The sequence below is a fragment of the Aotus nancymaae genome, unplaced genomic scaffold, assembly GCF_030222135.1.
Source record: "Aotus nancymaae isolate 86718 unplaced genomic scaffold, 86718_ANA_hifiasm-v0.15.2.pri h1tg000036l, whole genome shotgun sequence".
Taxonomy (NCBI): domain Eukaryota; kingdom Metazoa; phylum Chordata; class Mammalia; order Primates; family Aotidae; genus Aotus; species Aotus nancymaae.
The window spans coordinates 9,730,186-9,802,274 of NW_026988450.1; the positions used below are offsets into that span (position 1 = coordinate 9,730,186).

The window sequence follows — 72,089 nt, forward strand, 5'->3', positions numbered from 1 at the left end:
ATGTCAGTAAATATTTCCCGAAAGGTAGGTATTAGTGACACTGAACTTCATCATTCAGAAGCACAAGCTGCACCTTCTAGTAATTCCTGTAGGAAAATTCCTCGTTCATGAATGCGATCATTTAAAAACCAATTAGTATTGTATTCATTGTATTCCCACCAGCCACGAAAGGGAGTTTCTGACGCTCTACATCCTTGCCAGCATTTGGTGGTGTCAGTGTTCTGTATTTTGGCCATTCTGATAGATGTGTAGTGATACCTTGTTTTAATTACAATTCCTTAATGAGGTAGGTTCAGCCTCTTTTCATATGCTTGTTTGCCATCTCTGTACCTTCTTTAGTCAGATGTCTGTTCAGGTCTTTTGCTTATTTTTAAATTGGGCTGTTTGTTTTCTTATTTGCTGAGTTTTAAGAGTTTTTTGTGTATTTTGCATGCCAGTACTTTCAAAGTCTGGCTTGTCTTTCCATTCCCTAAACAGTGTCTTTTGAAAAGCAGAAGTTTTTAATTTTAATAAAGTACAACTTATCATTTTTTTCATGGATCATATTTTTTATGGCACTATTTTGCACAGCTCAGTGATTTTCAGGAATTTATATACTATGTAATGGCCACTGACCACACTTATCTTTCTCAACCATTCATTTATTTGGCCAGATAATTTCAGTTTGGATAAGGTTCCCAAATAATTGGTACAAAAGTATTGAATAGCATAATTTATCATGGTGAAAAAGTGGAATCCTAATAGGAAACAGTTGAGGCTGAGTAAGTAATACACGAGAATATTTACAATATGAAATACTAATACAGGTGTTAAAAACTGTTAGCATGTCAACATTTTTACATACAAAACTGAGTTGATGCAAAGGTTGAAAGAAGAAAGCAGAATGTAAAATATCCTTCATATACTAATTTCAATTAAGAAAAGATGTATTTTGACGAATAGAACTAAAAAGTTGGTAACATGCATTAGAGCAAGTAACAAATTCCATGATCTTAGTACATGTCTGTTTTTCACACATGCAAAGTTGAATACAAATGTTCAAGGTCGGCAGCAGCTAAAGGGCCCAGACACTTTCCACATGTAGCTCTACCATCTCAGCCAGTTTCTCTCTATGGACCTGGGAGATGGAAGAAGAGTGTGAGGGATCACAGAATATTTCTTTTTTTTTTCAATCTGTCTAATATTGACAGTGGAGTGTTAAAGTCTCCCACACAGAATATTTCTAAAGATCAAACTCAGAGGGCTAAACCCACTTGCACTTACATGGTCACATTAAGGCAGGCTAGGAAAAATAGTCTATCTCCGTTTCCAGGAGACAGAACAATTTTGCACCTACATAGCCCTCTCTGCACTTGGCAAAGTAGATGGTTTTCATAGGCTCCTCTCTCCTTTCAATTGTGCTTAAATCCATCATAATATATAAGTATCTCATTATTCTCTTAATCTATTCAGTTCCTGAGTCTGGATTATGAGAGTTTAGATACCACTTATCCAAGTCTATTAGGTTTCTGTATTCAGATAGCTAGAGTTTTGATAGCTAGGATTTATTCACTCCTTATTTAAAAGAAAGAAAATTGAAATTTGCAGACTTTCTGAGCTCATCCCCTATCCTTCATTCAGACAATACTTCCTAAATCAACTCAGATTATTGCTGATCCTATTTAAAATTTTTATGGCAAAATTATATGTCTTGTCAAGGAAACGGTGTATAACAATTTTTTCTCTAAGTGATTCACATTTCTAAACTAATTATTTTATTTTTTTTAAATAAAGCAAAATTTCATAAAAATTTTTCTAAGTAGAAAAATATAACTCTAGTTAGGGCTTCTAACCTGCATATTAAGAAGCAGGGTTTTATTACCATTGGTGGCATTCGCCAGGGTCAATTCCTGTAGAAGTGTTTTAGCATTGATTGTCTTACATGATATAAGCATCTGTAAAATTATATTTGGGGAGTAAAATATCTTTATCACAGTAATTCATTCCTAATTTTTTAAGTGTTAATTATCTTTAATATTGTTCTCTAGTTGCTATCTAAGTTAAACAAAAGTTATATAAAGTGTTTGGAAATTTCATAGAGTAAGCCAATGATTATTACCATAAAAAATATTTTGTATACTTCTTTGCTGGTTTTTCCAGAAGATTTTTATTATTAACTTGTCAAGTTGCATAAAATGTTCCTTCAGGGCTCTTAGTGAATATTTACATTTAATCTATGTTTAACTTAAACAGTATTTTCATTTTTACTATAGTGAGTCTATAATTGTGTCTTCCTTTATGTTTCTTACTAAAATTGTATCATATTCTGTTAATATATATTTTTATGTTTCAAGATAAATCACTATCCATTTATGTAAGTCTTTTGTTATTTTATCTATTTATTTTCTAACTACATGTCATTAATGTACATAATTAATTTTTTAAAGAATTGTTTGAAATCCTGACTGGTGTGAGATGGTATCTCATTGTGGTTTTGATTTACATTTCTCTGATGATTAGTCATCTTGAGCAGTTTTTTCCTGGTTTTTGGCCAGTTGTATGTCTTCTTTTGAGAAGTGTCTGTTCATGCCCTTTCCCCACTTTTTAATGGAGTTATTTGATTTTTCTTCTTGAGTTGTTTGAATTTCATGTACATTCTGGATATCAGTCCTCTGTTGGATGCATAGTTTGCAAATATTTTCTCTCATTCTGTAGGTTGTCTGTTTATTCTTTTATTTCTTTTGCTGTGCAGAAACTTGTTTAATTAAATCCCATTTGTCTATTTTTGTTTTTGTGGCATTTGGTTTCGAGGTCTTAGTCATAAATTCTTGGAACTTCTGGTGAAATTCTAATTTTTTGGTTGATGCCCTTGATTTTTTGTATAATTATCCAATTAGTAAAAGGTGATCTTCTAGCAAGATAGCTGAAAACCTTATTTGAGGCTCTCCTTCAACTATCTTCTTATAAAGTATATTTAAAGTTTAAGTAAGATAAACAAACTTCAATCTTTATTCACTTATAGTCCTCTAGTTAAGTCAATTAAAACCAAACTATTTGTATAATTAATCAATTAAGAAAACTATAACAGAGTACAAATCATGTCATCTAAGGTTATCAATTAAATTTGGATTTCATTTCCATACACACTAAAAGAATAAATTAATAATAAATTGATATCTTAGGTGAGTATATTAAATGTAACATAACAAATTTTATAACATTAAAATTTCACTACAATGAAAAAGAATATTTCTAAAATGAATCTTGAAGAAAGATTCTTAGTTACTAGACCAGTTAACTATTTGAGATGTTATAATATCACCACCTACTGGAGGATTAGAATAGGAAAGATTTTCATTTTGGAAATCATTAATAGTAATATCAATTGAATTTAAACATTCTTTCATTTGTACAATGTTTTAAGGTATTGAGGTCCTAACCCCTTACTTTACACACATGAGAAAATAGACACGGAAGGGCTAAATAGGGTTTAACGATTTGCTCAAAATCATGCCGCTAATTGCACATAAGATTATCATACATAGCTAATCATATATAATACTCTAAACCAGGTTTCCTGATTCTCATTCACATGATCTTTGTACTCTAACTTGCCCTTACAACATGCTATATTGACTGTCAAAATCCATTTTAATAATGGTTAAAACAATTTTGAAGTAAAAGCAAAGTTGATCTTCCCATAAAAATTATTATGTTGATAGCTTTCCCATTATTCTTTTACTGCCTCATTTTATCTTAGAATAATTAAGAAACAAATTTCTATTAAGTTCTTATGTTTTCTCCTAAAGATGATAGTTGATTGAATTATTTAATGCAAGCAAGTCTGTGTTTCTCATATAACTCTTTATTTTCTCACCCATAATTAAAGAAAGAAAACAGGCAGCACTTTTCAACTTTCTGCTAGACACCTTCAAACTGTTGGCAATGGTGTGGAAAAAGAGCCTCCCTCATCAACGGTAAGTGAGAGAGTAAATTAGTGCTAAAGTTTGCTAGTAATTTGATAGTCTCTATCAAAAATTTAAATCACATAGCCTTTGGCACGGCAATTCCACTATTGCAATCTAGTCTACAGATAGTTTTGCACAAATATTTATTGCAGCATTATTGGTAATAGCAAAGACAAATCTGGAAACAACCTGCATGTTATTAGTAGAAGACTAACAAATTATAAGATATCAATACAGACATACTATATAAAATATTATTTGGCCATTTTTTTTAATGACATAGTACTGTGCATACGTAAAAGACAAAGTTATTTAAGGAAAGGAGCTAGCTTCTGCTTTATATGTGTACTCTCATTTCACATGTGTAAAAATATGGAATGTTATAAATACTTATAATATCATAAATACAAAATATATTAATATATGGCATTATGGGATTTAATTTTATAAATAAATATAATAAATGTGTATACAGATGCTCCTTGGCTTAAGATGGGGTTACATCTGATAAACCCATTGTAAGCTAAAAATCATGAAGTAAAACTGCATTTAAGACACCATAGCTGAGGCTGTCCTACCCTAAATGTGTTCATAACGCTTACATTTGCTGAAAGTTGGGCAGAGTCATCTGGCAGCTCTGCACACGGCAGCACTCCAGTCCTTCACCCTCGCGATAGGATGGCTGACGGGGAGCTGTGGCTTGCTACTGCTGCTCAGCACGCACCGCATATCACTAGCCCAGGAAAACACCAAAGTTTAAAATCAAAGTACGGTTTCTACTGAATGCCAACGGCTTTTGTAGCATTGTGAAGGCGAAAACGTGTTAAGCCAAACCATGGTAAGTTAGGGACTGTCTGTGTGTTATATGTATATACACAAACAAATATGCACATTTATTTATCCACAGAAAGGTCCCTAACATAATGCATTACACCTTTTTCAGGTTATGACTCACATAGCAAAATAATTGTCCCAAACTCTGGGGGTAAACTAGAGGGGATGTAAAAGCATCTACATGAAGCTTGGTATTTTAAAAACTCATGATGTTTTCTTTATATTACAAAATTAAGATTAAAACCACACAGTATTTGGGAAGATACTAACTACTGATTTAAACTCCTGAAGTTTTTAAATATTGATGCATTTCTAAGTTTGCTATCTCCAATATAATTTTTTAGTAGGCAATTTTATTCTGCAAATGGCTACATGCAATTTCTGGTCAGAGCTCTTCCAAAATGATTTAATTGAAGCCAGGTACAAAAATATAAATATCAAATGTTCTCACACATATGTTGGAGCTAAAAAAGTTGATCAAATGGAGGTAGAGAGTAGAATGGTGGTCACTGGAGGCTGGGAAGAACAGCAGGGAGAAAGGGATAAGGAAAGGATGGTTAATGGGTACAAAAAAATACTTCAATAGAAGGAATAAAATCTAGTGTTCAGGCCAGGTGCGGTGGCTCAAGCCTGTAATCCCAGCACTTTGGGAGGCCGAGGCTGGTGGATCATGAAGTCAAGAGATCGAGACCATCCTGGTCAACATGCTGAAACCCTGTCTCTATTAAAAATACAAAAATTAGCTGGGCATAGTGGTGCACGCCTGTAGTCCCAGCTACTCAGGAGGCTGAGGCAGGAGAATTGCTTAAACCCAGGAGGCAGAGGTTACGGTGAACCAAGACGCTTCATTGCACTCCAGCCTGGGTAACAAAAATGAAACTCCGTCTCAAAAAAAAAAAAGATCTAGTGTTCAGTAGCACAATAGGATGACTACAATTAGCAATAATGTATCGTATGTGTCATATAATTAGAAGAGTTGAATTGGAATGTTTTGTAACACAAAGAAATGATAAATGTTTAAAGAAATGGATGTCCCAATTACCCTGATTTGATCATCACACATTGTGAACATCACAGGTACCCCATAAATATGTACATCTATCAAGTATCCATTAAAATTAAAAATAAATTAAAATGTTCTTAAAAAGGATTTAATTTAATTCTTCATGGTCTCCACTGACGCAAAACTTTATTTGCACTTTTATATAATTTAAAATTTTAATTACCTTACAACTGTGTAAAAATTGTAACATAGCTGAAAGTCTATTTTTTTAATTCAATGTCTTTTCCTTTTCTTTCATTGATAAATGTAATGTTAAAAGTTATTGAATGATGTGAATAGATTTCCAACGTAATCAAACATTCCCATACCAAAGGTTTCACAATCTCACAAATCTCTAATTTTCTAAAAGGAATGTGCCTTTTTACAAGGGTCATCCTTAAAGTAGTCTGCATGCCCCTAAAAGGGCACATCATCTCCAGATAGACAGAATATTGATGATATAGTGTATTGGGTTAAATAGTGTCCCCATTCTTAAATTCAGGTCTTACCTGAAGCCTCAGAATGTGATGTTATTTGTAATGTGGATCTTCACAGATGTAATTAAGGTAAAGTTGGAGATGAGATCATCTTGGATTAGGGTGGCTCCTGAATCCCATGAGTGTCCTTATACAGTCAGAAAAGGAAAAACCACAGGGACACAAAGAAGGCGATGTGAACACAGGCAGGGACTGCAGCGACGTGTCTACAGGGGAAGGGGTGCCAAGGATGGCCGGTGGCACCTGAAGCTCAGAGAGAGCTGTGGAATGACTCACTCTCAGGGATGTCAGAGGCACCAACCTGTCCATGCCTCAGCTTCAGACTTCTGGCCTCCAGGACCATGTCAATAAGTTTCTGTTGCTTTAAGCCACCCAGTTTGCAGTAATTGGTCATGGCAGCCCTGAAATATTAATACACATGGAGACAAAAATTGGAAGTATACGCCAACAACCTCTTCCTCTCCTTCCCCTGAGGCTTCCCAGGTATTTGAATCTGGTGCTTTGGACCTCTGGAAGCTCCAAGGCCCGATGATTCAACTAGAGGAATTTTAGGAAGCACAACTGATCAGCAGAGCCTGAAAGTTGGGAAAACAGAGATGGTAAGACCTGGGATTCTTTGAATGACACAGTAGCCACCCTATTCTATCTATATATAAAATCAGTCTCTCCCGAAGAAAAACAAGCCAAGGCACATTCGCTCAAGGATCCGAATAGTCTTGGGAAATAAGTAGATATGTATCCCCAAGGCCTTCCTGTACTTCAGGGGCTGGAGCTTAGCGTCTCTCAATCAACCAGATATCCATGATGTGTACTTATATATGCTTGGGACTGGGCTAGGAGTACTGATTCAAAAGAAATATAATGTCTATAATATAAAAATACTTACACAGTATCACTTCTCTAACAGCACTTATATTTCTAAAAACATGCACAAATCAAGCTTTATACGTATGTTTATATTACATATAAACATGCTATAGAATGTTTTTAATTTATAAGACCCGTAGAAAATATCCTTTTGAAAAGTAAAAGATCCTTCTGAAATTATACATAGTTGTTTTCTTATTATTTTGTTTGTATGGACTTCAGTACTTAAGTATTCTTAAAGTGAAGAACGCTTAGAATTTTTTTTTTTTTTTTTTTTTTTGGCATGAATTACTTACTACCTCCTGATCTCCCTGGGTGATATCTCACAGTAACCAGCGATGCGCTTTGAAAATCTAGGACTTGTGACTGGGCCAACAACAATGGGAAATAGCCGTGACTGCCACTTCATAATACATCCACTTACCACTGGCCATAGTTACTTACGGCTAAGCCTGTTACCCCACAGGGTGGCACTGTGTTTATATCATTATGCTTTGTATGAAGACCCTCACTGATGGCTCCGCTGATGGCTATAGAACAATGGGAGCCTGAAACCTAATTAATATCAAATTAATTCACATTACCTGGGGAAAAAAAATGGAAGACAAAAACTTAAAAGAGGGAATCAGAAAAAGCTTCTTCCTTTTTTTTTTGTACTATCAAAAGTAAAGAAATATGGACAGGAATAAAGTTGAGGCTGTTTAACCTTGGCCTAGTCTTTTCTTGGCTAAAGTCAGAGTCAAATGGCAGCAGGCCCAAGCCAGTCTCATCCATTCTCAAAGGCCAGATATATCATTATAAGTAAGAATCAAATTAAGGCAAGTATCTCGTTATTCACTCAAAGATGGCCTTTAAAAAAAAAAAAAAAAAAAAGACTAATGCTTCACTTCAACAATGAAGAGTAGCCTGTTGGGTTCTATGAAATGTGTATTCAGCTGTAAGGCTCACTTCTCTAGGCAGAAGAGCCCTGGTGTAATAGTAGGGACTTGGGGTACAGTTTCATTTATTGCATTCTTGAACAAGAATGTGACTCTTTTGTGACACTCAGTAGTCACTTATTCTTCACTGCCCTGCCTCTGGCTGGTCCTTAAGTCTGAGGACAGTGAGTGGCTGTGTTTGTCTTGGGGCTGAGGAAGAGGAGTGAAGGGTGGAAATTGAGGGGGCCTTGGAAAAATGGAGAAGCAAAAGTCAGATGTTCATTACACCTCCAGCGTTTCTACAAAAAGATGAAGATGTAAAGAATCATCTGACTAAAATTTTCCATCAAATCACTTAATAAAATCAAAATCCAATTATGCTAGATGCTTTAAAGATTGCCTTTTAAACATTGTTTCCTAGACTGTTAGGATATGAATGAAAACAGCAGCTGGAATTTCACATCACAGCAGTCTCTCTCTCTCTCTCTCTCTCTCTCTCTCTCTCTCTCTCTCTCTCTCTCTCTTGCGCGCGCGCGCTACCAAATCAAGTTTACATTTCTACATAATAACAGTCACAGTAATACAGTCAATTCCCTATTAATGTATATTTTAGATAATACTGTATTTCTGAGGATTTCATCTTCTAATGCCCAATAAAGATTAGGAGGAACCTGGGCTGGGACTGTTCTCACGTCAAATTACACTGGAAGTCTGCGGGCTGGTGCTCCCTCTGGTGGAAATTTGCCGCGTTGCAAATTTCCTTTTTTTCTTTTCTTTCCTTTTTTAAATGCGGGAGCATTTCAAAGGCCAAGAAACATCTTGTAAAGCCAAGAACAATCAGGAATGCAATCTCAAAACATCCCTGCCTGGTCAAAAATGCATGTGTTCAATGACACTGAGCTGATTGTAGTCACCAGAATTCTCAGATAATTTGTGAAGGAAAAAAATGACTTGATAAAGCATCAGGAAATGGCTCATTTGTAATAGCTGTTTAAAAAAAATGATTCTTCTACATGGACACGGACAGGGGAAGAACACACACTGGGGCCTGTCACGGCGGGGAGGGTGAAAGGAGGAAGAGGATCAGGAAGTAACTAATGGATACTAGGCTTAATACCTGGGTGATGAAATAATCTGTACAACAAACTCCCCTGACACATGTTTACCGCTGTAGCAAACCTGCACATCCTGCACATGGGCCTCGAACTTAAAATAAAAGTTGAAAATAAATGAATAAATAACTAAATAAAATGTTTGTTCTGGTTGATAAAGGATGAGGAATTTAGATTTGAGAAATGGGGAGGAAGAAATTTCGACCTTGCCCTGGGACAGTGTAGCACAGAACAGTAGGTACCACAGAGAAAATACATGTTGAAGAGAGAATATTCTAGTGAAATGCTTTGCGCAGTCTAACATGTTGAGCCCTTTCCAGCACCCTACAAATCTTCAGCAGATATATGTGGGTCCTACCATGGAATATGGCAAAGGGGCTTAATTCTATGTCTCATGTGATTTGAGGGGTTGCAATGTACTGACCTGTGTTCTCCCAATATGTGTACGCTTTATTCATATGAATGAAACGTAAGAATCCCTAATCCCCAAAGTGATGGTATTGGGAAGTGGTGCCTTTGGGAGGTAATTATGTTGTGAGGGTAGGGTCCTCATCACGGGATTAGTGCCCTTATAAGAACAGGCACCACCTCTCTGTGTGTGTGTGTGTCTCTCTCTCTCTCTCTCTCTCTCTCTCTCTCTCTCTCTCTCTCTTCCTCTCCTGTATGCAAGGGCACAGCAAAAAGACAGCCATTAGCAAGCCAGAAAGAGGACCCTCATCAGACCCAACCATGCTGGCTGACACCCTCATCTGGGACTTCCAGCCTCCAGAACTCTGAGTAAATCTTTCAGCTGTTAAAACCACCCAGGGTGTGGTACGTTGCTGCGGCAGCTGACTTAGCCAGGGGCTGAAGGAGGTTGCTTTAAACACAGATCCAAAGGCTGAAACAACAGCTGAATGCAGGAGACCAGTGTTACCATACGAAGCACCATGGTCCTTCATCGGAGGAATTTCTGAATCCAAAAAGCTCAAATATCTCTGGATCTGCACTATGGCAGCCTCTGAGAAAAGGCAAAAGCAATGCTGTAGGCCAGGGTTAAGCAATCTTTTTCACAACAAGGTAACCACAGGAAATGACATGTCCAGCTCGCCGACAGAAGTCATGTTTGTGACTTCTGGACACCCTGTCCTTGCACTGCATCCTAAGTGCTGAGAGGCGTTAACCCATCAGCACAACCCCCGCAGACTCCAGGCACACCCGCAGGAGGTCCTGCGGCAGGTGTGCTGTGCGGGCCTGGAGGAGATTACGGCAGAGATTGGTCAGGAGGAGCAGCAATAAACCTCTGGGCAGCGGCCAGGTCTCAGGTCTGCACCTGGCCTTGCTCATCTTCTAAAATCCGTCTCTCTGAGCTCTCCTGTTCTGCACCGTCCTGTCATAACCGGAATCTAGTACCGCATTGCCCTCTGCCTGGCTGGCTTCCACAGGGCTTTCAAATTCGCTCAATGACTCTGTACTTAGTGATGAAGAGAAATGCTGTCATTCTGGCGTCTGTTACTCTTTCTTTGTTTTTATCCCTGCTCTATCTGGTCATTTTTCTATGTCTAAACACTTCACTAACACAGACAAAGACAGTAATACATTGCACAACTAAGAACAAGGAAGTAAGCAAAAAGGGAAGAAAAATGCCTCTGAACAACCAAAATAGATACTGCAAAGTCTGTATGTAAGAGTGATGTGATGCTTGCATAATTCTGAAGCTGGGAACTGAGAACAATTCTAACTTCTTTTACTGCTATGACAGAGGGGAGATATTGGTGGTTTTAGAGGTGAAAGAACCATTTTCTGGGACTCTTACAAGGTTACTACCCCCAATTCGGTAAGTCCGGACTTTTCCCTTACTGTGTTCCACTTGCAACTTTCCAACTTTATAATGGTACTCGTACAACCGTTCTGTTTCTCATTTTCAGTACAGTATTCAATAAATTCCATGAGATATCCAACAATTTATTATAAAATAGGCTTTGTGTCAGATAATTTTGCCCAACTGCTGACTAACGTAAGTGTTCTGAGTACGTTTCAGACAGCCTGGTCTAAGCTGTGACGTTCAGCAGGCTAAGGGTATGAAATGTATATTTTACTTAAAATATTTTCAGCTGATGATGGGTTTATAGGAATGTAGCCCCATTGTAAATCCTGGAGCATCTGTATTTTTTTCTTAGGTGCATTTTCTAATTGCCCATGATTATCCTTGTTACAACTTCAGAGTAAGATGAAGTCCCAGGACCAGTGCTTCAGGACCACTGCAGGAAAACTTTTAACACTCCCCTGCTCTGAACGTGTGAATTACACTGAAATCATTGGAGCTAGTAACTGACATTTCCCATTCTACTCCTCCATAGCATATGGGGGGGGTTGCACTTTCCTAATTCCATGATTGTTAAGTACAGCCATGTGAACTGCTTTGGTCAAAGAAATAAGAATGGAAGTAATGTGTCCCTTCCAGTCAAATGCATCAGGGCCTGAGCACAGTTTGTCAAATTTCACCCCGCTGTGTGATGTCAGGGATTATTCCTGGAGGGTGTATGTGGTATCAGTCTCCATCTCTGAGCAAGGACAACATGGGGCAGAGCCTCCCATCAATGTATCAGTATCCCTGGTGCTTATAAGACACTGAGATTTATGGATTATTTGTTACCATAGTATGCTTTCCTTACTGATACATACGCACACAGTAATTGTACAGAGAGAAGGACTCCTGTATCACTCCTCAAAGGATGTCTTTTATCTTCACATGGTCATGCAAATCTACATTATCTAATATGCAATATTCAATAAATTAAAAGGCCGTTACTTCTGCAGGTAGAGTTACTACATGTCTTTGAAAGAAACAGCTGAAAGCCAAAATGAAATACATATAAACTATAACAAACAGAAGGGAAAGAAATTGTATCACCCTCTCTCCTCTCACGCCTCTTCCCACTCCTCCCCCTCAAAAAAGAAAAAGAAATTATATCAATCAGAGCCAGGAGTGGTGACTCTGACCTGTAATCAAGCACTTTCAGAGACTAAGGAGGGTGGATCACCCAAGGTCAGGAGCTCAAGACCAGCCCAGCCAATATAGTGAAAGCCTGTCTCTACTAAAACTACAAAACATTAGCTGGGTATGGTGGTGGGCCCCTATAATCCCAGCTACTAGGGAGGCTGAGGCAGGAGAATCACCTGAACCCAGGAGGCAAGTTGCAGTGAGCCAAGATTGCACCATTGCACTCCAGCCTGGGCAACAAGAGCAAAACTCTGAGAAAGAAAGAAAGAAGGAGAGAGAGAGAGAGAGAGAGAGAGAGGAAAAGAAAAGAAAAGAAAGAAAGAAGAAATTATATCAATCAGGTTATTTATCAGAAGCCCACAGACCTATATACCTTGGTGGACTCTGACATTATCCATGATTTTGGCACACTGGTCTTGGACCATCCAATCCCCTAGATTTCCCACAATCAAATTTCTAATAAAGGTGGTTTTACTTTTGTATTCCTTTATGTCAATGACAAAATTTCATATTCCAGAATATATAAATGTCTAGTCATATTTTTGGAGATACTTTTTAAAAGATAATTCTACACATTGGGAGTAGATAGGGAAGCAAATCAAATGACAGAAAAATAGCAGTCTTTGCCATAAACCTAAACTACATGCAACAAACATAAGCCTAGAGCTTAGATGTGCACTCTTTTGACATTTTTGAGTATGTAGGAGGTGAGGTGTAAGTAAAAGAAGATGATGGCATTTGCTTTGGCATAAAGTCATTGTGAAGTTTTGAGAAAATATTTTTGATTTCTGCAGAGTTAAGGCTTTCTGAATAAATTTTGCTGAAAGCTTTGGATCCTGAGTATATTAATCTGTTCTCATGCTACTATAAAGAAGTGCCCAAGACTGAATAATTTATAAAGAAAAGAGCTTTAATTGACTCACAGTTCTACAGTGCTGAGGAGGCCTCAGGAAACTTAAAATGTTGCTGAAAGGGGAAGCGAACACATCCTTCTTCACACAGCGGCAGGAAGGAGAAGAATGAGTGCTGAGCGAGGAGGGAAGCCCCTTATAAAACCATCAGATCTCAGGAGAACTCACTCACTGTCATGAGAAGAGCACGAGCAGCACGAAGGTAACCATGCTGTGATTGAATTACCTCCCACTGGATTATTCCCATGACACATGGGGATTATGGGAACTATGATTCAAGATTAAATTTGAATGGGAACACAGCCAAACCATATCATTGAGACTTCCCAAGACATACAGTAAGTGTTGGGAGTTAATTTATAACTCTATAGTGAGAGAACTCCAGAGATTCTCATGGAATGTGTTTACATTTCAAGGGAAAGTGAGGTCCAAGACCTTGGAGACATCTCTAGGTCTTGACAGAGACACCAGGGCTCCTGTGGCCCTTGAGAGATGTCTTTCTATTCCAAAAGGTTAAAGTGAGAGCCCAGGACCCTTCCATCCCATCTCCAGGGAACAAACGTTTCTCTCACTCCTCTCAAGATCGAAACAGGAGGTCCTGTACATAAGCAAAGAAAATCCTTTTTCCCCATCCCTCACCTATGGAGCATCTCGGGCCATCTGACACCTCAGGAGCAAGCACTGGTGTGTGCTGGGGAGGGGCTGACACAATTATCATAATATAAGTCATAATAACTATTCTGCCTTTGATCCAGAGCACTCCGGGTGTGGGTTCAGGACTGATTTATGAATGGATATAAAAAACCCAACACTCATTCCAGCGAAGCTAAGGCAAAATGTACCCAAATGCCATGCAGAGTCTCTTGAGTGCATAAGATCCTGATACGAGTGGTTGTAAATCCCCTAAACGCCTTTGAAAAGTTAAATGTCCTTTTCTAGAGTTTGTGACCTTCCTGAGTGGGACATGGAGACAGAAATGTGGGTCATGTTCTCAGGATGTCTCTTGGCAACGGGTGTTGTAGCCTCGACTGAAATTGTGTTTTCTACTCTACAGACTACAGGTGCTGCTTTGTCTCCACTCTAACTTTTGCTCACATGTGAAACTCGGTCCCTACATTTGTATATGATGTAAGCTGGCTGTATTTAACCAAGATAAAAATGTCTTTGATGGCTGAAATGCAACACAATTGTACTTCTCTTTCACATAGGATTTGAAGCAGGACCATTCTTAGAGGGAAACTTACAGCCTTAAATGCATATAGGGGAAATGAAGAATGGCCGAAAAGTCAATAAGTTAAGCGTCTTGCTTAAGAAGTTAGAAAATACTAAATTAAACTCAAAGTAGAAGAAAGAAAAAAGCAAAAATCAATGAAACAAAAAATAAACATATAATGGGGAGGATAAACAAAGTCAAAAGTTGATTCATTGAAAAGAAATAATATGTATAAAATCCTGGCAAAGCTAATAAAGGGGAAAAGAAAGAAGACAGAATTAACCAAAATCAAGAATGAAAAAGGAATATCATCGTCGTTCTTACAGATAACATAAAGCCATAAGAGGATATTGTACTCATCTTATGAAAATGACACTTTCTGATATCCCGAAGCTGAATCCAGTACTGTTGTGAGGTAATCTCCTTATTCTCTAGTAATGTTAAAATTTTCCATGTGCTGCTTAGAATTCTTTTTTTTTAATGTAAAACTTATAAAAATATGTTTCAACAAATTCAGTTTGGCTTAAAAGCATCTACTATGAGGTCACAAATCATTTTTGCTTATTCAAGTATAAGCAATAAAACAAAACTACTATAGGAACTGTTGTTGGAGGTTGTGTTTACAAAAGTTACTCAATCACCCATAAACAAGGAAGACCATCTCCATTTCCCTGTCACTGACCTATAGGTGACTGGTTAGCGTGCTATCTCAAGTATCTCTGCTCCCAACCTAGAAAGAGTTTAATAATAAAGTTTAAATTATAAATAGAAGAGAATAATATGATGATTGCTAAGCAATTTATGGGGATAAAATAATTTCAGTGGATTAAATTCTGATACAAGGAAATAAATTATGTGGGAATATATAGGTTTCATTACTAACCAAGCAAAGCCTTTGAGTCAGGGGTGGATAATAATGCAGACAGGCTTAACTGTAAAAACGAGAGATACAATTTGAGATTTAAAGAGAATATTCACAGATCCAAAGATAGAAAATACCTTCCTGCGTAATAATTTAGGAGTAAACCTGGGCCAATCCAGCTGAAGCCCCGAATCCACGTCCCCCTCCATCCTCACTGTCACTGATCTTGTTCACGGCCTCATACCTTTTACCCAGAAGTTGCCGCAGAATGTTCCACTGGCATCCACTGTCTTCCAGTCTCTCACTCCCCTAGTCCATCTGACATACCAAATGCAATTGCTAAAATAAGCAGATAACATTTTCCTTGCATGAAAAATATTTTTCACAAGCTCTTCTTAATCTGTAAACTTTTTGTTTTATCAGCTTTACCTCATTCCCTTCCCTGTGCTTTAGCTGTTCCAAGCCACTGACTGATTTGCAAATATGCCATGTCATTTTGCACCTCATTACTGTTTCCTTTTTATGGAACTTTCACGTCCTCTTTATACTTGGTAAACATGTATTCATCTTTCATGATCATGTCAGGTTGAAATAGTTGTAATGGACATGACTTACTTCTAGGACTTTGATATTTGAGTCATAGCTCCAGGAAACCTCCATGTCATGCATGCAGTTCACTCCAGATGGCATTCCCTGAAAGGTGTCTGCCTTGGATCTTGTTCATGGAGGGGGAGTTACTAACAAGGGCCAGGAAGACCAGTTCATTTCACAACAAGGTCCTGTCACCTGGACGCTGAGGCTATTGTTAGCTCCATGCCTTTCTCCCTTTCACTTTTATGTAAATGTTATAAATAAACTGTAATACTCATTTTGCAAAAAAAAAAAAAAAAGAAGAGCTTTATGTTCCATAACAAGAAGTTGGCTTTTATCCTCCTCTAGGTGGAGGGTTATAGTCAGAGCAGCAACATGATAGTCTTTGTGCTTTTAAAAAATAGTTCTGAGAGCGATACAGAGGGCAGAATGAAAGCAGAGGCCCCAGTTGGGAGGCAGGAAGGACAACGGGGGCAGCAAGTCTGTGAAGATCATGGAGGCAGGGGTGAAGAGGAGAAGACGGATCAAAGAGACATTTTGGAGAAGAAATTGAATATTTGGTAAACAAGAAACTGTGAGGTTAAAGGCAAAAGAGGAAAAATGACCCTGATTTCTAGCAGAAGGTAGATGCTGATCTAATAAATGATAGAATGAAAAAGAAGTGGGTCTATAGGACAAAAACAGAGGATTAGTTAGAGACCAAAATTTTTTGAGGCATCCTAATCAAAATATCAGTTGAAAAGACAATTGGAAATGTAGACGTGGAGTAACAGAGGGACCTGGGTATTAGAAAAAGAGATTTAGGAATCTTAGATACAGTCAATTCTTATTATTTGTAGATTCCATATTTGCATATTCACCTACTCACAAAATGTATCTGTAACCCCCAAACCAACACCTGCAGCACTTTTGTGATCAATCCCAGGCATGCGCAAATGAGCAAAATATTTCTGTTGCCCCGTGAGCACGTTCCCAGCTGAGCTCAAACAAGGCAACATTCTGGCTTTTTATTTCAGCTTTTATACTTTAAATAAGTGTCCTTGCACAGTCTATTTAGTGCCATGCTTTTCCTGTGTTTGTGCTTTTCTTGGTGATTTTGCTGTTTGAGTTGGTCCCCAAGGGTAGTGCTGAAGTACTGTCTAGTGTTCCTCAGTACAAGAGGCTTTGATGTGCCTTATGGAGGCACTCACACTGAACTACGCCTTCATGTAGGAGTTAAAGTGCTGGTGCTGGTGGCTATGAGTTCAATGTGAGTGGATCAACAATCACATTAAACATGCGGTCTTCAACAGAAATAGACACAAACCAAGGTTATGCATTGATCAGCTGATGAAAATGTAAGAAGTTCACAGGAATCTACCCTGTATTTTCCCTAGCAGCAATGCTTCAGTATTCAATAACTCAGCGTTCTCAATGACAACTACTGTAAATAATGAGAATTGGCTGTATGTAAATAGTAGGTATGAGAGTAGACGATGTTGAATAGTGAAAGCCTATTCACAGTGAGAATATAAGAGGGGCAAAGGCAGAGCCCTAGAGAACATCATTATTTCTAGGGTGGACAGAAGATAAAATATTAGGAGAAGCTCAAACGGAATGGTCAGGTAGGTAAGAAGAGCAATGTTAAGAAGTATCATGAGGAAATTTCAGGAAAGGTGCAATCACAGGAGTCAGAAGCTGCAGAAGGCTCCCAAGATTCGCAGAGATGGTATTTTTTAAGTAAAAAAAAAACAAAAAACAAAAAAACAAAAAAACAAAGCATATGCTTTTGAGTGTAATGGACCTGAATTTAAAACTTAGTTCTATGGACACAGGGAGGGGAGCACTATACATGGGGGTCTGTTGTGGGGGAGTGGGGGGGACAGCGGGGGGGTGGGGAGTTGGGGAGGGATAGCATGGGGAGAAATGCCAGATATGGGTGAAGGGGAGGAAGGCAGCAAATCACACTGCCACGTATGCACCTATGCAACAACCTTGCATGTTTTTCACATGTACCCCAAAACCTAAAATGCAATAAAAAATAAATAAATAAATAAATAAATAAATAAATAAATAAATAAAATAAAATAAAATAAAATAAAACTTAGTTCTGCTACTTAACAGCTAAGTGACATAAGGAAATTCATCTTATTTCTCTGGTCCCCAACTACTTCTGTAAGATGGAGGCAATGCCTATCCCAGAAAGTTGTTATAGATTACATGAAATAATGTGCAATCCATGAAAATTACCAACTGTAAATATTCTATTTATATTTTCAGAATGAGATAAAAAATATTTTAAAGGGGCCAGGCACGGTGACTTATGCCTATAATCCCAGCACTTGGGGAGGCCAAGGCTGGTGGATCACCTGAGGTCAGGAGTTCAAGACCATCCTGGCCAACCTGGTAAAACCCCATCTCTACTGAAAATATAAAAATTAGCCTGGCATGGTGGTGTGTGCCTGTAGTCCCAGCTACTCAGGAGGCTGAGACAGGAGAATTCGCTTGAACCCAGGAGGCAGAGGTTGCAATGAGCTGAGATCGTGCCACTGCACTCCAGCCTGGGCAACAGAGTGAGACTCTGTCTCAAAAAAAAAAATGTTTTAAAGGATGAAACAAGGCTATTGTGTGTTACAGTGACCTCTGATCTTGATCTCAGTGATCTCTAGCATATGTAAAATTACACAAACGTGAGTTTCACTTAGGTTGTGAAGTTGGAGCTGGATATGGTTTAGAAGTGCAAGATAGATAGGCCTGCATTTTATACTGTCTGTCCTGTCTATATCTAATGACGATATCTGTTGATAGAGCTTCTTATTTCTTGACTTTCCATGAAAGGCAAATGGGCTTTAGAAATAGTCAAATATGGTTATCTGTGCCTCCCCACAAATCCCATGTTGAAATGTATTCCCCAGTGCTGCAGGGGGCCCTGGTGGGAGGTGACTGGATAACGGGGGCTGTTTCTAATGGGTTAGCACCATTCCCCTAGTGCTGTTCTTGTGATAGAGTTCTCACAGATCTGTTTGTTTAAAAGTGTGTGGCACCTCCCCCAACTTCCTCCTGCTCCAGGCATGTAAAATGTACCTGCTTCTCTTCCCCTTTGCCTTCTTCTGCCATGATTGTAACTTTCCTGAGGTACCTGCAGAAGCCAAGCAGAAGCTGCTCTGCTTCCTCTATAGCTGCAGAACCATGGGCCAGTTAAACCCCTTTTCTTTATAAATTACCCAGTCTTGGGTATTTCTTTATAGCAGTGTGAAAATGGACCAATACAGGACCCCTTCCTCCTTCATTCATTCATTCACTCATGCAAATAGTTATTAAAAGTACATATTATGGTTTCAGGTTCTATGTTAAGGCACTAGAGATGAAATCCTGGCCCATATCCTCCATGAGCTTAGTCTAATGAAAGAAGAAAATAAGTAAAATAAAATGTTTAACATTAAGTTTCCAGTTTAAGCACCCCAAGAAATAATATATATGATAGGTCAAAATGGATTTGAGAAAGATGCTCCTGGAGAATGTTTCATAGATGGTGAATGTCATGATTCTTCAACCTCCTCACCCACTTTGAGAATATAAAATAGAGAATCAAGGGAGAATGAGGTATGTGGTCCTAGTTCTTTGAAGAAGAATGGGGAAAGATATCACTTTCATCACAAGCCAAAAGAAAGGAGACTTCAAGGGGACCACCTGAATGTTGATATTTTGGTTCACATTAACAAGATACACGTAAGATGCAAGTGAAACACAAACAGCCATAGTAACTCAATGATGTGAGCAACTTCTTCCAGAATCAGCTAGTAATATTCAAATTCTAGAGGAATATATTCCTCTAGTAATATTCAAATACTAGAAGAATACTAGAGGAACTTTTTTCTTTTGCTATTCACAGTATAACAGCGGCAGGCACAGCACACTTTTAGGTCTTATCTGCCTTGTAAACATTTTCTCCAGCAGATCCTTAAATTTACAGTGGACAATCAACAAAACAAGAAATTGAACTTTTACTTATGGCATTTACGAATTTCTGAGGTAGGAATGCTTACACCATGGTAGATTTCAAGCTACTAACATGTTGTCACTGAATGTGGCATTGGGAAGAGGTGTTCATTAGCATCTCCACCATATAGATCTAATAGATTTCAATTTCCTCAGAAGCATAGATAATAGCAAAATGTATTAAAATAACTAGGAATTATGAGTTTTAAATATTTATTCCAGGGTTTTTAGTATAATTTAGTGGTAAATTTATATCATTTAATTTTTAATAACCTTTGTTTAACAACTACCTTGCAAAATTCCTGAAAATTTAATAGTAGGCTCTCATAAGCCAGTGCACGGCAACTTCTGCACACCACTGACCTTCAGTTTATTGAATATGTAGCCTTCGCAGTCCTATCTGTCACTCTGAAACTAATCAAATATGGATTTTCCTCTTTAAGTATGAAATTGGTGGTAACTTTTGGGACAGTATTTTCTTTTCCTTTAATCCAGTGCATACTTTTTAGTCCTAATCTTTCTTGATTATCTGTAGTAAATGACATTGTTTTTCTTCCTGTTGAAACTGCCTCATCACCAGTTTTTCCAGTCTCTTGTGTTCCTCTCACCTCTCTATTTCTCAGGGCTACCTTGAAAGCTTTCCTTTTTCCACTGAGTTCTTGAATGTTGGTGTTTCTGCGTGTTCTTAATCCTCATTCTTTTTTTTTTGAAACGGAGTCTTGCTCTATTGCAAGTGTGGTAGCACGATCTTGGCTCACTGCAACCTCCACCTTCTGGGTTCAGGTGATTCCTCTGCCTCAGCCTCCTGAGTAGCTGAGACTACAGGCACATGCCACCATGCCTGGCTAATTTTTTTTATATTTTAGTAGAGACAGGGTTTCACCATGTTGGCCAGGCTGGTCTCGATCTCTTGACCTCGTGATCCACCCACCTTGGCCTCCCAAAGTGTTGGGATTACTTGCGTAAGCCACCACGCCCAGCCAATCCTCATTCTTAATCCTCGTGGCTTCTCACATTTCACACTGCTCCTGGGAAGCCTCATCTACTCTGTATCACTTACATGCAATCAACACCCAAATCTGTATCTCCAAACCAAAATTCTTGCCTAATCTTCTAATCTTTAGGCCCACATTTGCAATTGCTTCATGATGCATTTTCACCAGTGTTCAACATACATTTTTGAACTCAAAATGTCCATAATAGACTTGTTTATTTCCTTTGAAATTTGCTTCCCCCTTTCAACTCAATAATTTACAGGTAGCACCATTTACCAAAGCACCTAGCCAAATCCCCAGATGCCATTTTTTATTTCTCTTTCTTTCATGTGTTCCACATTGAAGACTCCAACTCCTAGTGGTTCTGATCTTAATATTTCTACCAAGTATTGCTTCTTTCTGTTCTCACTTCCATTGATAAAACTTGAGTCCTAATTACTTCTCCTTGTAATAATCTATTTCCTAACTTTGACTCATCATACACATTGATGCGTTTGTGATCTTTGTAAATCACAAATCCTTTAATGGGGCCCAGTTGCCTTAGAGCAGTGGCTCTCAAACATAGCTACACAACAGAATCAGCTGAGCAAGGATTTTGTTCAATCAAGTTTATAAATGAATAATTTACATGTAATAAAATGCATGCATTTTAAGTGTAGCGTTCAGTGTGTTTTTAACAAACGTATTAATATATACCGGTGTAACTACCACCACAATCAAGCAATACAACACTCTGTCACCTCAAAAAGTTCCCACATGTCCTACAATTCCCTAAACTTATTCTTACCCCAAAAGACTGCCCCAAGCTACCATCAGCTTTTAGTCATTAAAGGTGTTGCCTGTTCTAAAAATTCATACAAATTGAATCAGACAATACTTACTATTTTGCACCTGGCTTTTTTTACCCAAGATAATATCTTTGAGATTCATTCAAGATGTGTGAATCCATAATTTCCTCCTTTTTACTACTGAGTAATATTTTATTGTATGAATTATCAAAATTGTATCCATTCATTGGCTGATCGACATTTAGATTGTTTCCAGTTTGGAGGCTATTACGGATAAAGCTTCTATGAACATTTGGGTAGAAATATTTTATAAATACATACTTTCATCCCTCTTAGGTCAATATTTAGGAGAATTGCTGGTTCTTATGATAACGGAATATTTAACATTAGAAGAAACTGACAAACTATTTTCCAAAGTGGCTGTCCCATTCTAGGACCCACTAGCAGTGTAGGAGAGTTCCATGCAGAAAGCTAGGGCAACAGCCACTCAAGAAGCTGAGGTGGAAGGATTGCTTGAACCAGACAGGTTGAGGCTGCAGTGAGCCGTTTGCACCACTGTACTTCAGCCTGGGCAACAGAGAAAAACCCTGTTTCAAAAAAAAAAAAAAAAAAAAAGAGCCTGGGCAAATATAGTCACCTTGTTTGTTTTCCTTCTCCCAGATATCACAGACCTGTACTGCCTGTTGCTCAATGCCTTAAAACCAACATATATACATATACAACAATGGTGCTACCTGTAAATTATTGAGTTGTGTGTGTGTGTGTGTGTGTGTGTATATCAGTTTTTAGTTGTTAAGAGTGGGAGGACAAGTCCAATATCAGGTATACTGTCATGGCCAGTTGCAAAATCCACTTGGTGAACATCTTAAGACATATGATACCTGAGTCCCACCCTATACCAATTATTAATAAACCTGAGTTCCTGGAGAAGGGAGAGAAGAAGTGATCCTAATGTACAAGAACGTTAGAGAATCACTGGCTCAGAGGATTCAATCCCCAGCCTAAGGCAAGATCGTTCAGAATGTGTCTCAAGCCTCCAGTCTAGATCTGTCTGCTCCCCACCATTCCATAACCATCTTTTGTCATTTCTAAGCTGCAACCATATAGTAGCTGGCTGACATGAATGTAGTATTTCAAATCTCGGCGTCTTTATACATATCCTTGCCTTTACCAAGATTGTTTCTGGTCCAATACTTCTACTAGAAGTACTTTCCTTCAAGACTTAGCTAAAATGTCTTTGGCTCTATGAGCCATTTCTTGTTAAAGAGCCAGAGATTTCTAGGGCAGAGTCCTGTGTTAAAAAGAGTATCAGGAAAACAAGTGCAGTTTAGTATCTAGCACTGCCATTTACTACAGGGTGAAGTTAGACTTAATCATCTGGTTGTCTCAGGTGTAACAAGGTAATCATAACTACCCAGCAGAGGGATAAATGAAATTACACAGGGAATGCACAGTTGGGGGGAGAAAAATTTCTCCTTTACTCTTTCAGAGTCTCCAGCTGGGTTCAAAGAATTAAACGGACACAAAACAGATTAACAGGAAAAAAAAACACACACACAAATTTTATTTAATAAAACTTTACATGTTAAGTTTTAATAAGACTTTACATGTTAAGTTTTAATAAGACTTTACATGTTAAGTTTTAATAAGACTTTACATGTTAAGTTTTAATAAGACTTTACATGTTAAGTTTTAATAAGACTTTACATGTATTTAGTAAAACTTTATATACAAAATTTGTATTAGGCAGGGCACGATGCCTCACGCTTGTAATCCCAGCACTTTGGGAGGCCGAGAAAGGGGACTCACGAAGTCAAGAGATCAAGACCATCCTGGCCAACATAGTGAAACCCCGTCTCTACTAAAAATACAAAAATTAGCTGGGCGTGGTGGCACGCGCCTGTAGTCCCAGCTACTCGGGAGGCTGAGGCAGGAGAATTGCTTGAACCCAGGAGGCAGAGGTTGCAGTGAGCCGAGATCGTGCCACTACACTCCAGCCTAGCGCCTGGCGCCTGGCGACGGAGCAAGGCTCTGTCTCAAAAAAAAAAAAAAAAAAAAAAAAAAATTTGTATTAAATAAACACAAATGTTATTTAATAAAACTTTACATGTAAGTGGGTGTCCTCACAAGAAAATAAAGACCCAAATAAGTGTCTAGGCCTATACTAAGTTGAACAAAGAGGCAATCATGGAAGAGTATCTAGGAAGATACGGGTTACTTTAACAATGTCTGTACAGATTTCTCAGCCTCAACTCCCCTTCTTTGGTGATGAGTATCTTTCCTCTTGGTATAGGGATGGCATCTATCACATGGTAGTTTATTTTCCTGCTTTCAGGAAGAAAAGAAGGTCAGAGTGCTCTTCTTGCACCTGCTGTTTATCAAATGCCTTCTTTTCTATTTTTTGAGACTGAGTCTCTCTGAGACACGCAGGCTGAAGTGCAATGACGCCACCGCGGCTCACTGCAACCTCCGCTTCCTGGGTTCATGCAATGCTCCTGTCTCAGCCTCCCGAGTACCTGGGACTACAGGCGCCCGCCACCACGCCCGGCTAATTTTTGTAATTTTAGTAGAGACAGGGTTTTCGCCACATTGTTCAGGCTGGTCTCGAACTCCTGACCTTAAGTAACCCGCCCGCCTCAGCCTCCCAAACTGCTGGGATTACAGGCGACCACGCCTGGCCGAGTTCTGCTTTCAGCAAATTATTCCAGGCACTTTTCACCCTCAATACCAATTCACACTGTGGAGGCGATGTACCATCAATCCTTGATAGGAAAGATGAGAGAATCTGACCAAGACCAGAAGTGAGGGTTGCAATTTTTCATCAGATGAAAAATCCAGAGGATGTTTTCATCGTTGAGCTAAATGAATCTACAAGTCTAGATTGCCCTCTAGGGCGGCCTACAGCGCCTTGAGGCGTGTAGCAGGAGCAACACGAAACTCACAGAAGTTTCCCAGCGGAGAAATTCCCCGAGCCAAATTCCCTTAAGGGAAAAAGGGAAACCTGACAGGTGGTCCGGCACCGGAAATGGGGTCGCGGGTTCGGAAAGCGGGGGCGCGCACGCGCTTTGCGAGGCTCCGCCCCTCCAGCGGTTGCCAGGCTACCGGCCCCGGAAGTCGCGGGAGCTGCGTCCGTAGTGGGCGCCGCTAGCCGGCGGAAGATGGCGGAGGGCGGCGGCTCTGAGCCCGAGAAGCAAGAGCGGCGGTCTTCCGGGCCGCGGCCTCCGAGCGCGCGGGATTTGCAGGTGAGGCGAGCAGCCGGGAGAGGGAGCGCGGCAGTGGGCGCGGGCCGGTGACGGCGCGGGCTGGTGCGAGTCTGTGGCTGCCTCTGTCCTCGGCGGAGCCTTTCCCGGACCCCGTCTTGGGTTAGAATCATGACTTCGGCGCCCGGTCTCCCCAGGTCGGCGCTTAGCACGGTGGTGGTCATGTACACTAGTGCCCGACCCTCCAGCGCTGGTGCCTCGTCTCGCTTCCACCCCACGTACGATGTAAAGACAGCTACTCGTTTAGAATGACATTTTGTAAGGTCAGTTGGTTGCTTCACGGGTTGATGCTTCCTTCTTGGAACTTACTCCAGAAGAAAGGTTACTGTGGCCGCAGGCGAGTAGGCAGTCACCTAAACAGTAATGATGCGTGATTTGTTCTTTTTTGTCTTGGATGCTATTTGACTTGATTACTTACATATAAAAATGGTTCCATTTTATCATGTAGCTTTTTCTTTTAAAGAGGTGAAGGAAAGCAATGCACACTATGTTCATACAGCCTAGTTGTCTGAATAAGTCATGGTCTTTAAAACATTGCACACAAGAAACAGGGAAATAAAACTTCGTAATGTTGTATAGGACACTGATATTAGCTAAATACTAGTGCACCAAATCCGGTTTCGTCAGATACTGACGCCATTTTTCTCATTTTAGGCTTTTTTTGTGTCTCATTATAAGATTATTGATAAAAATTTAACAAGTAAATATCAGTAAAGAGATACTAAGGAGAATCTTGGTAGAACAGTTCTACTGTATTACTTTACAACAACACTTCATTCTAATGTGAACAAACCACCATCCACGGTGAAGCTTTGGGGAATGTGGAAATAAGTAGAACATCAAATCCTTAGTCCGTGCTAAATTCTGTTGATGCGTATGTAAGTGTAAAAGACATTTCTACCTTTTGGAAGCCTACAGATTTCTTCGGAGAAATGGGATGTGAATACATTTAGCATAACATTTTAAGATGAAGTATGATGGGGTGCCAAAATAAGCAGTGCATAAAGCGAAGAATTTTGAGACTGGAAAGATCAGTGTAAGATTAGGAGGTGAACTCAGTGTAGAATAGTCCCAGCGCCCATAGTTGACTCAGTAGTAATAAACAGAATCAAGGGATAGAAAGCTATTGTGTACCTCATCCTATTTAAACCCACATCACTGAGTAGTCACACCAATTTTGATTTGCCTTAGTCCTGCTACTTAGTAGTTTTATGAACTTAGGAGAAATGCCTTAACTTCTCTGAGCCTCACTGTCTTCATTTGTAAACTGTGGAGGGTCAGGGTGCTGGTGGTAGTGTAAGGATTAAATGTTGTAAAGGGCCTATGCAAAATTCCTGCATTATTCTGGCCTAGTTGTTACTGAGCAAATATTTGGTTCCTTTTTCCTCAATGAGAAAGATGCTGTAACTTTCACTGGATAGTCCATTTTAATGTCATTAAAGTTAATGTAGTATGTAACTTAATGTCCTTTCCTAACTTAAATCCATTTCTTCTTTTTATGTGAGAAGTGAGAACAGCTTGGCTAATGGCCACCTGATTCTTGGCAAATTGTTTGCAGACTTAATCCAGTGGATCAAAGTATGACTAATGTTTGGAGATACTCTGGTAGATGTTGCTGATTGTGAGAATGCTTTCATTTCCATCCTAAGTTAGAAGATGGGAATTTTTTTTCATCTGTCTACTTCTGGTAGGTAGGGCAGTAGGAAGAAAACTGATTTCTTTATGAATGTGAGTTGGTAAATCAACTACAGTATCTAAGTATTGATAATCTTTCCTTTAGAACTTAATATGAATGTGAAGAACTTACAAAGAAACTTGAAAACAGCCAAAGGGATGACATATCAAGAAATAAAGTATGTATCAAAAGTTTAAAAGAGTTAACTAATGTTCTTCCCAAATGGTATCTTAGATATTGATTATTTATAGATTATATTGTTATCATTTAATCTAGACATGTTTAAGAGTTAACCCAATTTGTGCAGCTTTCAGTAGATATTTCTTATTTCCCTAATAGCTTGATCTAAGAGTCTTTACGAGCGAGTAAAGGGGTAACGTATTACTGATTGGAACAAGTATAAGTACCCCTAAGTAAGTGTATCTTAGCTGCCATGCAATGTAGGGTTTGTCAGTATCTAAATCAGGAGGGAATGCTCCAGGTACCACCAGAGGAAAGCTGCATAGTTGTTTCCCAAAAGGCCTCCCAGCCATAGGAGCCCCCAACTTACAAACTGCAGACTCAGAAATCTTTTTTGCACGTCACACAATAGATTTTCATAGCTCCCTTCATCCCCCACAAATAAGGAAATGGTCAGAGGAAAACTTAGGGGTGGGATTGTTAGTGACAAAACTAAGCCCTAAACCTCGTCAGTATTCAATAGTATTTCTGAATTGCTTTCTCTTCTGGTGTCCCTCAGCCCATCCACACACATGTTCGTTAAGGTATTTGGTCATGTACTCTGTCCCAGTTTTCCTCCACATGTTCTGTGTTTCTATATAGGTTGGAGTGGGGGAGTGGGAACAGGGTTAACTTCCGTGCTTATCAGGGTTAGGATTGGATTTGTTTAGGATGGACTCAATAGTGGGTACTATAAATGAGAAGAATTAAAATGTCTGATACTGTGTTGCCACAAGTACCCTAATCCTATTGAATATCTTTATTCTGTATCGTTGATTCTCTAGTGTGCATCTATGACCTGGAAGTCTTGTCAAAGATTGCTGGAACACACCCCAAAGTGTGATTCATTGGTTCTAGAGTGGGGTTTATGCATATGCATTTCTTACAAGTTCCCGGTTGTCTGTATAATAAACATTTATTACAGCTTCTAGAATTGGTTACTCTAAGGCTAGAATTCCAGTACTTTTAATCTTTTGCTATATACTTGATTTTCTCACCCAATCACTTTGCTTTCAGGTTGCAAGTTCTTCACATTTCAAATTCCAGAGGAAAGATTATCAATACTTTACTTAGATACTTTATCCTCTGCATATTATTGAAACATTTTCTTAATTACCTTTTGAGATTTTATTGTGTTAGTTTTGACCAGTACTTCAATTAATATTTATCAGTTTAAATTATCATTTCCTCTTGATGTGGTACCATCTGCTATGTTAAATAATATAAATTAAATTTCTTTGTGATATTTAATAATGAACTTATGCCATATGATGCCACATGGCATCAACTCCCTCTAAATATTGCTCATTTTCTTCTAAGTTTTTAGTGATGTACCATTAATAACTAGGATCTTTCAGCCAGGTAGACCCTTAATCATTTTCCTCACATTCCTCTTTTGTTAATATATGTTCCATGTTCCGTGGAGTCAGAGACATTTTTGCTTTTTTTATTTATGTTATCAAAGAAAATTGTTATTTGACTGGAAGCATTTATTCAAATCTTGTTAAAGCAAAAAACAAGGCAAAAATGTATAGCAAATATAACCCCAATCTAAAATCCATCTGTCTATATCTATTTCTGATTCATTTCATGTTCTTTATATAATTCAGCATGAATTTCATGCCACTTAGGTGCAATATTAGAAACAGTTTGAGAAACTTAAAGTTTAGTTGGGGAAATAAAACAGCAAAAGTACACAAGTAATGACAACATAATGCTTAATATGAATGTCATTGGAGGTATCACATGCTATGAGTATTTAGAAAAAAGATATTAAGAAAATTAGAAAAGGTTTTGTGAAGGAGAGCTGAAATGGGCCTTTGAAATACAGATGACATTTTCATTGAGGAGAATAGGAATATCATAAAAGTAACTCATAAAGCTGACATAATCAGCTCAGCAGGAAATACATAAAATAATACTGCTTTAAAGAAATTTCAGGGAGGTATAATTTCTGAAAACTTTAGACCCTTGTCATCAGAGTGTGTATGTGCATGTCTGTTTGTCTCTCCTCTGTCATTTGTTTTGTTTTGTTTTTGGAGGGGATGGAGTAGTAAAGGACCATAAGGAGATTTAACATTCTAGGAAAAAAAAAATCTTGCTAGTAATAGAGCACATGCTTTGTGCTTTCCATACATTCTTTAATCCTTCAAATGATTCTCTAAGGTAATTTTTTAATAGGCATTTGAAGATATGGTAACTAAGGCTCAGAAAAATATTTGCCCAGGATCACACAGTAAGTGCCTAAATTAGGATTTGAATTCAGTCCTTTTAGATTACCACTTTTATAATTTAGATTTCTAGCAAAGTTGCCATGGTACAAATATGAAAGTTACTGAATGTGGGAGGGTGGGAGTAAAAAAAATTAGAGAGACTAGTCTTTTGTTTTCTTTGTGTGTATTTTAAAAGTTGACTAATAGAATTTTCAAAGAATTAACTTTGCCCCAGTGCCCTGTTCTTCTTATAGGTAGTTTTCATATCATTTGTGTGTCTAAAAGGAGCATTTTAAATCTGTTCTGTTTTGATTTTATTCATTGTTGTTGTTTGGGAAAAAAAAAACCCAGAGATTATGGTCATGCCAGTTACAATTGAATAGCTGCAGGAGCATTAAGGACAGTTGCTGAGTTGTTGTCCGAAGATGTCAAAAGTCAGAAAAAAATAACCTATACGATACTGAAATATTGGATTCCTTTTTAAAATTCCATTTTAAGAACAAATATAGTTTTATTTCATTTTGAAATAAACTATCCAGCAAATATCTGTAATGTATAATTTGGTAATATTACTTTCTAAATGGTATATAAACCATATACAATTTATGGTCTTGTATTCTTCAGAAACTCATTTTCCTAAGCACTATGAAATTTATATGTCTGGTAGACATTTAAATAGAATACTTCTGAAATTGTTTTATATGCTTGGAGTTTGAAAACTTGAATAGCTGAATGAAACTATTTTATGAGATCTGATGAAAGAAGCTTACATTAGTGTGAAACATCTTCAGGAATTCTTAAAAAATTACACAAGAATTTTAGGTTTAAATTTGAAAATGGTTTGTTACCGAAAACAGATTTTTGATACTGTTGAATAGTTAATTGAAAATAATCAAATAATTATTACAACTTAGAGTTATTCTCATAGATATGGCATTTTGGTTATTTCTATAAAATGAGATGCAGTGAGTTTATTTCAGAAAGGAATCATCTTTTGAAGCATCAGCTTCTTTCATGAAAAGTCTTTACCACTCAATTTTAAGTTAATGTTCTATATGTAGCTTCTAGTTGTACGGAATAGGTTATTGCTAGTGTTATCCTTTATAATGAGCGTATTATTATGTAGCTGGCCTTGGCAGAATTGTATGAAGATGAAGTGAAGTGCAAATCTTCCAAGTCTGAGAGACCTAAAGCTGCAGTCTTCAGGAGCCCACGAACACCACCTCAACGGTAAGTTTTATTTTGTTTTGTTGTAAAAAGAAATTATAACTTTTTCTAAAAATTCACTACAAATTATTTTAAATGGCCTTCTTCAAGGTTTCTTCAACAGTTTTTTTAAATTATTATTTCCTCCCAAGATCGAGGCAGATTCGGTTAAAAAAATAGAAATGATTAATATCATTTAGTTGCTACTTTAAAAACTTTTACAGTCAGAAAGCTAAAAGAAACCTACGGAAAAATTACCTTAAAATACCTGATATTTTGGTAGATATATAAAATTATATCCTGAATACTGTTTTTCTTGGGCACAATGGTTTTTTAATATTTTTTGAGTCATAGGACGCATTAAGGGTCTAATGAAAGCTACAGAATTCTCTCAAAACAACTTTCATGTGCAAGTTTGTCATTCATTTTTAAGGGTTTGTATGCTTCTTGAAGCTTCTTCATGGAGCCTCTGTGGGTTTTTTGTCTTACATTTAGCAATCTATTATTTCTGAAGTCTGTCTCTTCCTCCTTTAGGTGATGATTCCTCTAATGTGTGACCTCCTAAATATTATTTGCTGTTATTAAAATCCCTGAACTATAAAAACAACCAACTATGAAGATTTAAGAGATGAGAACCAGGTGTATTTTATTGCTGTGAGTTTTCTGGTTGCCAGGAGTATTTTCATTAACATCTTTTTAGTACTGTAAATATCCCTGGGGAAGAAACGTCAGTTTTCCCATTATATCTTAGTCTCAGAAAGTCTACTCTATAAATTTTCAATCCATCAAAAGTCAAGACTAGTAAATACTGTGTTTATTCCACCTGTATTCACCAAATGGTTAAAATGTTACATTGCACTTGTAGACATAAGGATTCTCTCTTTTTTACTTAACTATTTGATAGGAAATTGTAGCCAGTATGATACTTCACCTCTGGATACTTCAGCATGTATCTCCCAAGAAGCAGCACACACTTTTGTAACCTTGATAACATAGCACATCTTAAAATTAATAGTAATTCAGGCCGGGAGCAGCGGCTTATGCCTGTAATCCCAGCACTTCGGTAGGCCAAGGCAGGTGGATCAGTTGAGGTCAGGAGTTCAAGACCAGCCTGGCCAATATGGCAAAACCTTGTCTGTACTAAAAATGTAGAAATTAGCCAGGTGTAGTGGCACAGGCCTGTTAATTTCAGCTACTCTGAAGGCTGAGGCACAAGAATCGCCTGAACTTGGGAGGCGGAGGTTGCAGAGAGCAGAGATGGCACCACTGCACTCCATGACGGAGGAGGACACTGTCTCAAAAAAAAAAAAAATTAATAATAATTCTATGATGTCATTTAATATATAGTCTATAGTCAGATATCTCTTATAGCCTTATCTTTGGATTTAGGATTCAACCAAGGACATTGCATTTACTTATTCCTGTTTTGAATTTTTGAATACAGAGCATTCTCCCGACCTTTTTATTGTTTTTAGCTCAGCTACGTAATCTAAGATTTACTACATTGACTTTTTTAGAGAGTCTAGGCCAGATGTCGTATAAAATGTCTAACGTTCTAGATGATTGTTTCCTCGTGATTAGACTTTTATTAGATTTTTTATCAAACATGCAAAATAAATGATATTGTCTGCTATTTATTACGTGATAACAGGAGTCATAATTTCAGTATTTTCCACCATTGGTGATACATTCACTTGGTTAAGGTGCTGACCACCACAGCGCTGCATTGTAGGATAGATACTGTTTGTCCTTTGTAATCAGCAGGTTGTTATCTTGACACTGTTTCAACATCCTATTCTTTCATTTAATTCTTATCTTTATATATATAAAATACTGTATTTTTAGCTGCTTCTCTAATTTATATATTCTCCCAAGCTTTGAAAGTACTTCATATGTATCTGTGTACTTACATTTTACTCACTATTTGGTCACTGTTTCTCCAGTTTGAACATATGTTGAATGACTTAATATTTGAGCTCTTATCATAAGATTACTGTATTAATATTTTCCTTGCTATTCAAATATAATTACTAAGATATTTCAGTGAAAGGTTTTCTTTTATGTTGTCTGAATCAATGTTTCCATCAATAGGTATAATTCAGTAAGTCAGTTTTTAAGGATTTTGTGCCTAACATTTCATCTTTAGAATTAATTACATTTCAAGAGCTGAGCTTTCTTAAAATATATTGGTTGGGATATAAACTATGTTTAATCTGTTTATAATGCAATGTATAGCAAACTATTGGCAATCTTTTTTTCTAAGTATGATATTTTCTAATGTTAAGTGTACACTTCTTTTGATTTCATATTCAGTATCAACATTTTCCCAGTATCACTGTATTTCTGCTAATCTGTTTGGTACAGAAAACAGTACTAATTTTCATGGTCCACCTCCTTGGGCAGTATTAGAAATCAAAACAGTTATTGTTTCATTGTCATTTTTAAGCCATGATATTTTCATTATCTGAAACTCTGGACATAAGATGGTCAGTGTTTTTAATTTACAAGAGGAGTTACGTAATCTACAGAAAAACCCTCAGGATATAGTCTGATACCTGTTTTGACATATTCCTCTGTGAAAAGTTATATATCGTAAACATAACTTAGATATGTCCTCTGCAAGTCATTATATAGTAGTATTGCTTCTGAGAATTAAATGAGATAAAGCAGATAAGATGCCTAGCACAGAGTTGGTACTTAGCTGGGCCTTAAAAGGATTTGGGATATGAGGAGTTAGATAAGCACAAACAACAAAGAACACAATTCAAGGAACAAAGAATCACCGAGGTGATGCAGATTGCTTGAGCTCATGAGTTTAAAACCAGTCTGGGCAACAGGGCTTAAACCACATCTCTACAAAAAATACAAAAAGTAGCCACGCATGGTAGTGCATGCCTGTGGTCCCAGCTACTTGGGAGGCTGAGGTGGCCGGATAGCTTGAGCCCCGGGGGGACATTGTAGTCAGCTGAGATCATGCCGCTGCACTCCAGCCTAGGCAATAGAGCCATTTGTTGTCTCGAAAAATATATAAACAAAATAAATTTTGGATTTAGGTAGTGGCAATGGAATGGAGAGAAAAGGGTGAAATTAATAAAGGATACTTTCAAGGTGTTTATTATAGAAATGTAGTGACATGAGATATAGGAAGTAAGCCAGTGGCAAAGAGAGAAGACTTAAATGTTTTTAATCTGAGATACAGGAAAAAGTGATTGTTAATAGGAGGGCTTATGTGTACAAATAGCTTCAGTTTTGGAGATGAACTTGATTCAAGTAAAACTATCTAGCAGGTGGTTTTAAATTCAACACTGGACTGTAAGTGAGTGGTAAAAGCATATATTTGAGGGTCATCTGTATAGAAGAGGTTATCTTTGGCAATGGATAAATATTTTGATGATCAAATAAGCTTAAATAGAGGAGGGTGGAAGTCAAGTATATAGGCAGATTTATGTAAGAGGAGAAAGAAAACTCATTTTGAGAAGGAGATGTTGGATCCCATTGGGCAAAGAAACTCGTAATTTTGGTATAATGAAAGTCTGGGAGAGTTCAATTATGAAACAAGGAAAGGGAGAAGGATAGGCTCAAAAGGATCAAATGTTTCGGAAAGTGGGTAACAACTGAGGGAAGTCTGTTGTGTTTGGCAATGAGAAGATAACTCAGAACCTTTGAATAACAAAGATTCAGTAGCAAAATGGGAGCAAAAGTCTTGCTGCAGGGAGTAAATGCATGGGAAATATGGGCATCAGTCACAGATAATATGTTTAAGGTTTGGGTAATCATCATTAGGAGCTAAAAAGATTGAAACCACCCAACCCTCTGAAATTGGGAACTATCAATGGATAACAACCCCTATCACCATTTTCATTCAACTTGTACTGGAGGTTTTAGTCAGCACAATGAGATAAGAAAAACGTATACAAATTGGAAAAAAATATAAGTAAAGCTTATTATGTGCAGTGACACAATCGCATACAAAGAAAACTATAAAAGACTCTGATTCGTTTTCTGAGTTCTCTGGTCATTTTGATTTTTTTTCCTCCTGTGTGCCTCTTCATTCGTAGAATTTTGTTCCTTGTCCTCTGTGCTTATCTAAGTCCTAATGTCTTAAATCTTTTTAAGGCCCAGCTAAGTACCAATTCTGTACTAAGCATCTTTTATTCCTTTTCATTTATATTTAATAAGTTAGTTTGAATGAGTATAGAGAATTACTTCAGGAGTCAATAAATATTGTTGCCCGAACATTCATGAATTAAATTTGAGGTCTTACACTGCTGAATGCAAAGACCGATTATAAAGCTACAGTAGTTAAGAGAGTAAGAACTGACAGTAGACTATGTACCAAAATAGAGAACTCAGAATCATAGGCACACAGAAAAGCAACTTGATTTATGACACTGCAGAGCAGTGAGGGAGAGCCTTTCATTCTGTGGTACTGGAACAAATGGACATTTACATGGAGAAAAAATAGTTCTTGACCTCTGCCTTGTACCACCTACAAAAATCAGTTCCATATGGGTTGTGGATCTAAATAGAGAAATTAAAACAATAAAATTTCTGGAAGAAAATAGAATACTTTCATGACCTTAGAGTAGGCAAAGATTTCAACTAATAAAAACCATAAACGAGATAGGAAATCATTTGCTATGACTGATTTTTGCAGTAAGGTCTTTCTCACTAAGACTGAGATAAAAAGGAATGATTATTTACTTTGCCAGGTTAGAGACGTGGGACAGGGAGGGAAGGAGTGTTACAGCAGCAGATAGCTGCAGCAGGAAGCTTTGCTTTGCTTTTCTGTGTCTGTTGTAGCTACCTAAAATAATCTTCTAACGCTAAGCCTTGTCTTAAGAGACATCTAGGGCAGTGTTCAGCCTAGCCTGCTACCCTGGGCCCTTGAGTGTAAGCTTGGGAGGAAGGCTTCTGTAGGCTCCTGCTCTAGATAAACCTGGGCCCAGTGTACTTCTCCAGAGCACTGCGCAGGATGAAGCCCCACCTCCACCTTCAGCCGTTAGTAGGATTCTCCTGGTATCTCGTTGTTCTCCATCGAGATGGATCTTTTCTTTCCTTTACTCCGAAGTGAGAACTGGTCTGCTGTTTCCTCTAGCTCACTCAGTTTTGCATATTAGGAGAAAGCCACCTTGAAAGTGACTTCCATTCCTAGTCTCCAGGGCAGATATAATTTCCCCCCATTGTTTCGTTCTATGTGTCAGTTCAGTGTGAATTTGGAACTGGATTGGAGAGTTAGAAGTATTTTAACAAATGAGGTTTGATTGTCATCTTACCCTGGAAGTCTCCATGTTGATGCTTCATTGGTTATATAGTTTCTGATATCCTTGATTGAAAAAATCTCGAAAGATAAAAGTAGGGCCGGGCGCGGTGGCTCACGCCTGTAATCCCAACACTTTGGGAGGCTGAGGCAGGTGGATCACGAGGTCAAGAGATCGAGACCATCCTGGTCAACAAGGTGAAACCCCATCTCTACTAAAAATACAAAAATTAGCTGGGCATGGTGGCACGTGCCTGTAGTCCCAGCTACTCGGGAGGCTGAGGCAGGAGAATTGCCTGAACCCAGGAGGCGGAGGTTGCAGTGAGCCGAGATCGCGCCATTGCACTCCAGCCTGGGTAACAAGAGCAAAACTCTGTCTCAAAAAAGAAAGAAAGAAAGAAAGATAAAAGTAGATTATTAATCTTATGTAAAGGTAATTTTTATGTTTCCTAGGACCATTTATGAAGTTGGAATCAAAGTAGAAATTGGTTGCCAAAAATTATTACCTAAATTATGTACTTTTAACAAACACAGAGGATTATAAGGGAGTAGATCTCTTTTAAATCCCAAAATCTCTGAAGAATAAATCCTCTATAGATAGCCTTTTAGTTTGGAATTGGCTGTTTATACTGTCTAAATCTCTACTGACTGTAGCCTTGTTAGGGAGAAGGGACTATCTTCTGATTGTTGATACTGCTTTCCCTACCACATCAGAAGCGCTGAATTAGTGAATGAGATGTATGTGATAAGCAGTTACAGAAGACATAGGGATCAGCAAGCAAGCCGGTTATCGTGCTGGAGGCTGAACTTTGCCCTTACAATCAATCTCTGCAAACTCAGAAAGTATATGATCTATTTCCTGTTTATTCTTTTCCTTAATCCCACTTTAAAAATTAAATATTTTCAGAGAAGTCAAAAGAATGCCTCTTTTTAAATAAAATATTTTTATATAAACTTTTATTTTTATAAGACTTTGTAGCTTTTTACTTAGTTTATGTCTGTTGTTCTAAGTTTTTATTCATGAACTAAAATGTTTAAAGGTTTTACTCAAGTGAAAATGAATACAGTGGATTACATATAGTTCGACCTTCAACTGGGAAAATTGTGAATGAACTTTTCAAAGAGGCAAGGGAACATGGGGCTGTCCCTCTGAATGAAGCCACAAGAGCTTCAGGTGATGATAAATCCAAGGTCAGTGCTCAATTTTAAACTAATACACTGTTTATATATTTTACCTCCTCTTTCATTTTTATATTATTTGCAAACATTGTTTTTCTAATTGTAATTTCTGTTTTAAATATTTGTTTCATTTCTATAAAATTATAATCTTTCTATTGCTTGAAAGTTGAGATAATTTTTTACTTTTCTGAACAACTTTTTGAGTTACCTTTTAATTTCAAAATGATTAGTAGAGTCATAAGCTTTTGCAAAAAGAATACAGGGAGGTTTCATGTACCTTTCACCTAGTTTTCCCCAATGTTTACATTTTACATGATTATAGTAGAATATCAAAGCCAGAAATTTGGCATTTCTCTATGTCTATGTCTTTTTATCACATGCAATCACCCAACTGAAGCTCTCCTTCGTATCCTACCCATTTGCACTCACACTTACCCCATCTCCTACCATCCCTAACCTCTAGCCAATACCAGTCAATTGGTTTTTCATCTCTGTAATTTTACCTTATTAAGAATGTTACACAGGCTGGTGGTGGTGGCTCATGCCTGTAATCCTAGCACTTTGGGAGGCCGAGGCAGACAGATCACAGTTCAAGACCAGCCTGGCCAACATGCTGAAACTCTGATTTTAAACAAATGGAGTCATAAAATATGTGACCTTTTGGAATAGCTTTTTTCATTCTGCATAATGCCCTTGAGATCTATCAGAGTTTTTGCTTGTATCACAATTTTGTTCCTTTTTAATTCCTGAGTAGTATTTTATGGTTTAGATATACCACAGTTTAATCATTCATGTATTGAGGAATATTTTAGTTTCCAGCTTTTGACTATTACATATAAAGCTGCTATGAGCAATTGGGTACAGGTTTTCTTACTTATATAAGTTTTTATTTCTCTGGGATAAATGCTCAGAAGTGCAATTGCTGGGTCATACATTAAGTGTATGTTTAGTTTAATAAACAGCCAAACTGTTTTCCAGAGTGGTTTTGCCATTTTATATTCCCACATATATGAGAGAACCAGTTTTAATTTTAATTTTAGCCATTTGGGTAGGTGTGTAGTGATAATACAACATGGTTTTATTTCTCTAATGACTAATGATGTTAATTTGCATTTTCCTAAAGGCTAGTGAGGAACATCTTTTCATGTGCTGCTTTGCCATTATCTGTATTAATTCTTTTCAATGAAATATCTCTTTATTACTTTTGCCCATTTTCTAATTGAATTATTTTGTTACTGTTGAGTTTTGAGAATTATGTGTATATTTTAATAGGTATGAGTCCTTTGTCAGATACATGGTTTGCAGATATTTTCTCCCTGAATGTCATTTGTGTTTTATCCTCTTAACAGGGTTTTTGTGAAGCAAAAGATAAAACTGATAAAGTTCAATTTTTTTTTTTCTTTTATGGATCATGCTTTTGCTGTATTGTCTAAGAACTTTTCACTTAAGTGTAGGTCCCAAATATTTTCTTCCTTGTTTTCCAGAAAAATATTATAGCTTTACATTTAAAACTATGATCGATTTGAATTTTTTATGTAAGGTGTGAGGTTGACACCAGAGTTTATTGTTTTGCTTATGGATGTCCAGTTGCTCCAGCATCACTTGAAAGGCGCTCCTTTCTCCATTGAATTGCTTTTGTACCTTTCTAAATTTCTATAAAACTTCTATATACCTTTTTAATTATTATCAACTGACACAATATTGGTATAATGAAGACCAACACTTAAGTGTCTTTTGGAGTATAATTTCATATATTCTTAAAAGCAGCATTTCTCAATCTGAAATTTCTCCATCAGAATTATTTGGGGAGGTTATCTAAACTGCCTCATGGCTTCAGGTATTATGGCTCAATAGATTTGGGGTATGCCTAGAAACATGTCTTTTAAAAAATCTCTATGATAATTTCGACATCCATTGTCGAGAACCACTGCTGTAATGAAACTTAAATTTTGGTTTTTATTTTCATTATTCATCAGTGGTTTGAAATTATCTTTTAGTCAAGTCTTATGGTAATTTTGATTCTCAAAGATTCTCCAATGTGAGCCACTTTGGCTAATTAGAATTTATCTAGTTTTAAAATACATATCACATAATAACTTTTTGCTGAATAATCCTTAGTGAATTTTAACTCATTTCCTATGTATTTTAGTCATTTACAGGTGGCGGATACAGATTGGGTAATTCCTTTTGTAAGCGGTCTGAATATATCTATGGAGAAAATCAGCTGCAAGATGTAGGTACAATAATCAAAATGAAAAAATATAAATACTTGCTTCTAGTTTCTAAAACTTTTTAAATTAAAAATTGATAATATAATCTTTTTGTTACTTTTTAAAACATGGGTTAAAAGGACCAATGATGTGTGAGTTTTCAGTCTCAATTTTTATGTTTCGTATCACACTTATGCCTTGCACTTAGAGATGTGTAACTATTTGTTAAAAGAATGGATGATTCATTGTCAAAATGAATTTGCAGCCAGGCATAGTGACATGCACCTGGAGTCCCAACTACTCCAATGGCTGAGGTAGGAGGATCACTTGAGCCCAGAAATTCAAGGCCAGCCTGGAAAACATAGCCAGACCCTATTTCTTAAAAAAAAAAAAAAAAAAAGAGTATTTAAAAAAATGAACTCTGGCCAGGGGCAGTGGCTTAGGCCTATAATCCCAGCACTTTGGGAGTCTGAGGTGGACAGATTGCTTGAGCCCAGGAGTTCAAGACCAACCTGGGCAACATAATGAGAGCCTGACTGTTTAAAAAAATCAATTTTAAAAGATTGAACAAATATATAGTTATTATTAAAATGATATATTTTCATAATGTAAATTGAGATGAGGTATACATGTAGAACACCTAAAGTCATTCTTTGTTTCTGTTGCCTTTTGAAATTTTGTAGTTTTTAATTTTATTTAAAAAATTTATAGTTTCTTGGAAGGTTACTGAAAATTCTGTCTTTCCCCTTGGCTCTGTAGTAAAGAAGAGTATGGATGCAGATGAAGGAAAATGGTGGGAGTCGTGGGGTGCACCTCTTCTCATTACTTTCATTTTCTAGTGAACCAACCATGAATAATTGTACTTCAAGGCCAGGGTTCAGCTATGGGACCTTTGGTATTTGCAACCATTGTCAATTCGTTAAGCTGAATACAAACTACCTAAGCAAACACATGTGATTTCATGAATGTCTTTCACTATGAATAAAGGATAGTAGAAATAACTACCTATTTTAAAAAGTAAATATGTTTTGAGATATCACATTTAGAACTTAAAATTGTTTGGGAGAGATGTATTCTTATATATATGTGTATGTGTATATATGCATATATATATATATTTTTTTTTTTTTTTTTCTTTTTCTATGCTCAAAAGGTTCAGATTTTGCTTAAACTGTGGAGCAATGGTTTCAGTTTAGATGATGGAGAATTGAGACCTTACAATGACCCAACAAATGCTCAATTTCTGGAGTCCGTTAAGAGAGGGTAAGATGTATTTTTTGTATTCTACTTGTTACTTAGAGTGGGACTTTTTTTTTAAGACTCCTAATTATTAGTGCACTGTGGGTTTTCAAGAAGTAGTTCCTGGAATATATTAAATAAGTGGTTGCTGGGGTGTAGATATTCTTAAGTATATAAAGGATATACTGTTACCTTAAGTCACTGGTTCTTTGTGGGGCAGGGGCATTGGACGTTGGCCCATTTTAAAATCTGATGAAACTGTGGACCCAGTTCCAAGAAGAAACATCTTAATGTGACAATCAATGAATTAATTAGTATGTAGCTGCCCACCCACTAAGCCACTGTCCTGCTTACTGTTGACAGGGTGACTCTCATTGCATGTATGCCTGAAATTCAGCAACTTATGTTAGAAATCTTTTAATGTGGCATTACTGCTGGCAGAAGATTTCAAAAGGTTAGTTTGAAGTTATAATTTGTGAAAATAAACTCAGATACTCAGTGCTCTGCAGAGAACGTTGTAACTCACCAGTTCTTCTTGCTAAAGAATGAGGAACCAAATGATTTTTCTATGATAATAAAAGCTTTTCTGTGTTACAATTAAACTAGCTGAAAGTGGGTTTATTTCTCAGTAGAAATACAATTAAAGACAAAGTCGAGCATAAATTGGGGAATTAAGTCGTAGGAAAGGATCAAGTCATACTGTTATAACCAGAGTTATATATACAGGGTTATACTCCATAGAGGAATAGGAGGTGGATCTTTTCCAAATGTTGAAATATGTCCAGGGTGAGTGGCTGACATGGAGTGGAGGTTAAATTCATTGGAATAGAAGTAGTAGAGGAACTCTGAAGGAAAGGTATTTTAGAAGACTAATTAATATGAATTTTGAATTTAAATTATATTCAGATACTGTCAGGACACCAAATAAAGGCAACAGATGCTATAAGAAGTGTGCAGAGCATCTGATATCCCCCGCCTTGACACTGAATGGCAGCAGTGCTCACAAATCCCCATGATGTTTAAATGGTTTAGATGTTTTTGTCCTCCCCAAATGTCATGTTGAAATGTGACTTCCACTGTGGGGGTGGGCATGTGGGAGGTGTTTGGATCATGGGGTGGACCCCTCACAGACGGCTTGGTGCCATCCCCATGGTAATTTGAATGAGTTCTTGTTCTGGCAGTTCAAGCGAGAGCTGACTGTTTAAAAGAACCTGGAACCTCCCCTTCTCTCTTGCTTCCACTCTTGCTATGTGACACACCAAGTCCCCCTTTGCCTTCTACCGTGATTGTTAGTTCCCTGAGGCTTCACTAGAAGCAGAATCTGGTGCCATGCTACTTGTACCTCCTGCAGAACCATGAGCCGAAATAAATCTTTTTGCTTAATAAATTACCCAGCCTCAGGTATTCCTTTATAGCAGTACAAACAGACTAATACAGAAAATTGATATCAAGGAGTAGGGCATTGCTCTAAAGAAGGCTGATTGTGGAAGCATCTTTGGAACTGGGTAATAGGCAGTGACTGGAAGAGTTTGGATTTCCCTGAAGAAGACAGACAAACGAAAGTTTGAAACTTCTTAGAGACTTCTCAAGTGGTTGTGACCAAAGTACTGATAGAAATATGGACAGTGAAGGTCAGAACTCTCAGATAGAAATGAAGAAGTTATTGGGAACTGGAGTAAAGGCCACCCTTGTTATGCCCTAGCAAAGGACTTGGCTGCATTGTTTCTATACCCTAAGGCTTTGTGGGTGGTTGAACTTAAGAGAGTGATGATCTAGGGTATCTGGAAGAAATTTCTTTTTCTTTTGTTTTTTTTTTTTGGATGGAGTCGGGCTCTTTTGCCCAGGCTGGAGTGCAGTAGCGCTCTCGGCTCATTGCAACCTCCACCTCCCAGGTTCAAGCGATTCTCCTGCCTCAGCCTCCTGAGTAGCTGGGAATACAGGCGCCCACCACCATACCCAGCTATTTTTTATATTTTTAGTAGAGACAGGGTTTCACCATCTTAGCCAGGCTGATCTTGAACTCCTGACCTCATGATCCACCTGCCTCATCTTCCCAGAGTGCTGGGATTACAGGAGTGAGCTACCACACCCGGCCCTGGTGGAAGAAATTTCTAAACAGCAGAACGTTCAAGAGGTGTTAAGGCAGCTTCTAACAACCTGTGGTCAGACATAGGAGCAAATAAATGACTTAAAGTTGGAACTCATATTTAAAAGAGAAGCAGAGCCAGTTGAAGTTTGGAAAATTCTCATTCTGGCCATGTAGTAGAGAAGGAAAAAGTGTTGTCAGAGCAGAATACAAGCAGGTTGTGGAGCAACCACTTGATAGATTTGTATGAATAGAAGAGAGCCTAGCCTAGTGCTACTAACCAAGATATTAGGAAAAAGGCCTTGAAGGCGTTTCAGAAGCCTTTATGGCAGCCCCTTGCTATCACAGGCCCAGAGTCCTAGGAGGAAATTGTGGTTTTGGAAGTCAAACTCAGGGCCCAGCTGCCCTGTGCAGCCTCTGGACGCCATTCCCAGTATCCCAGCTGCTGCAGCTCCAGCCACAGCTCAAATAGCCCCAGGTATAGCATGGGCCTCTGCTTGTTCTCAAGGGCACAAGCCATTGTGAGCCTTGGTGGCTTCCACATGGTGTTAAGCCTACAGGCACACAGAATGCATGAGTGAAGGAGGCATGGAAGGCTGCACCTGGATTTCTGAGGATGTATCAGAAATTCTGCGTCCCTAGGCAGAAGCCTGCCACAGGAGCAGAGACCCCTCAGAGAGACCCTAGTAGGGCCATGCCAAAGGGAAATGTGAGGTTGGAGCCCCCAGACAGAGTCCCCACTGGTGCACTGCCTAGTGGAGCTGTTGGAAGTGAGGTGCCACCCTCCAGACCCAAGAATGATAGAGTCACCAGCAACTCATATCCTGAGCCTGGAAAAGCCACAGGTATCCAATTCCAGCCCGTGAGAGCAGTCACAGGGCCAGAGCTGCCCAAAGCCTTGTTTAGCGCCAATACGTCCTGTATGTGGGACATGGAGTCAAGGATTATTTTGGAGCTGTAAGGTTTAATGTCTGCCCTGCTGGGTTTCAGACTTATGTGGGGTCTGTTGCCTCTTTGTTTTGGCGGATTTCTCTTTTGGAATGGGAATGTTTAACCCAATGCCTCTACCACCATTCTATCTTAGAAGTAAATAATTTCTTTTTTATCTTACAGGATTATAGGTAGAAAGAACATGGCTTGAATCTCAGATGAGGTTTTGGATTTTTGAGTTAATGCTAGAATGAGTTAAGACTTTGGGGGACTATTGAGAAGGGATGATTGTATTTTGCAGTATGACAAGGACATGACATTTGGGGGGCCACTGGTGGAAATGATATGGTTTGGATGTTTTGTTCCCTTCAAATCTCATGTTGAAGTGTGACCTCCGCTCTTGGGGTGGGGCTGGAGGGAGGTATTGGGATCATGGAGGTAGATCCCTTATGAATAGCTTCGTGCCATCCCCATCGTAATGAATGAGTTCTCAGCCTGGTAGCTCACTCAAGAGCCTGGAACCTCCCTCCTCTCTCTTGCTTCTGCTCTTGCTTTATGATATGCTGGGTCCCCTTTTGCCTTCCACTGTGACTGTAAGTTTCCTGAGATCTCACCAGAAGCCAGATTCTGGTACTATGTTGCTTGTACAGCCTGCAGAACCATGAGTCAAAGTAAAACTTTTTGCTTTATAAATTACCCAGCCTCAGGTATTTCTTTATAGCAGTGCAAATGGGCTAATACACCCAACAAGCAAAAACACCCATATCAATTTTCAGAACTTTCTCCAAGGAGTTCATTAATAAATATCCACATTATCTTTTATCCTCACAGGAATTTTTTAGTGCTAATTTACAGATAAATTGCTGTCTTAAAATTTAACTTTCTAAATGCCAGAAGCACTCCAATTGTGACAACCAAAGCATCCCTGTGTTGAGAGCCACGAAGGAGTAATGTGAAGTAATTTTAAGAAAGATCTACAAGGACTAATCAATCATCATGGAAATTTTTGTGTTATAATTTAAGCAGAAAATTCTGTTTTCCAATGTAGCTCATGAAATAATTACAGTAATCTCAACAATGTAGTTTAATTTTTGAAAAACTTAATGATAATCTTTTTTCCCCCTTTTTAAAAGAGAGATTCCCCTGGAGCTTCAGCGCCTTGTTCATGGTGGCCAAGTGAATTTGGATATGGAGGATCATCAAGATCAAGAATACATAAAACCTAGATTAAGGTTCAAGGCTTTTAGTGGAGAAGGGCAAAAACTTGGAAGGTAAAAATCCTAAAATGAAAAAAATACCTTTGTTGAACATGAATTTTTCTTTGAGAATAAGAAAAGCAAAATAACCTGTGAAATAAAAACCAAAATATGAACTATGCACATTAGATATACAAATCCGTTAATAGTATTATGTTATCTTACTATGATATTAATTGATATTAATAATACTATAATTAATATTAATACTGATATTGCAGTTACCATGTTCCTGGCCCTCTAAGCACTACATATGCATTATCTCACTTACAACAGCCCTTTGATGTAAACACAGTTATTACTTCATTTTGCAGATGCAGTAATTTGCCCAGGATGATTGAGCTAAGAAATGGCTAGCATGTGGGATTCAAACCCAGGCACTCTGACTCCAGAGTTTGTGCTTTTCACCACTATATTATATGCCTCTTTCAGATTACCTGGTTTCAAAGGAGAGAATTGTAAATGATTGTTGATGAGATAGAATAATGGATATCTTACATCATAATGGAAGCATGCATGTCTGCCATCAGTAATTACCAAGCTCTTGCAGCAGGAGCAATGTGCTTAGCTTTGTGATTTTCAATAGTTTTTAAACAGCCAAACTCTTTTGTCAAGTTTTGGAAGCCCAATATGTAAAACCTGAGCTCCTCTGATTGTCAGTGAAGGAAGGCATTATCTCTCAGACATTTCCGAAGAACCTTAGGACATTGAAGAGCACAGTTTAAAAACCAATGTGCATGGCAGAATGTTTAGTGGGTTCCTTTATAATAGTCATGGCTTAATGTAATCTTAGAAATTGTAAAATATGTTGGTAAAAGTTACCCTCTCTACTTGTCCACATACTGTTGCAGGTGATACAGAATTGCCGCATTGGGGATGTTTCCAGTGTACCCTTTAGTGCATCCTTTGCTTCTCTTCATGTGATTCCTTCCCTTCCAAGCCCTTTTCAGTTGCCTAGTGCACACTGGTTGTCTCTTCTCCCATTTTTCAAGATAGGAAAGACTTCATTATTGCTTCTTTATACTTTGCTATCTCTAGTCTTCCTTTTTGTATTCTCCTGATAGTGACTGGTTCTGGGGACCTAAAGGAAATACAGGAATTTATGTTGACCTGTTTTTCTCAGGACACAAACTCTTCAATTTTCAGTCACAGGCCTACTTGGAATTTTCTCCCTCATCTTTCTTTCCTGCCATATGTCAGGCTTCTCTTTTTTTTTTTTTTTGAGATAGGGTCTTGCTCTGTTGCCCAGACTGGAGTACAATGGTGCAGTCATAGCTCACTGCCGCCTTGACCTCCTGGGCTCAAGCAAGCTTCCTACCCCATTCTCCTGACTGGCTGAGACTACAGGCACTGCTGAGCCCAGCTAATTTTTTTTCTTTTTAGTTTTTGTAGAGATGTGGGTCTCACTGTGTTGTCCAGTCTGGTCTTGAATATTTGGCCTCAAGCTGTTCTTCTGTCTTGGCCTGCCAAAGTGCCTGGGTTACAGGCATGAGCCGTTATGCCTGGCCAGACTTCTCTTGAATTGTAAAATACTATGTTTTTACTCCTCTTGTTGTGATCAACCTACATAGGTATTTATTTTTTTAATTTTCTCACACTTCTCATTTTTACTTAATATTTATTGAGATTATGATTTTTTTTTTTTTTTTTTTTGAGACGGAGTTTCGCTCTTGTTACCCAGGCTGGAGTGCAATGGCGCGATCTCGGCTCACCGCAACCTCCGCCTCCTGGGTTCAGGCAATTCTCCTGCCTCAGCCTCCTGAGTAGCTGGGATTACAGGCACGCGCCACCATGCCCAGCTAATTTTTTGTATTTTTAGTAGAGACGAGGTTTCACCATGTTGACCAGGATGGTCTCGATCTCTTGACCGCGTGATCCACCCGCCTTGGCCTCCCAAAGTGCTGGGATTACAGGCGTGAGCCACCGCGCCCAGCCAAGATTATGATTTTTAATTAGAATGCAGATAAAATGCCTAGTCATCTCTTTGCTGTGTACGTTTTCCTTCTCTATTATTTAAATGTATGACCAAGAATTTATGTTAGACTGCACATCCTTGTTAGTAGTTACATACAGTAAATCTAGAATTGGAATTAAAGAAGGTAGCATAAAGGGAAGGCATCTGAGAAGAGCCAGCAGTTATTAAATGCATGAAAATAAGGATATTATCTCACAAAGATCATTTTCCTTTTAAGGCAAATAGCTAGAGAAAATAATAGGAAAGAAAGGAGAAACTGATGGAAGAAAGTGAGAGATCAGTGGTAATAATACCATGTTAATTTACTAGCCATGTTGATCAGGATTCTGATTATAGAAAACAGAATCTACTTGCTAGTAGTAATAGGTTTCTTACGGGATCTTGTGTAGTTTATGGAACATCTGGAAGAGACAAGCAAACCAAGCTTTCCTTAGCCAGGAGAAACAAACACAATAGAACAGTGTTCTAGAGACACACCTATGCCCCCCAATCAGGTGCTCCTTCCCCATGAAACTAGGGACTTAGATACTAGGACATTCCATCATAAAAGAAAGAAATGCCTCCACTGCTTTGGTAACCAGAAGAGCTACAGAGTTTTCACTTTGCAGTGCTACTTCCACCAAACAAGTATATGTTTGTTTCCTTGGTGGAAGGGTAGAGGTATGAAATCCTAGCTGCAAGAGAGTCTGAGAGATCTACATCTCCCAGAATCTATATCTTTAGAATTTTCAACTTCTATTAGAGACTTTACACGAGAAGGAGATGAGCTTGATGTGAGCCTATATGTACACAAACCCAAATGTTGAATAAGCAAATATCATATATTCTAAAGTAAAGAATTACATATAGAACATTGTATATTAAAGATTTACACTGAGATATATTAAGAGTTTAATAGTTAACCTTCATTAGAAAGTAACTTTCTAAAATAGCTTGATTCTCAAGGGTTCCAGATAACTATTTACTGAACAGGACATAAAAAGAAGCAAGTAAAACAGAAATGAAAATAATCCATTGTCTTCCATAGATGGCAATCCAAGTACACACAGAATGTTACATAGATGGAAACTAAATCTTTTTATGTAATATACAATTGTGGTACAAACCAAAATGCAGTAAAAATGTTACATAGTACCCTCACATAATAGAAGAAAGCAAACCATAGATGTAAAACTGCAAATTTACAGTGGTATAAAAAATAGTTTGGTGAGCTAGAGCAGTGCCTAACAGCTAAAAGACCTACAAAATCACGAAGTCATTTTTAATAGGGAGGACTAGCGAGTAGGCATTCTTGGTAGGCTTTTGAACTGACATGTATAGTGATAAAAAATCGTGATTTGATCTGCATAAAAACAGTCACTGCCTGTTTGTCCTACTGTTCTGTTCAAAAGATTGTGCTTGCCACTCTCACTCACCTGAGATTTGACTTCATCTGGGGCCCTAGACCCTGAGGGCTCTCTTCTCTAAAACTTCAAAGCCTTTCCTTATCCCAGCTCTTCAACAGCTGTGGCCTGACTGGAGCCTGACTGGGTTGTCTGCCCCCTGCGCCTCAGTGCTTCTGGGGACAGTCTCAGCTGTGCTGAGCAGGCAGTGCTGTGCCTCCCCAGTCTTACAAGCCTGAGCTGCTTTTCTAAACCCCCTCCTCAACCCTTGCCCCTCACTGTCAGCAAATTTCTTTGCTTCTAGCTTCACTGAGAAAATAGTATCTAACAGGAATTCACATTCTTATCATGTTCCCCTCCAGCCTTCAGGATTATTAATGGTCATTTCCATCCTCCTCTCCCTCCATAAGTTTGAAGAAGAGGGTATTTGTGCTCCTGTCTGAAGGAATTACAACCTACGTCCTTTCCTGCCTTTTGCCTAGAAACCTGTACCAATTAATTTCTCTCTCTTTTCTTTCTTAAAGTTTCTTTTTAATGTAAAAATTGTACGATGATTTGATCAATTGAATGATACGGAGAAAGTTTTAAATAGCAAACAGATGTGATTTTGAAAGCTAAATATTAGAATTAACATAACTTGGCCAGGCACAGTGGCTTACTCCTGTAATCCCAGCACTTGGGGAGGTTGGGGCAGGCAGATGACTTGAGATCAGGAGTTCAAGACCAGCCTGGCTAATATGGCAAAACCCCATCTCTACTAAAAATACAAAAAAAAAAAAAAAATTAGCTGCATATGGTGATAGGCACCTGTAATCTCAGCTACATGGGAGAGTGAGGCAGGAGAATCACTTGAACTCAGGAGGCAGAGGTTGCAGTGAGCTGAGATCATACCACTGCACTCCAGCCTGGGTAACAGAGAGCGAAACTGCATCTCAGAAAAATAAATAATGTAAAACAAATAAATTAACATAACTTTTTAAGCTGGTTTTTTTAATACCACACTACCAGCTTGTCCAGCTCTCTGTCTAGGTGGTTCTGAGCATGTCTTTTAGTCTCTCTGTGACTCAGTTTCTTTTGGGTAAAATGATGTGGTTGGCCTAAGTTACATTGAAAGTCCATCCATTCCAGTTCTCAAATGTTATTATTCCATATACAGTAGCTTCATTGTGACAGATACACATTTTCTTACGTAGCTTCTCCACCCTGTATTTTCTGTTTTGAGAAGAAACCTACCTGGTCAGAATCTGCCAGAAACAGAAAGCAGTAGGTTACAAAAACAACAGAACAACAGGCAGGCAACTTGATGTCTGGAAAGAGCCCAAGATAAACCTCAGCTCTCTTACCAATAGGAGTATTAGGGCTTTTCTTCCAGAGTTGTTGTTAGGATAATTATAATGCTAATAGCCAACTGTTAGTAGTGCCAACTATGTAAAAGCACCATTTGAAGTGCTTATGTGTCCTAATTAATCTTTACAACAATGCTGCTGTTGTCTCTTAGGCACAGTAAGGGTAAGTGACTTGCCTGGTGTCACATAGTAAGTGCAGAGTTGGGATTGAAACCAGGTAATCCGGCTCCGAGAACCATGCCGTTAACACTGCCTCCCAAGCTGATGTAAATGAAATAACGAATGTGGCAGAGGTGGTAATGGTGGTAGTGATGATGAGAATGTGTATACCTGATTGTCAGTGAGGCGGAGGTAAAGACGTCCTTTGCATTCAGTGTCTCGTGTCTTTTCTCTTGGCTTTTCGTTCCCCTCCCTTGTGTAAGGAACACTGGACCGTTGGCACAGGAAACCAGATTGGCAGTGCAATTACTTAGGTCCTCAATTCCAAATTAAAAAGAAATTCCTTAATATCTGGTCATTTATTGTAAGTCATAATTTTAACCTTTTGTATATCTTTATATATTTTCATATCACTTCTAAAATTAGTGTCAGAAATAGCTAAAGAAAAAGTGTCAGCAGTTAGTACCAGATAATTTTACCACTTTGCTGTGTACTCTGAGAAACTTTTTGATTGGGAGTAAGAGTCATGATTTAGTTTTATATTGGACTAAAGCCCAAATGCTCATAGAACTTTTATACTAATAAATATATAGATACATGTGTGTCTTTTTTCCAAATAATGTATAGAAAACCATCTAAATCTTACTGTTCTAGAGAATAAACTTCAAGGCTATCAAAAATCCCTTGAGATGACTGAGAAAATTGGGCTAAATTTCTTTTAATCTTTTAACCAAAAGGCACTGTATTTTTGACATTCACTTTTGGCATATACTGTCTGAACATCCAGCTAGCGTTAGAAGGGGCTAAGACAGCAGTGCTAGGGTCACTAGTTACCAAGTTCAAAGGGTAAGGTGTTCTATTAAATTAGCTTCATTATGAATTTATTGTCATGTTTTAACATTTTACTCGTCACTAATACTTAGAAATTATTTCTGTTTTGCAAAGTAGTGCTTGAATCAGATGTTTTTAAGTAATATTAGCCAAGTTTAAGTTAAGTGAATTTAGTGCTGATAATATGTACACAATAGCTGGCACCTGTTGAAACACTGTTCTAGGCACAATATTAAGGACTTACTGGCATAATATACCTTCATAACATAGTATTATTCCCTCATTTTATAAATGATAGAACTGGGATTCAGAATAATTGATGGACTTACTCAGCTTTACACAATTGACATTGCTGGGATGTGAAACCATGTCTGTCTGTGCTCTCAGTCATTCTTTGACACTAACTCAGAGTTGCTCATATTTCTAACTAAAACTGATTTGCTAAACAGTCTGATGAAATTTCAGACAGTTAAACGAGGAAAGGATGCAAAGTTAGGCTTTTGAGAGAGATTAGATAAACCAAATCAGAATCATAGGATCCAAAATAACTTTACTGTAAAGAAAGAGGTTGAAAGAAGTATAGGAGACTCAAATGAAGCCATATTCTGAGTGTTTATCTGCTCTCTTCAGTTTTTCATATATTTTACATATTCAGATTTGTGTTCTAATTCTTTAATTCTTCTTTCTTAGCCTTACACCTGAAATAGTCAGTACACCTTCTTCTCCAGAAGAGGAGGATAAATCAATACTTAATGCAGTTGTTCTTATTGATGATTCAGTCCCAACAACAAAAATTCAAATCAGGTTAGCAGATGGGAGTCGTTTGATACAAAGATTCAATAGTACACACAGGTAAGCTTCTTTACCAATGGGGTCCTGTTTGCTATTATATGCTGGGTTGCTTACCTAAGTAAAACTATGTAACATGAGTAATGAAGAATATGATATTCTTTAGGTTTACTTTTGAAGTAAGTTTTTGACAGAAGAAACATTTTTAAAAGAATAATAGCTATGTATAAGAAATGAAATATATGGTATTTAAACAGTTTGTATAAACTATCAAAATACTAATGTGATCTCAGGTATCACACAAAAATAAATTAAGAACTATAGCCTTGTGTTGTTGCCAAAACTATAATGAAGTAGAATCAGATTTAACATTGTAAAACCTTTTTGGGACTTTATTCATTTAAAAATTTGTGATAATTTTGATGGGGATTAATTTTCTATATAGCAAATACTTCATAATATAAATGTATAGTGTAAATAAAGTTGAATTGTACTCTTGTCCAGAACTTCAGATAGTGTTAAATGTTCTTTTTATATTGATTGATTTGTATATCACATATGATTTGTCCATTGAGGCAAGACCCTAACAGATATATTTATGTTGAATTACTGTATTTATGTGAGAGTAATTATTTAAAATTATGACAACACATTTCATAGTTTTACACTCACTTTGCCACAGGCCAATCATAGTTACCTTTTTCTGGATCATATGCTGCTGCTAACATATTTTATACTCTGAAAAAAGTAGGACCTACACTCTGTCTCCCAGGCTGTAGTGCAGTGGCAGGATATCTCAGCCCACTGCAAACTCTGCCTTCCAGGTTCAAGCAGTTCTCATGCCTCAACCTCCTGAGTAGCTGGGATTACAGGCAGGCACCACCATGCCCAGATAACTTTTCCTGTTTTTAGTAGAGGTGGTGTTTCACCATGTTAGCAAGGATAATCTTGAATTCCTGGCCTCAAGTGATCCACCCACCTCAGCCTCCCAAAGTGCTGTAATTACAGGTGTGAGCCACCATGCCCAGCCAGCCCTGCACTTTTAAAATAACAACATTAGACACTTACTTTATGCATAACTTACCTTAAGATTTTTTCCATTTTACAGGAAAAGCAAATGTTAAGTACATTCTAAAGTTACTTTACATTTTAACTTAAGCTAAAATAAATCTTTCAATTGAAATACTATATATTAAAGAAAGTTATAACACCTTTTATAAAGACTAAAATTTTGTGATTTTTATTATGATTTAATTTTAACTTAAGCTTACATGAAAATATGATTTTTTACATTATAAATTATTTTTGTCTTGTTTCTTCAGGATCCTGGATGTCCGGAACTTTATTGTACAGTCTCGTCCTGAATTTGCCACTCTTGACTTTATTCTTGTGACTTCATTTCCGAATAAAGAGCTAACAGATGAAAGCCTGACACTACAAGAAGCAGATATCCTTAACACTGTGTTACTCCAGCAACTAAAATAATATTGCTCCTGTCCATGCAGTAGCATGTGGGAATAGATGATATGCCATATTAATGAGGACAGTGCTTCCGGCATTAAAAACAACCAGATTATTTTTATTATTTCTACAGATAAATTTTGGTTTTATTGTTAATTCTGTCTTCCAACTTGAATATAGACAAATTTGGATTAGGAATAGACTTCGAGATAAGTATGTTTGAGTTTTTATTTGAAGGACTGGCTTATGTTGATAGTTTTTGGATTTCTAGGCAGATCAGTTTGTTCCATGCTTAGTGTTAATGTAACAACATTTATTTGCAGAAAAAAATGAACAAAACCCCTTTTTGATAAGATGCGTTTGGTAAAATTTGCACTAAAGTTTCTTGATGCAGCATTGACCGACAGCCATTAAGAAATCTTTTGATCAAATAAGTTGAAAATTTGTCTGTAATATATACTGAAAAGTGTCTATTTTGATTTTGAAATTGTTTGATCATACAATAATTATTTCTTCTATTAAGATTTTACACATCCTTTTTACTTACTGATTTAGGTATGTTCCTAGTATCAGAAAATACAATTTTGCCTTGTATTTTATAGAATTATGACCGTCGTGAACTTAAACAAAAACACATAAAGGTCAGCAGTTCTTAAAAAGATTTGGTAAACAGCAACAACATTTTAAAATCCAGTAATTACAGTTCCTCCCAGAGCTTGCCTTGATCACATTCATTTATTCATTCAACACATTTTTCTATGAAACTCCTTATATACACTAAACACTGTTCTGTGGCTCAACCTAGAATGTCTTCTCCAAAACAAGACTAGTGTAGAAATACAGGACTGTAAATTCTGTCAGACAGACTGGATCTAAAGAATTACCAGCATAAATGTTTGCATTTCTCCTGAAGCCAGAAGCTTTTCCTTCTTCTGAGACACCATTTCATCTTTAGTTATCACTTCTGGTTAGTTTTCCATTGCTGCCATAAGAAGTTACAAAATAAGGCTTAAAATACCACAAATTTAATTTTCTTAGAAATTCTATAGGTTAGGAGTCCAAATGGGTTTTGCGGTGCTAAGATCAGTTTGTTGGCAGAGCTGCATTCCTTTCAGGAGGCTGTACAGGAGAATCATTTCCTTGTCATTCCACTTTCTAGAGGACATCTGCATTCCTTGGCTTGTGACCTTTCTTCCATCTTAAAAATCAGCACTGTTCCATCTCTGTGACCCTTCTATTATCACATCTCTCTGACACCAGCCTGGGGAGGTTCTCTGCAGGACTCATGATTAAATGAGGCCCACTGGATAAATCTAGGCTTATCTCCTCATCTTGAAATCCATAGTAACCTTAATTACATCTGCAAAATCTCTCTTACCATTTAAGGTTACATGCAGATTTTGAGATTAGGACATGAAGATTTTACATAGAACATTATTCTTCTTGACTATTACATTCCCCACCCCATGTTAAAGATTCAGGGTGGCCCTTTATTAAAGATTCAGAGCCATCACAAAATAAATTTACCTCACTCATAGGTGCTCAAAAATCACAACCCATTATTACAGCATCAACTCTAAATCCAAAATCTATATGAGTCTCACCAACTCAAAAGTCTCAAATCTCACATTAAAGCCATCTAAATTAAATTTGGGAGAGGATCTGGGTGTGATATCTCAGTTCTCTGGGCTTGTGACTGTCTCAGAGTCATTTTTACTTTTTCACAAAAGGTAGTCCACGTTTCCAACTGAGTATCAGCTTATTAGCTTGTTTCTTTTATATTCTCTAAAGCTTTCTGTTAAAAATGGTGGTGTTTCTGCTGCTATAACATTGTCAAGAAACTTGTGGGTCTCTTACATATGTCCTGGGGATTCACTCATTTAGATAGGAGGTTGCTCACATCTTTCCTGGAAAATCCTGTCTCTATTTGTGGCTTTTTCTGAAATAGCTGAGCGGATGTATGATACACGCCCTTAATCTCTTCAAAGAGCCTTTTGTGTGACCTGATACTCAGACCTTTTGATGTTTCTGAAGTATTTGCAAAAGGTTATACAGCCATACCTTCATCGCTTTCTCTAGAGAAGGCTGTCCTGACAGTGAATCTCTTAGTTTTAGCAGCTTTTGCCATTTGAATAGGCCACGAATTTCCCAAATCAAGCCCTGGTTTCTTTATATTTAACAGCTCTTCCCTCAATTTGTCTACCTCCTTCTATATTTTACTATAATCAGCAAGAAGACAGCAGGCTGTACCTTCCACAGTTTGCTTGGAAATAGCTAAATATTGACGTCATCACTTAAAAATTCTGTTTTACACGTAACTGCAGGACACAATTCAGCTTAGTTTTTTGCCGCTATGTAACAAGGACCCCTTTCCTCCAGTTTTCCAATAACGTATTCCTCATTTTCTTCTAAGCCCTCAATGGCAGTGTCTTTAATGTTATTTCAGTTAAGTCTATTCATGGTGAGTTAGATATTCTATGGTAGTCTAAGCATTCGCTGTCATACTCTGACCTTCCTTCGAGCCTGCCCTAGCATTAACATTCCACGTGTCTACCACAGTCTGTTTAGGCAATCTAGCTTCTTTCCGTCATGCTCCTCAGAATTCTTCCAGCCTCTACCTACTGCCCAGTTCCAGAGCTACTTTTTCATTTTTAGGTATTTGTTACAGCACCACTCTAAGTACCTAGAAAAGTCTTTTATGCCTACTTCACTGCCAGAAGACTTGAATATGCTACTAGGAGATTTGGAATTCACCTTTCTCCAGGGTCACTGCTTATTTCAAAGAGGTGAATTTACCTGTGCTAGGGTTTTCATACTGAGAGTGCTACCAGAACTACCACGGGATGAAAGTGGTGATCCCACTACCACAGGGAAGAGGAATTCTCAAAATAAGCCCTACTCCTTTTCACTTACTGAAAACTACCTGTATAACAGCCAGCTCCAATTCAAAAAGATTACCAGGTGTAAAACAACCTTTTCAGGAGTTGAAATCATTTTCTGAAGAAAATGATTTTTTAAAAGAAATGAACATTTAAATTAAAGGGCATTGTCCTGTTTTGGATTAACAAAACAGGAAAAATAACCAAACCTTGTAAAATTATTTGAAATTTTCTTGTCTTTATCAGTTGGGTGCCTATGGATGCACATACAGAAATAACTGCCATTTTTGTATATAATAGTCTTCCAGAATAGAGAGATTTACATTAGGAGAGAATTAAAACATCCAGGAGGGATGAACAGTATTTCATGTGTGCTATGTAATGTTTTGCTCATTGAGAGATTTCATGAATTATTTTTACTACTGCAGTCATTCTTTTTAAATTATAATCATGTCAAAAAAGATGTCACAGTGAACAGACAACCGTGTGTAAGGTCAGTCATTTTGCATGATCTATGTAATCAAAAAGTTTGAAGTGTCTGCTTATCAATAAAGAATGTTTTCACTGAAACTCATTGGAAAGGTTTTCAGATTTTCTTTGATTTGTAGTTTTGAGCGGCCGAATAGATTATTTTAACATGAATAACATTTCCTATGGTTTAATTTCCCTTGGTGCACCGTTTTCAGGGACAGAGAAGGAACTGGTTGTAGCCGTATTACCCGAATTTCCTGTTACTGTTTCTGTTTTTATTCTACCCAAACAAAAAGGTTCAGGTGCTTCTTTTTTTGCCACAGTGAATTTCTGAAAACATTGTAACAACTGTGAAAGGAAAATAAATCTTGGGACCCCAGAATCACTAAACTAAAGGAAAAAGTCAAGCTGGGAACTGCTTAGTGCAAACCTGCCTCCCATCTCCCATTCATTCTATTCAAAGTTATCCCGCTGCTCACGGAGATAAAGTCCTGTCTGATTGCCTCCTTGGGAAAGGCTAATCAGAAACTCAAAAGAATGCCACCATTTGTCTCTTATCTACCTATGCCCTGGAAGTCCTCTCCCGCACTTTGAGTTGTCCTGCCTTTCTATACTAATCCAATGTTCATCTTACCTATATGGATTGATGTCTCATGTCTCCCCAAAATCTATAAAACCAAGCTGTGCCCCAACCACCTTGGGCTCATGTCATCAGGACTTCCTGAGGCTGTGTCACAGGTGCGCATCCTTAACCTTGGCCAAATAAACTTCCTATATTGAGACCCATCTCAGGTATTTGGGATTCGTGCAACGTATATTGTTGAAAAGTGTATCATGTTGAAGCGGTCTTATCTGGGATGACACCCAAGGTTTGTTGTCTCATGGCCATGGAGATAAGGATGCCAACACACAAAGAGGTTAAGAGCTGAAGTTTAATGAGCAAAAGAAATAGACAATTGGGATCTAATTAAACTCCAGAGCTTCTGTACAGCAAAAGAAACCATGATTAGAGTGAATCGGCAACCAACAGAATGGGAAAAAATTTTTGCAACCTACCAATCTGACAAAGGGCTAATATCCAGAATCTACAAAGAACTAAAACAGATACACAAGAAAAAAACAACCCCATTCAAAATTGGGAGAAGGATATGAACAAACACTTCAAAAGAGGACATATGAGGCCAACAAACATATGAAAAAGTGCTCATCATCACTGGTCATTAGAGAAATGCAAATCAAAACCACACTGAGATATCATCTCACGCCAGTTAGAATGGCGATCATTAAAAAATCTGGAGACAACAGATGCTGGAGAGGATGTGGAGAAATAGGAACACGGTGGGAGTGTAAATTAGTTCAACCATTGTGGAAGACAGTGTGGCGATTTCTTAAGGATCTAGAAATAGAAATTCCATTTGACCCAGCAATCCAACTACTGGGTATATACCTAAAGAACTATAAATCGTTCTATAAAGACGTGCACACGTATGTTCATTGCAGCCCTGTGTACAATAGCAAAGACCTGGAACCAACCCAAATGCCCATCAATGATAGACTGGACAAAGAAAACGTGGTACATATACACCATGGACTACTACACAGCCATAAAAAACAATGAGTTTGTGTCCTTTGTAGGGACTTGGATAAATCTGGAAACCATCATTCTCAGCAAACTGACATAAGAACAGAAAGCCAAACACTATGTTCTCACTCATAGGTGGGTGTTGAACGAGAACACATGGACTCAGGGAGAGGAGCATCACACACTGGGGACAGTTGGTGGGGTAGGGGAGAGACAGCGTGGGGTGGGGAGGGATAACATGGGGAAAAATGCCAGATATAGTATGCACCTAAAGTTAAATAAATTTAAAATACATATATTTTTGGATGTGCAGATTGCTTTTTATAAATAGAATTAATAATTTAAAAAAAAAAAAAAAAAGGAGATGAGCTCTCTACTACCAAGAGGGGTCCTGGAAAAATTAGTTGCTGATCCGCAGTGAAATGCAGGGAGGGTTATAGATGAGCTAGTGGGGAGGTAGTGTCTGGTGTACATAGAGTACAAAAAACCGGTTAGGACCAGGTGTGCCATCAGCATATGGTGCAAATCTCTGGCAGCCCCCAACCCAATCTTCTATTATGCAGGTGGGTTCTCTACCTGAGCTCCATGTTGCCCATTTCTTTCTTACTGTACACGTGCTAACAAAGGAAGATGGAGCTTCCATGGTGGACATGCCTGGCCCCCAGGTAGCCCTTTTCTATTGGCATAGCCCTTTCCTATTGGCATCCTCCCATGGAAGCTTCCAGCTTCCTTACCTATGTTTGCAGCTCAACCTTTCAGGCTGCTCTTTGTTAGAAAAGAAATGATTGCTAGGGCTGCTTCTTGTTAAAAGGGAAGTTCTGCCGAGGATTCTCTGGCCCTCACTATCTGCCTAAATAATTTATTTCTAGCTCCTGTATTAGTGTTTGCCCCTTAAGAGTGTCCCTGATCAATGCTGTGAATATATATAATCCTCTGTAAAGTTTTTAATTAAAGTATCTTCTAACCCAAATAGTTTATAAAAAGATCCCTAGTGCACATGTGGAACAAAGTATATGTATGTGTGTATGTGTGTGGGTGTGTGTGCGCGCGTGTGTGTTTTATAGCGTATGAAAATACCATGTGTGTCCCAGAACTAATAACTAGCTCTAATCCACTTAGCTTAACAGTTTTGCCTCTTTGGGATTTATAGCTATGACCTGGGGACGTGTGCAGGGGAAAATGCTCTTTTAGAAAGTTGGAACTTGATGATTCATTGTCCTTTAGATAAATGTTTCTATGTAAAGCAGAGATACTCAGAATCATCCTAAGCAGTGGCTACCTTAAAATTTCCTTTGAATCCTATAGTTTGATTTCATGTGGATTCTCTGGCACAATTCCAAGTGCAGCTACTCACAGGGAAGCTACAGGGAAAGAGAATGTTGGTAAACCACTGGTTTGTTGATTGTATCGCAACACTTCTTGCTTTCTTTGGAGGGGGTAACAAACAGTTTAACTTACCAGCATGGACTTAAAGACTTCACATGGAATTAGCAATACAGTGCTTTCTGATGGCTCATGATTATTATTGAATTAAGGTGTGTATGGTAATTAGACAACATTAAAAGAGGGTTAAGAAATTAAAAGGTTTTTCCTCACAAGATTCTCTTTACTGTCCTTTACCTCCTTCCATTTACCTCCTTCCATTTACACTGGCTTGGAAATAGTGTTTAAAATGGCTCACAAATAGTGTCAATATTTAAGCCAGTGCCTTTTCTCACTTTAACCTTGGAGATAGAAGAATATTTAAAATGAGAACATGTCCTTTCTGTTATGCCTGTATTGATTTTTTGTTTGTGCTTTCCTTACGTAGTATACTTTTCAAGGTACTTTTTAGAACATTCTTAATTATAAAAGGTCTTTCCTCGTAGTTTCTGTATTTAACATCTTCCCTATTTTATTCTTCAGTTTTATCTTTGTGGGAAAGGCTTGTTGAACAGATTTTATCATTTTTATCAGGAATGGTAAAAACTATAATGTTTGGTTTTCTTTTCTTTTCTTTTCTTTTTTTTTTTTTTTATTTGAGTAGGAGTTTCACTCTTGTTGCCCAAACTGGAGTGCAGTGGCGCAGTCTCAACTCACTGCAACCTACGCCTCCCAGGTTCAAGCGAGTCTCCTGCCTCAGTTTCCCCAGTAGCTGGGATTACAGGTGCCCGCCACCATGCCCAGCTAATTTTTTGTATTTTTATTAGAGATGGGGGTTTCACCATATTGGATGGACTGGTCTCCAACTCTTGACCTCAGGCAATCCGCTCTTCTTGGCCTCTCCAAGTGCTGGGATTACTGGAGTGAGCCACCGCGCCTGGCCTAATGTTTAGTTTTCTATAAGCATCTATGTTGATTAAAAAGCAGCAACAATAAATACAACAGATATTCAGAGCACCAGTAGACTTGAAAGTAAAAGCATGAGCTAGTTGATACAAGTGGAGTTTCAACATTTCAGGGGATGAGGTGGTCGCCTTTATTAATATAGTAAAATTACCTGCAAATACCATATTTTATACATGTACTTATAAAATACATAATATCGAGGCTAGGAGGGTTTTCTTTACCCCTTGAAAACCTATTATAAGTATTTGTAATGTGACTAGATGTTAGTGTCTAGAATATTGTGTACGTTAGTATTCTGTTGCAACCCAGACTAATCTGACTTTATATTATTTAATTTTAAGTATATGTACAGTGCATTTGCAATAAGGTGTACATAACTTTTGGGGTTTTTTTGTTTTGGTTTGGTTTTAGTTTTTTGTTTGAGATGGAGTCTTGCTCTGTTGCCCAGGCTGGAGTGCAGTGGCACGATCTTGGCTCACTGCAACCTCTGCCTCCTGGGTTCAAGCGATTCTCCTGCCTCCTGAGTAGCTGGAATTACAAGTGTGTACCACCATGCCCTTCTAATTTTTTTGTATTTTAGTAGAGTCGGTTTTCACCATGTTGGCCAGGCTGGTCTTGAACTCCTGACCTCAAGTGATTCACCCACCTTGGCCTCCCAAAGTGCTGGGATTACAGGTGTGAGCCACTGCGCCCAGTCAGGAGTACATAACTTAGAGATGACTACTTGGACTATCACTTACTGAGGGCCTACCAAGAACACAGTCCTGTATTTGCAGGCAGCACGTTACTCAGGGTAAATGACAGTCTGTTACACAATTTGTCCTTCTGACCTCAGCTTAATAAAGGTAATGTCTTCAGAAAGGCCTTTGCTGATGCCTCGATCTAAAGTCATCTCTTTTCTCTCTCAGTCACTTTTTATACTTTTTACCATAGCGTTAGCAATACCTGATATTTCTTCTTAACTTGTTTGACTAACATGCTCCTTTCCCATTCCCCCAGACTCTTCACTTTGTGTCCCTAGAGCCCAGAACAATATCTTACATACAGGAGTCACTCAGTAAATGGTTAATTAGTAATAAATCAGGAAATGAAGAATAAAACCCTCTGGACCTTGGGAGAATGTATACATTAATGTTTTTTAAATGAGAGAGCAGTGGCAACAAAGTGGATGCTGGTGATAGAAAATGTATGTTGGCTAGGCGCAGTGGCTCACACCTGTAATCCCACCACTCTGGGAGGCTGAGGCAGCAGGATCGCTTGAGGCCAGGAGTTCGAGACCAGCCTAGGCAACATAGCAAGACCCTGTGTCTACAAAATATTTTTTAAAATTAGCAGGGTGCAGTGACACATGTCTAGTAGTTCCAGCTACTCAGGGACTAAGGTGGGAGATCACTTGAACCCAAGAGGTTGAGTCTGCAGTGAGCCATATTCAGGTCACTGCACTTCAGCCTGGACAACAGAGCAAGACTCTGTCTTCAAAAACTATATATATATAATATATAAGATATATAACATATGTAAGACAGAGTCTTAAAAACTATATATAATATTATATATAAAATATTTGGGATTTAAAGGTAGGAAATATATAAATACATATATATTTTTTAGAATTATATATAAATGTATATATTACATTTGTATTATAATATATTTTTATATTTATACATAATATATATGTTTTGATTGGGTTTTAAAGGTAGGAAAAAGGCATTTTAGAAGAGGTGTTCGTTCCCTTTGGGGTGTTGGTAATATCTATATGGCTTTAAATGAAGTGTCCTTGGCAGTTCCCTATGGTAGAACTGGGAAGAAAAAGGCTAAGGAATGCCCATATGAAGAACTCACAGTGTGTGAAATACTGAGGATTCAAAGTCTCACTCTGTTGCCCAGGCTGGAGTGCAGCGGCACGATCTTAGCTCACTGCAACCTCCACCTCCCGGGTTCAAGTGATTCTCCTGCCTCGGCCTCCTGAGTAGCTGGAACTACAGGCACACACTACCATGCCCAGCTAATTTTTGTAATTTTAGTAGAGGTGGGGTTTCACTAAGTTGGCCAGGCAGGTCTTGAACTCCTGATCTTGTGATTCACCCACCTCGCCCTCCCAAAGTGCTGGGATTACAGGTGTGAGCCACCGCACCTGGCTAGATTTTCTTGATTCCAGCAGTAGTAACTGCTGTGATTCTAGAAGTCTGGAAATAAGGAAGAACACTTTGCTATGAAGATATTGTAGAAAAACCTCAAGCTGTTCAGTAACTATTTTTTTTATTACTCTGAAACAACCAGTTTCCTGGTCACTTGTCATGCAGTCTGATTGTTTACAATATAATTCTTACAGATTTTATTTTTATATATAAGCTCTCTTTACATAACACAGGCTATATAATACAAGCCTGTGCAATAGCCATTCTTCAATTTCTTTTTATTAAGTTTGACATATTCCAACATTTTCAGGCTTTGAATGTAATATCTCATCATTATTTATTTGTTACCTGACTATTGACACCCAAAAATGTAAAAGAGGAGTTAATGAGATTCTAAATCTACGTAATGACTTTTTAAATAAGAAACTGCAGAAAATCAGATGATACTAGAGGGTTTAATTATGTGGCACTCATGCCCCTGAAATCAAACCAGTTCAACTAGCTGTTGACTTTGGCTACCCACTCAATTTGGCTGAACTTACAAAAAAATTCTCACTTGTCATTATACATTGTTCTTGTTCTCTAAATTAACTCACTTATGCAACCTTCCACGCAAGCAAAGGCAGTAGAAATGACCTGGAGTTACAGATTTCCAAATAACCTTTATAAACAGACAACAATATCTGCAAACATGCATGAGTTTCGATGTTGGTTTTGGAATTATTTTTCAGAAAAAAATGATATTATAAATTCCTCTTAATTTGGATAGTTCTTAAAAGGGCCCTTTTATGCATGCTAAAATATTTAACCAGTAATTACTTAATTTCCATGGGTTTTTATTACTTATAAATAAAAATCTTAAGTATATTTGACATTAAAAATGGCACTAAAGTTTACAAGAGATCAGGAGTTCTCTATATTTAGTTCTTAAAATGAGAAATTACTTTTAACATAGGACTGTATCCACACCCATCTCAATCCTTTTGTTTTGGGTGTAATGAAAATAGCAAAAAACCTTGATGGGTTTCTAGGTCGTGTTCAGGCCACAGTGAGTGCATGGCATATGTTAACGTGATACAACCTTCTCAGATGCAAAGGATCACTGGATGACTCGCAAACTATTATTTTCCTTCTCCACATTAGTTCTAAATTAGTGAAAATCATAAAATTATAAAAGATACTTGTATTTCTAACAGTTTTTAAATTTATGACAAGTTATATTTATGACAAATTATTTTATACTTGCAAACATTCTAATTCTTTTTATCCCTTTTGATGGTTCACCAATCAAAGCTTTTACTTAGATAATGGCATTTAAGTATATGCAAAAACATGTTTATTTCCTCATTACTCTTCCTGCTGTGAGCAAGTCAGTATTTACTTTTACTTGTTGTTGTATATATGCCAAAATATCTAAAAAATCTTCATGCTGTATGTACGTAGGGTCGGGTAGTGGTGGCGGTTTTTCAGTTTATTCATATACTTCTAAATCTCCAACCAACTTTCCATAAACTTTGATAAGCTTTCCACAAAGTTTCAAACCCTTCATAAACTTTCACTTCCATTCCTCTTATGTTTTTTTTTTCTCATTCTTCTCCATATGCTTCTAAATATTACCTCCAAACCTTTCTGACTCACTGGGAGCTTTCCTTGGAACATTGAGTTCTCCTGACAGTAACATGTCAGGAGAAGTACAAGTGTGGATGGAATCTTGCCAGCAGCAGGGCAGAGGTGAAGCGTCATCAGCTCTAAAAAGGTTCACTATAGGATTAGAAGAGCAAAGCCCTATAATACAGACAGGTTTCATCAGGAACATCTTTACATATAAAATAACAAATGTATTGGTGCCAATTCAACTGCAAAATAAGATAGTTGTTTATTGATGATTCTCTATCGAGTCCCTTTAAGTGCAATCTGAATGACATAACTATAAAAATAAGTTTACATTCAACACTTGGGGTCATCTCATTTGTAAACAGAGATATATCTATAAATACTAACAATGTAAAATCCTATATAAACATAAATCCTAAAACATTTCTACTATGCCAGCACTTGAGTTTGTATAGCTTTCCCTCATACATTATTTCAAAAATATGGCCTCCACAAGAACCCTTGGAGATAAGCAGAATAAATCTTAGCCCCATTATGTTCATGGGTAAGGGTTAAGTGACATGAAGAATCGCACTGTGAGTAAAGATGAAGTCAGTATCCTTTTATGGTTGACATGGTTCGGTTCCCATTCTTTTACAATTTTGGGTAACAAACACTGTCCTTCTTAATAGTAAATAGCAGTGTAGGTACAGAGAAATTGAAATATTCATTTTGTAGATTATTATAAAGGATTAAGTAGTTTTTCTAAGCATATTCAGCAAATATGGTGAGTATTCAACATATTAAATACTATTCAGCATATTAAGTAATTTTCCAATGGATATTCCACAAATATAATTTTTGGCTTCACTGCCAAAAACATCCTCAGATGGTTAATGTATGAAGATTTGGTAGTTTGTGTTCTATTTAACTCTCCTGTATTGAATGTTCTAATGTGTTTTAATGTTTTGATATATTTTCCTTGAAAGCTTGTTGTTTTGTTTTTCAAACTTATCCTAGAAACTTTATTACATCAGGCCAGGCACGGGTTACTCCTGTAATCCCAGCACTTTGGGAGGCCAAGGAGTGGCTCACAAGGTCAGAAGTTTGAGACCAGCCTGGCCAACATAGTGAAACCCTCTCTCTACTAAAAATACAAAAAATTAGCCAGGTGTGGTTGTGGGTGCCTGTAATTCCAGCTATTCAGGAGACTGAGGCAGGAGAATCGCTTGAATCCGGGAGGCCGAGGTTGCAGTGAGACGAGACAGTGCCACTGCACTCCAGCTTGAGTGACAGAGTGAGACTTCATCTCACCCAAAAAATGAAACTTTATTACATCAAAAATGATGTGGCAGGGAAAAGCAGAGTATTTGAAAGGCACTGGCACTAATTCCGTAAGAATATTATGTCTTTATTTAACTGGAGATAGGAATATCAAATTCCTTTTTTTACATTGATCTAGTGCAAGAATCTGGTATTCTTATTCAATTGTAAGGCAGAAAAGAGAGGACTACATCAGATGTCGTTGGTTGACAGCAATTAGAAATATCAAGAGTACTACTGTTTATTACAGTTTCATTTCTTTGACAAAGTAACTTAGATCTCATACAAAGACCCAGGCTGTAAGACAAAGAACTGTGTGGTTTCCACCTACTGATAGGTATGTGGAGCCACATCAGGTAACAATGATCAGGTAACAATGAGTGACGATCTGTTTTTGGTTTTTATTCCCCAACATGTCATTATTTGGCAATAAATACTTAAGGGCAAAGAGCCGGTTAATCTTTACAAAATCAAGGTGCTACTGGTAGTAAACCAGAACCTTGTACGGTACTTACCTTTTGACAAGTTAACATCAGGTCATCAGAGCATGGGAATTCGGTTGCTTGTTCTTGTCTCCACCAGGGGGTGTATAGGTCCTGGGAAACAATCCATGCCAGTATCTTTCCCTTAGCTGCGTTAATAAAATGAAAGGGACAGGATCAAAGCTACTTGTTCAAATAAGAATTAGAAATTACCCAGACATCAGTATCAGGTAGCTACAGTTTCTGTGATCTCCTGCAGTGTAGATGAGAAATATTTGGCTGAATATAATTGGCATTTTCAGAAATGTGAAATAGCTAATGTCAAAACATAAAAATATTGAGAATGCCATTGTAGTAGGCCTTGGGTTCTTTTTTTTTTTTTTTTTTTTGAGATGACGTCTTGCTCTGTCGCACAGACTGCAGTGCAGCGGTGTGATCTCGTCTCGCTGCAACCTCCACCTCCCAGGTTCAAGCGATTTTCCTGCCTCAGCCTCCTGAGTATCTGGGATTATAGGCATTTGCCACCACACCTGGTTAATTTTTTTGTATTTTCAGTAGAGATGAGGTTTCGCCATATTGGCCAGGCTGGTCTCAACCTTCTGACCTCAAGTGATCCGCCTGCCTTGGACTTCCAAAGTGCTGGGATTAGAGGCATAAGCCACTGCACTGGCTGGCCTTGGGTTCTTTTAGGGTCATATTGCCCATCAGATATTTCCCAGATGGTTATTACTTGATTGTATTACTCACTGATCGTGCTCCCTGGACAGCATTTAAAATGCCCACTGAGTGCTCCCCTGCCTTCTCAATAATGCGTTCTCTATTTAAATGCGCTGCCAGAAAATGTAGTCTCTAACTCTTTTTCCTTTTTTTTCTTTTAAACCCATTCCATATCTCCTTCTGTTTTCCTTGGCTAAATTCTGATTTCTCAGATTTTAATTCCTGGCTCTTTTCTACCTTTGCAGTCCCCAGTTCTCACCATACCAACTTCTACTTTGATCTTTACCTTTCCCTCTTGCAAAATATTGTTGCAACTTTACAATTATCAAGTGTGCTAACAGATATAAGTGCCAAAACTGCAAAATGAAAATGGAGAGAATTAGCAGAGGAGTTGGATGTCCCAAATTTTAAAGCATGCCTCTAACACCAACTCTGCAAGTCTCTACTTTCTCATCTCCAGAACGAGGAGAATAGAACATAATCCTTCGGGTACAGCCATTATGGAAAACAATATGAAGGCTGTTCAAAAGATTAAAAATAGAACTACCATATGATCCAGAAATCCTACTTCCGCATGTAAATTAGACTTTTTAGTATATGTCCAAAAGAAATAAAATCACTGACTTGAAGAGATGTCTACACTCCCATGTTCACTGCAACATCATTCACAATCTCAAAGACGTGGAAGCAACCGGAGTGTTTGTTCTACAACAGGCGAACGTTTAAAGAAAACATGGTGCATACACACAACGAAATATATTCCACTTATTCATTCTTCAAAAAAATAGAAGGAATTTTGTATTTTTTCTCTGCCACTTGTGATAACATAGAAAAACCTGAAGGACAATATGCTAAGTGACATAAGCCAAGTGCAGAAAGATAAAAAGACAAATATTGCATGAGCACTTATATGTGAAATTTAAAAAAATGGTTGAACTAATAACAGTGATTACTAGGTGTTGGGGGTGGGGCAAAAATATATTGATCAAGGGCTATGAACTTTCAGTTATAAAATGAGTAAGTTCTAGAGACCTAACGTGCAGCATGGTGCCTGAAGTTAATAATGTATTACATACTTGAAATTCGCTAAGAGAGTAGATTGCAAGTGCTCTCACCACACACAGAAAAAATGTGAGATGATGAAGCTTTAATCAAGCTTCATGATAATCATTTCATAAGGTATACTTATATTGAAATGTCACATTGTAAACTTTAAATTAAAAAGCCTTCAAAAATGTAAATGGTGATGGGGGTATAGGTTTTGGAGACAGGCCTGGTTTGACACCTGACTTCATTTACTAGCTAGTGACCTTTGGTCAAGGCATTAAACTCTTTATGCCTTAATAACCTCATCTGGCTGTACTACCCTTGAAAGGTAATGCAAATTGCATGACATATGGCATATAATGTACTCTAACATTGAACTACTGTGCGTTCCCCACTAACATACTGCTGGTTGGCCCATGTACTGTTTTTCTATTCTTAATTCTTTTTAATCTCTTTTTTGTTCCTCTCTGTTTTAAACTTTCACTGGATTTCATTCTTATTTCCACTCTTGGTTCTTTCGATCTGTTTGTGCACTATGAGAACTCAGTGTGAAGTTACCCTTTGTTACCTGTGTTTATGCCACTGAGTACCCCATTACATAATTATCCACTCTCTTAGGTCTTCTTGTCTCTAAAAAGTTCAACAATCCCTGCCTGTTCGTCACGTTATAGCTCTTCATTTAGGACAATACCTGTTTTCTTATTGACTCTTCATAATCTTCTTTAGCCATTCATTCCTAAAATCTCTTCCTCCTCCTCCTCCTTTTCTTCTCCTTCTCCTTCTTTTTCTTCTCCTTCTCCTTCTCCTTTCTTTCTCTCTCTCTCTCTATCTCTCTCTCTTTCCCTCTCCTCACCTCCCACACCCTCCCATATAGACCGTTCACTCTCAGTACTAAGGGATGTAAGGGAAAAATCACTTTTCTTGTTGAAAGTTTCTACACCTCTGACATTCTCATATTTTCTTTATCTTGTACCTAAGCCAAAGTTTGAGAGTAAACTCCAACCTGAAGTTTGCTTCTGAAGTTCTTTGCATATGCACTTGAATTGCCTCAGCTGTCCCCTCTCCAATACTGTCCTCAATTTGGGCTCTTACCTCTATCACCCTTGGTTGTCAGACAGCCATAATGTCTTTTTTAACATCTTCTTTCTTAACTAAATTCAAAATCCCCGTTGTTAGCTTAAATCTTCAAATGTTTCAGTCACTTGTGATTGTAATTAAAATGCAATCTCATCTTTATTAATTTCCATCTAACTAGCCTTCTTACTTTCCCAGTAATTTAATTCTACCATTTGACTTCAGTCTACTTGACATTCTCTCTCACTCACCCCTCATTTACCAATAATGAATGTTTCCCCATATTTTCACATATTTAGTTTTTAATTCCTCCAATGTCTGTGTAAACAGCAGAAACATTCTGTCTTCTAGAATAAATTCACCCAAGAAAATGGACTCTAGGGAAGAGCTAATAGTGAAAGATAAAATAAAAATGATGACATAGCAAAGATAATTAATTCCTTTGAAAGCTCCTCCTAATTTATTTAGGGATCTGAATATATAGATCAATAAATAATTAGAGGCAATAATATATGGCAAACTGGGATTTTTAGATTATATGTCACCAGTCGTTCTCCCCATTCCCATAACCATGCACTTCCTCAGTTCCAGAAGGGTCCATGTCACTTTTGTGTGGCCTGGTGGAATAAATATTGCCCTGGAGTTGGACAGAGCTCAGTTAATTCCTAGCTCTATCACTTATTCCTGAGTGACTGTGGAGAAGTTACTCGGAGCTCTAGTGTCTCCATTTGTAAAATGAAATAGAAGCTAGGCCAGGTGTGGTTGCTCACACCTATAATCCCAGCACTTTGGGAGGCCGAGGCGGGTGGATCACGAGGTCAAGAGATCGAGACCATCCTGATCAACAGGGTGAAACCCCGTCTCTACTAAAAATACAAAAATTAGCTGGGTATGGTGGCGCACGCCTGTAATCCCAGCTACTCGGGAGGCTGAGGCAGGAGAATTGCTTGAACCCAGGAGGCGGAGGTTGCGGTGAGCTGAGATTGCGCCATTGCACTCCAGCCTGGGTAACAAGAGTGAAATTCTGTCTCAAAAAAAAAAAAGAAGCAGTTAATAATATCCTGCAAATATCCTGCAAAGGTAATAACATTAAAAGTTATGTAAAGATATTTACATATTTGCTAAGCACACTCCTCCTTGCCTAAAGAGAGAGACAGAAACAGGCAAATAGACAAGGTAATTTTACCAGAAGTAGCTGTGCTTTCTCTTCTTTTTAACTTCTAGATATGTTTGGCTCCAACTCCATCTTATATCCTGTGAAAGTGAAAAGCCCTTCCCCACATTCCCCCACATCTCCAGGAGACTTCATTTTTATGAGCATCCTTACCTGAAACTCCTTGCTTCTATTTAATTGGTTTGATTTATGATCATCCCTGTGCCCCCGTATGCAGTATCTATTCATACTACCTTCACACAGATGTCAAACTTAGAGACCTCTGTGGTCTCTGCACCCATCTTACCCTCCCCAAAGGGAAAACCCTAGAAGAAAGAAACACAAAACTCAGTACACAAAACCTTCTTGATTTTGGCAGCCCATGTTAACAAAAGAAGCTCGCAGGAGAAGAAGAACAAAATAATACAGCATTACAAACAACTGCAACAGAATACTCAACATTTGTTCATGTATTTTTTTTAATTTTTGAGACAGAGTCTCACTCTGTCACCCAGGCTGGAATGCAGTGGTACAATCTCAGCTCATTGCAACCTCCACCTCCTAGTTCAAGTGATTCTCACAACTCGGCCTCCCAAGTAGCTGGGACTACAAGGTGCATGCCACCATGCCTGACTAATTTTTGTATTTTTAGTAGAGTCAGGGTTTCACCATGTTGGCCAGGCTAGTGTCAAACTCCTCACCTCAAGTGATCTGCCCACCTTGGCCTCCCAAAGTGTTGGGATTATAGACGTGAGCCACCACAGCTGGGCAACATTTCTATTTCCAAGTCCTTCCAACTGTCCATCCTTGGAATTTTTCTTTATCCACCTTGTTCCATTCCACACTCCCAGACCTATGTTGTCACACCAACTTCATGTTCCCTGTTTGCAGACAAGATTCTTCCAGAAACTCTGATATGATTGGCTGTGGCCCCACCCAAATCTCATCTTAAATTATAGCTCCCATTATCCCCACCTGTCATGGGAGGGACCAGGTGGAGATAATTGACTCCACCTGGCAGTTTCCCCCATCCTGTTCTCATAATAGTGAGTTAGTTCTCATGAGTTCTGGTGGTTTTATAAGGAGCTTCCCCCTTTGCTGAGCACTCATTCTCTCTCCTGCCACCCTGTAAAGAAGTGCCTTCCACCATGATTCTAAGTTTCCTGAGGCCTCCCCAGCCATGCGGAACTGTCAGTCAATTAAACCACTTTATTTATAAATTACCCAGTCTTGGGTATTTCTTCATAGCAGTATGAGAATGGACAATAAATTTGTCCTGCAGAGAGTGGAGTGCTGCTATAAATACAATGAATTTGTACTGCAGAGAGTGGGGTGCTGCTATAAGGATACTTTATGTGGAAGTGACTTTGTAACTGGGTAAAAGAAGAAGTTGGAAAAGTTTGGAAGGCTCAGAAGAAGACAGGAACATGTGGGAAAGTTTGGAACTTCCTAGAGAATTGGAGAGCTCAGAAGACAGGAAGATGTGAGAAAGTTTCAAACTTCCTAAAGACTTGTTGAATGGCTTTGACCAAAATGCTGATAGTGATATGCATAATGAAGTCCAGGTTGAGGTTGTCTCAGATGGAGATGAGGAATTTGTTGGGAACTGGAGTAAAGGTCACTCTTGCTATGCAAAGAGACTGGTGGCATTTTACCCCTGCCCTAGAGATCTATGGAACTTTGAACTTGAGAGAGATGATTTGGGGCAACTGGGGTAAGAAATTTCTAAGCAGCAAAGTTTTCAAGGGGAAGTAGAGCATAAAAGTTTGGAAAATTTGGCCGGGCGCGGTGGCTCAAGCCTGTAATCCCAGCACTTTGGGAGGCCGAGGCAGGTGGATCACGAGGTCAAGAGATCAAGACCAACCTGGTCAACATGGTGAAACCCCGTCTCTACTAATACAAAAAATTAGCTGGGCATGGTGGCACGTGCCTGTAATCCCAGCTACTCAGGAGGCTGAGGCAGGAGAATTGCCTGAACCCAGGAGGTGGAGGTTGCGGTGAGCCGAGATCGTGCCATTGCACTCCAGCCTGGGTAACAAGAGCGAAACTCCGTCTCAAAAAAAAAAAAAAAAAATTTGGAAAATTTGCAGCCTGATAATGTGATAGAAAAGAAAACCCCATATTCTGGGGAGAAATTCAAGCTGGCTGTAGAAATTTGTACACAGAGCCAAATGTTGATCACTAAGACAGTGGGGAAAATGTCTTCAAGGAATGCAGAGACCTTCATGGCAGCCCCTCCCATCATAGGCCTGGAGGCCTGGGAGGGAAAAATGATTTTCTGGGCTGGGGAAAGGGCCCCCTTCTCCCACCATCCTCCCTCTCCTCTCAACCCCCACCCTCACCCCCACCTCTCTGTGCAGTCTCAGGACATGGTTCCCTGTATCCCAGCTGCTTCAGCTCTATCCATGGCTAAAAGGGGCAAAAGTATAGCTCAGGCCATTACTTCTGAGGGTGCAAGCCCCAAGCCTTGGCAGCTTCCACATTATGTTGAGCGCTTAGGTGCACAGAAGTCAAGAATTGAAGTTTGGGAATCTCTGCCTAGCTTTTAGAGGATGCATGAAAACACCTGGATGTCCAGGCAGAAGTTTGCTACAGGGACAGAATGCTCATGGAAAACCTCTGCTCGGGCAGCGTGGAAGGGAAATGTGGGATCAGAACCCCCACACAGAGTTCCCACTGGGGTACTGCCTATGGAACTATGAGAATAGGGCCTCTGTCCTCCAGCCCCCAATATGGTAGATCCACTAACAGTTTGTACTGTGTGCCTAGAAAAGCTGCGGACACTCAATGCCAGCCCATGAAGGCAGCTGCTGGGAGGGGGCTGTATCCTGCAAAACCACAGGGGCAGAGCTGCCCAAGGCCATGGGAACCCACCTCTTGCATTAGTGTGTCTTGAATGTGAGACATGGAGTCAAAGAAGATCATTTTGGAGTTTTAAGGTTTGACTGCCCCGCTGGATTTTGGACCTGCATATGGCTTCTTTGTTTTGGCCAATTTCTCCCATTTTGAGTGATTGTATTTACTCAATGCCTGTACCCTCATCGTATCTAGGAAGAAACTAACTTGCATTTGATTTTACAGGCTTC

General features: G+C 38.1%; 1 protein-coding gene and 1 long non-coding RNA gene across 4 annotated transcripts; one reads left to right on the top strand and one right to left on the bottom strand.

Moving 5' to 3' along the window:
* Positions 1-1,059: 1,059 nt before the first annotated feature.
* Positions 1,060-6,889, bottom strand: LOC105724884 (uncharacterized). The gene is made up of 3 exons (XR_001109151.2): positions 6,333-6,889; positions 4,550-4,680; positions 1,060-1,117 (listed from the first exon to the last, which is right to left on the bottom strand). It is a non-coding gene; the product is annotated as an uncharacterized LOC105724884 (long non-coding RNA).
* A 17,781-nt stretch (positions 6,890-24,670) lies between these two features.
* On the top strand, positions 24,671-54,481 carry UBXN2B (UBX domain protein 2B). 3 transcript variants are annotated; one of them, XM_064384213.1, is made up of 8 exons: positions 24,693-24,779; positions 30,031-30,134; positions 36,411-36,561; positions 38,699-38,782; positions 39,913-40,022; positions 44,148-44,285; positions 50,654-50,815; positions 52,075-54,481. In XM_064384213.1, the coding sequence occupies exons 1-8, from the start codon at positions 24,696-24,698 to the stop codon at positions 52,235-52,237; spliced, it is 996 nt and encodes a 331-aa protein (XP_064240283.1). In that variant the 5' UTR covers positions 24,693-24,695; the 3' UTR covers positions 52,238-54,481. The 3 variants fall into 3 exon arrangements, with proteins under 3 accessions (XP_064240285.1, XP_064240283.1, XP_064240284.1); XM_064384214.1 differs by lacking the exon at positions 24,693-24,779 and adding an exon at positions 30,645-30,764 and having other exon boundaries at positions 30,064-30,134; XM_064384215.1 differs by lacking the exons at positions 50,654-50,815; positions 52,075-54,481 and adding an exon at positions 40,362-40,452 and having other exon boundaries at positions 24,671-24,779; positions 44,148-44,228.
* Positions 54,482-72,089: the final 17,608 nt, after the last annotated feature.

Coding starts and splice junctions, on each gene's coding strand:
- UBXN2B (XM_064384213.1), top strand. CDS start 24,696: ATGGCGGAGGGCGGCGGCTCTGAGCCCGAGAAGCAAGAGCGGCGGTCT. Junction 24,780..30,030: donor CGAGCGCGCGGGATTTGCAG/GTGAGGCGAGCA, acceptor ATTATTATGTAG/CTGGCCTTGGCAGAATTGTA. Junction 30,135..36,410: donor CCACGAACACCACCTCAACG/GTAAGTTTTATT, acceptor AAATGTTTAAAG/GTTTTACTCAAGTGAAAATG.